The 72,089-nt window shown below is 35.3% G+C and overlaps 1 protein-coding gene and 1 non-coding gene across 2 annotated transcripts; one reads left to right on the top strand and one right to left on the bottom strand.

The window, feature by feature from the left end:
* Positions 1-12,111: 12,111 nt before the first annotated feature.
* On the bottom strand, positions 12,112-41,925 carry LOC139898850 (alpha-isocomene synthase-like). Its single transcript, XM_071881653.1, has 7 exons — positions 41,842-41,925; positions 39,081-39,354; positions 15,523-15,904; positions 14,041-14,259; positions 13,826-13,964; positions 13,168-13,416; positions 12,112-12,477 (listed from the first exon to the last, which is right to left on the bottom strand). Exons 1-7 carry the CDS (start codon positions 41,923-41,925, stop codon positions 12,184-12,186), a joined length of 1,641 nt encoding a protein of 546 aa, XP_071737754.1. The 3' UTR covers positions 12,112-12,183.
* Positions 41,926-66,209: 24,284 nt separating this feature from the next.
* On the top strand, positions 66,210-66,316 carry LOC139903102 (small nucleolar RNA R71). The gene has a single exon (XR_011777946.1). It is a non-coding gene; the product is annotated as a small nucleolar RNA R71 (small nucleolar RNA).
* The last annotated feature ends 5,773 nt before the right edge of the window (positions 66,317-72,089 follow it).

Below are 72,089 nucleotides of genomic sequence, written 5' to 3'. Positions count from 1 at the left end.
CAAAAGATATGGAGTAACTCATAAAACCTCAACCGCTTATCATCCACAAACAAGTGAACAAGTTGAAAATACCAACCGAGCTTTAAAACGTATTCTAGAGAAAATCGTAGGATCAAATACGAAGGAATGGTCCATGAAATTGGAGGATGCACTCTGGGCTTTTAGAACAGCCTACAAAACTCCAATTGGAACCACACCTTTTAAACTTGTTTACGGAAAAGCATGTCACCTTCCAGTAGAAATTGAGCACAAAGCATTTTGGGCTTTGATGACATGTAATCTTGATTTGCATGAAGCCGGACGTCTACGGTTAAGTCAACTAAACGAATTAGAAGAATTAAGACATGAAGCATATGAAAATTCGTTAATCTATAAGGAAAGAACAAAGAAATTGCATGATAAAAGAATCAGAAGTTAAAAAGAATTTAAAGAAAGAGACAGAGTTCTTCTTTTCAATTCACGATTCAAGCTATTTCCTGGAAAATTGAAATCAAGATGGTCTGGACCATTCATAGTCAAAAAAGTTTTCCCATACGGAACAGTAGAGTTAATAAATTCGAATGGGATTGAATTTAAGGTTAATGGTCACAGAGTTAAACATTACATAGATAATCCAATGGAAGTTGAAGATGAAGTTAATCACAATTTCGACACCACAGCTAACTAAGTGTGGGAAGATTTGAATCTTTTAAGGGTAATATGTATTTATGTTAGAGTTAGATATTCTGTTTTCGTGTAGTTCTCGAAAATGGAATCCGAATGGTCTTTCCCTAGCAGGCCCTAAAGAACTAGTCTTCTCCCTTCATTCTGAATTTTTATTTCTTTTAGGTTTTACGAGATGAAGAATTCCTTTGATCTGAACCATGGTCTACTACTACACGCTATGATTACTAAACATAATAATAACATCTTCCCGAGTGAACTGGTATCATTCATAAGAGGCAAAACGGACGAAGTGAGGAAAGAACTCAGAAAAGATCATCATAAGATACATTTTGGTAAAGGAAAATCAAAATCCGCCACAAAAAGAAGAGCACGACACCTTGAAAGATGTCATAAATGCGGAAAATGGTCACACGAAGGTAAATGTTCGAACAATCAAACATATTCAAATACCGAATTTGTTACTCTATGCAGAGAAGGACCGTTTATATGTTTAGAAGAAAAGTTATTGAAAAATTGAGGTTACGCTTATGTAGCTATGGAAAACCAAATCACACGACTCTCCTATGAGTCAACTAAAGCAGGTCTCTGAGAATTCTATCTCACTGGTAAGTATGTACAGTTTTTATTTTATATTTATTGCTTTTAACCTTTTGATAATAAACGCTGAATCATTCACTATAAAGTATTAAATTGATATTCAATAAAATTAGGTATGCGAAACCGAAATTATTGATATCATACAAAAATTTATCACATCACTGCAAAATTTACCGTTTATTCATAAGGTATAAATATCTTTAATCAATCAATCCAAAATATTTCAAAAATTCGTCAGGAGTAAAACTAGGTAATATAGCCGAAATTACTTTACCCAAAAAGAGAGACGTATATTTTTGATAATATTTGATTGATTAAAGTGGGATAAAAGACCAAAAAGATTTTTAATTTTAATTTTACCATATTTTTAAAATTAATTTTTAAAATCAATATATTTAAGTTTGTAAATATTTTAAAAATTAATATTTTCAATATAAGTTTGTAAAATTAATGTATAAAAATATTAATGATATTTATATGAATTTTAAATTTTATGTATTTTCAATTTAAGTTTTGTGTGAATTTAAAAACAAAAATGTACTTTATTTCATTAAGTTAAAAATATGATTTTTAAAATTCGTCGTGAGTTGAAAACTAGGTCGTTGAACCGAAATTGCTTTACCCGAGGGCGGGACGAGAAATTTTATGATCATTATTTTTAATCTTATTGAATTAAAGTATGCCAATAACATTTAAAAAAAAAACTCAAAAAAATCTTTGTTTTTAAAACAACACTTTAAAAGACAAATTTTTAAAATTTTGTCGAGGGACGAACTAGGACAACGTACCGAAACGTCCTCAATATAAAAGGAAACAAAATTTTAAATTTATTTCATTTTTGTTTTTATAAGTAAAAGGTTTTATAAAAAAAAAAATAGACCCCATGTGATCGCATGGCACAAAAAAACTGGTCAGGAACAAAAGGTAGTCGTTGGTCTCTGTCTTTACACAATCACACACACTCAAACACGAATACACACACACACACACACACACACACATAATCACCTAAAATCATCATATTTCAACCAAATTCAACCAAATTTCTTGCTATAATCTGCTCTAATCATGCGGTTGTTCAGAAGTTTTTCAAAGAAGGTAACGATTTCACCCCTAAAACTCTTTAAATTCGAATTTTAGTGTTTTTGAACTAAATTTTACCTAATTTAATTTTGATGATTTCTAGTGTAATTAGAGTTAAATTGTTAGTATATTATGCTTGTATAACCTAGATTGATGCTATTTAACATGATTTGAAGCCTTAAACTTCAAAATTTTTAGAAATTTAGGGTTTGTGTTCTTGAGCAATTTGGGACTTTTTGATATAAACAAGTTATGGCCGATTTTTATTATGGATTATTGCTAAATTAAGTAGTGTAACATGTTTAGGTAGCTAAATGATCAAAACTTTGATCCTAAACATGATTTTTGAGCATCAAAGTGGACTTTTTAAGTCTAAAATTCATGAACTTGATTAAATTGATGTAAATGCCATTTGAAACTTGTTTAACTGCTAGTAATGGTTATTTTAACATGTTATTTGAGTTGAATGCTTATGAACTTTGTATACATTTTCATATGTGCTTATTTAAAAAATTGTAGAATTGATAAAAATATGAAAATGAGTATAAGTTTAATATAGATTAAACATTTTATTGTAATTGTTTTAATTTGTTATTTTGCTAACACTAATGCATATTTGGATGCACAAATTTTGTGTTTAATGTGTTTTGAAGAGAAATAACGGTGCATCATCGTCTAGACATCATGAACAAGAACCTGATCAAGAACCGCAACTGAAATCACAACCTGAACAACAACAACATTATAATCAACACGTGCCATACTATGAGCCGGAGCCACATTATAATCAACACGTTCACCATCTAATAGAACACTCAAGAATTCATGAAGAGGAGTTACACCCCAATCTAAGGTTTGATAGAAGTTGGAGAGATTACCCGACGTACCAAAGTAACAAATTTAAGCTTTGGACCAAAAATGTAGAGGTACCAAGGGTAATAGATTGGGAGCCTTTGGTAAGGGTCCACCTAGCTAACTCAGTTAGGCAGCATCTAATCCAAAGGTATGGCAGCTCTTCTTTTACTGATTGGAAACGTTTATTTACCACTCGTAGGACTGTATATAAGGAGTGGTGTGTTGAGTTACTGAGTACTATAGCCTTAAATAAGGATGTAGATAGGTTAGACTATAAGACTTTTCTTAGATTTTTACTTGGAGGTAGGATGTATAGGATGTCTATGATAGACATGGCTAGAGCTTTACATATTTACACCCCCACTGAATTATTATCACCTAATTGTACAGCTTTAATTTATCAGGTGAAAGGGTGGATAGAAAATTTGACGCTAACGCCGTATGGAGGCGTATGTCAAATTTTAATGTGTTTACATGGGCAGGAAGACACTCCTATTTAGACATTGACAAAGCAGAGCTTCGTATAATACATAGATTTTTAGCTAACTCGATTACACAAAGAGGTAAAAACAAGGAGAAAATGACTCTAAACGATTTATTTTACCTTAAGTGCATTCGATACACTAGAGGCTTTGTTAATATTCCCTACTGTGTTGGGTATTATTTGTCCAAAGTTGTGGAAGGTATACAGGACTGGGGAATCATAGGAGGAGGTATTTTTGTTACTCTCATTGGAGAGTTCTTAGGTGTAGATAGGGAACACGGGGGTCCAATGATGGTGGTTAGGGAACAGGACGAGACTTTAGGTTTGCAAGTCTATCAAGGTGCAAAGGTATTGACTAGGAGACGCAATCAGGCAATACAATATCAAGGCAACCATCCACAGGTGGAAAGGGTTTCGGATGAGGAGATGGAGGAAGTGGATGACATTAGGGATGTCATTAGGGATAGTGCTACTGAAGTTTTCCAGCGTATAGATGAGGTAGAAATGACTAACGAGGCTAGGCATCGTCAGTATGAGCAGTGGCACTCCGAGAATGTGTACGAGCAATCCAGGCAACGCCAGCATGATAGATGGCACTATCATCAGCATCAGATCATGAGCGATCTATCATATCAGGTACCGCATAACTACGTCCTGACTCGACCTGCTTACTATCCGCCACATCAGCCCCATATGCTACCACCCTTTACCTTGTACGACCCTAACCAAGCCTATCAGGACGCCTATCACTAACCATGGAACCCGAGTGATTACATGAACTGGAACCCCTATCCAGATTGATATAGTTCCGTTGGAGATTTTTATCTTTTATTATTTTTATTTACTTATGTTTAAACATTTAACATTATGATACTTTTATGTAATGTTTAATATGTTTATTATTTTGTACTAATATTTCATTTTTATAATTTTAAAGTTGGATATCAAGTCCCATTTCAAAATACCATGCATGTTTATATTTGTATTGCATGTATTTTATCTTATGTACACAACAGGGTAAAACAACGCATTTTCAAAGACTGGCATTAAGTTTAGCAAAAGCTACTAATTTTGACGACAAAACGAAAAAAACAAATGTGATGTAACAACAGACGGAATGAACAAATGAAGTGCACCATTTATCATTCAAAGCATACAACAATATGTTTGGAGACTTTGGTAAAATCTTAAATATCTTTTTACACTAATCACCCTCAATAATTTAAATTGCTAATGATTTATTGTAAATGAGGGCATTGCAAGATCTTAAGTGTGGAAAGGGGTTAAATTCTTTCGGGTTTTAAAATTTTAATTTAAACACTTGGTTACCATTAAAAATACTAGTAACGCAGTAGTTGTATTAGAATCTAGTACTCTCTGATAATAAAGAACCGCCCTAGTCTTATATACTGACTACTCAATTCTAGTAAAATTTTTAAAAATTTTCAAATAAATGAATTCAAAATCATGTTTATACATATTTATGAACGATAATACCAGGTGTTAACACCGAAATTATTGTTACCTCGAAAAGGACATAAATTGAGAAACAACCCAAAATGCTTGAATTCATTTAAAATAGAATAGAGGAGAATAAAAAGGCAAAGAAAGGAAAATAAAAGCCAAGTGTGGGAAAAATTTACCAAGTTATTTAGAATATATATCACATATTTTTGTACAAATAATTGAAGATACTTTTGTTTTGAATGATATTAATTAGTTTTACCTAGTTTATTGTAATATAAATGGAATTTAAAAGGAAGTAAAGTCTTCCGAGAAAAAGACACGCGCTTCTTGATTTAGGTCAGGAAGTTGTCGTCCAGACCAGTTGTAGAGTCTACGAAAAACCTTGAAAACTTTTCTCGAAAATTAGCTAGAAATCCACGGACCTCAGCATCAAACAGGGTCGCCAAGTGGTCAGACTTATCCTAACCATGAGAGGATCTGTCTCGTACAATGGGGGGCACCGTGCAAATTAGCTTATAAGACTAATGAATCAGATCCCCAGAAAGGATAATCTCCTTAAAGATCAAAAATCAGCTTTTAAGCCTGATATTACTCAATCCTTGGGATTGACCTTAAAGATTGAGAATTACAAACTCATGGAATTCAATGATATCTAAACTCGAGCTTGAACGAGAAAATATTTTGATCAAATTACAAACCGATTTGTTTTCTGAAAACCCTATTTTCAATGCGTTCATTACCGTTGAACGTAAAATCCAAATAATTCACCGGAATTTATTAGGTCACCTGAACCAAATCGGGTGTCAACCGTAAGAACGGTGGTTGCATAGCATGGTCGAAGACAGGACCTTGTGCCAGACCGAAAAACTATAGGGTGATCTTTACTATTGCTCCTACAAAGGATAGTAATTGCATCTGATACGATACAGACAATAATTAAAAGCATGTCACGGGACATTTCCTTAACAGTTGCTTGTTCAACGCTTTCCTTTACAACCGGACGGTAGTTTACCGAAAGGTAATATACGGAGCAAGTAAACTGGACGTGTTGCTTTCCTAATACAAGTTTAGCAAGTAGGTGACACAAAACTGCAAGTTTTGAGCTAAAATTTTCAAATCTGAAACCCACCAAACCCACAAAAATATTTTGCAAACACCGGTGAAGAGTTATTCCAGAAAACTTATCTAGGGTAAAAGCTAGATTGAATTTTCAAAAGATCAAAAGTTTTCATAAAGATCCAATTTCCTTAAAGGATCTAAATTTTCATAGTTATGTGGGACTGTAAACCACAACGTTACTATCATTGTTCATACCGCCGTATAGAAATTACTGATGTACAAAGTGTGAAGAATAAAGAAGTGATTCAAGTATGTTTTTATTCAAAGTTCTATATTACTTGAGGACAAGCAACGCTCAAGTGTGGGAATATTTGATAATGCTAAATACGAACACATATTTCATAGCATTATCCTTCAAGAAAAACAAGCTTTTAGTTGCAATTGTTCTATTTACAAGTGATATTCGTTTAAATAATAAAAGGTGAAGACAAAAGACATATTCGACGATTTGAAGACGCAGACGACCAAAACGCTAAAGAGTACAAAGTACAATCCAAGTGGTTCAATTTATTGATGAGAAACGTCTAAAAATTACAAGAGTACAAGCCGCAAAACGCAAAGTACAAGATATTAAATCGTACGCAAGGACGTTCAAAAATCCGAAATAGGGACATGAACCAACTATCAGCGCGCGACGCAACGGAGCTAAAATTACAAGTCTACTATGCACAAGAATATAATATAATATATATATAAAATTATATAAAATTATATATATTATATTATATATTAAAATATAACGTCGACAAGCAAGAAAACAAAATGATGTGAGCTGGATCCCCAAGCCATGCGATCGCATGGCTAGCATGAACAAATTCCATGCGATCACATGGCAGCAAATTATTGGTCAGGTTATATAAATTGGCCATTTGCTCGACGAATTTTACAGACAATATATCTATCTATCATCATACTTTCTCAATATATTTATATTTATATTTATATTTTATAATTATAATTTTAATATTAAGTTAATAATAATAAGGTTATAGTGGCGAATGTTTTAAGTTTGTAAGTCGAAATTCTGTCCGTGTAACGCTACGCAATTAATACTTATTGTAAGTTATGCTCAACCTTTTTAAATTAATGTCTTGTAGCTAAATTATTATTATGCTTATTTAAGCCGAAGTAATCGTGATGTTGGGCTAACTATTAAGATTGGGTAATTGGATTTTGGACCATAATTGGGGTTTGGACAAAAGACCGACACTTGTAGAAATTAGACTATGGGCTATTAATGGGCTTTATATTTGTTTAATTGAATGATAGTTCGTTAATTTAATATAAAGATTTACAATTGGACGTACCTATAAATAACCACATACACTCGATCGGACACGATGGGCGGGATATTTATAAGTACTAATAATCGTTCATTTAACCGGACACGGGAATGGATTAATAGTCAATGGACTCATTAAAACAGAGGTGAATTACATACAAGGAAAATTGGTGTAATTGTTAACAAAGTATTAAAAACCTTGTTACAGTTTAAGTCCCCAATTAGTTGGAATATTTGACTTCGGATATAAGATTAATTTGACGAGGACACTCGCACTTTATATTTATGACCGATGGACTGTTATGGACATATTGAATAATCCAGGACAAAGGACAATTAACCCATGGTAATACACTAAAATCAACACGTCGAACATCATTATTACGGAAGTTTAAATAAGCATAATTCCTTTATTTTATATCTTATCGCATTTTTAATTATCGTACTTTTAATTATCGCAATTTTATTTACCATCATTTTATTTATCGCACTTTAATTTGTCGCATTTTATTTATCGTTATTTACTTTACGCTTTAATTTAAGTTATTTTTATTTTTAATATTTTGCATTAAGTTTTAATTGTGACTAAAGTTTTAAAATCGACAAACCGGTCATTAAACGGTAAACACCCCATTTTATAATAATAAAAATTCTACTTATATATATATATATATATATATATATATATATATATATATATATATATATATATATATATATATATAGTTTAAAATAAATATAGCGTTAAACTTGGCTAGTTCCCTGTGGACGAACCGGACTTACTAAAAACTACACTACTCTACGATTAGGTACACTGCCTATAAGTGTTGTAGCAAGGTTTAGGTATATCCATTCAATAAATAAATAAATAACTTGTACAAAATTGTATCGTATTTAATAGTATTTCGCAATAAAAATATAACTATTTCGTATACACCTCGCATAACATCATAACTGATGATGTACGAGACTTAGAATATGATATAGGATCATGAATTCATGCTCAGATTTTGTTCAGAATCATCAATTGGTGAAGTTGAAATTTTTAGTCAGTAGCTAGTGTCTGTGCAAGATGATACATCTTGTAGAAGATGATGCATCTTTTTTGTAAAACTTAAATTGTAGAACAACGAAAATGTAGAACCCAAATCAAAATGTAGAATAAGTTCGAATTTAATCAAAAATGTTCGACCTTCTATTTTTTTGTTCGAATTATGAAATGTAGAACGAAGAATTGTTCGAACAGGCCCAAAACTGTTCGAATTACCCTTTTTTTGTTTGAATTCGAACAAAAAATGCAGAACAAAAGCCATTTTTGTATCTAAACAAAAATGGTTCGAATATGTTAAAAGTTGTTCGAACTTTGTAAAAATTGTTCGAATTTCTTCAAAGTTGTTCGAATTTCTCCAAATTTGTTCGAATTTCATCATTTTTGTTCGAAATCATATTTTTTTGTTCAGACACACTTCAAATTCTAGAATCAACATGAAGGTGAAAAAATAAGATGCAAGCCTAAAGTGATGCAAGTATAACTTGAACATTATCATCATATTTACCTACTGTATAAATATAAAAAGTGATGCAAGTATAACTTGAACACATGTTGCACTACGTTGGGGGTCTGCAAATGGGTCACAACGTACTTCCCAAAAGTACTAATTAGCACTAAAAGAGAACTTTTCTTTTATTCGATTGGTCCATGACTCCATTCTTGATGAATTGTTTGCTGAGTTGTCCAAAACTGAAAAGGCAAGCTTTCTTTTGGTGCTTTTATACAATGAACCAATACGCACGCCTTTCTTGAAAGTGCAATTGAAAAGTGGGTATGTGGTCTGTCATCAATGGCTAAATTGAAAGTGCAATTGAAAAGCCCCAATTGGAAAAGCTCTAATTTTGACGGTGCTCTTTGAGAAGAAGAGTTAGGAATGAGAACTGCCCTAATTTCTTTAAGTTGCCCAAATTGTTCGACCTTTTTTTTTGTTCGACCTACTCGTTTTTTTGCTTGGCCTTCTGAGTTCTCAGGTTCTTACTCTAAAAAAGTTCTCATTTGATCTATATATATATATATATAGTGGTAGGATCAAGAGGGAAGTAACCATTCGGGGGGAAGCGGGGGAAGCAAAAACTTTTTTTTTCGTTTTTTGAAAAAACTTTGTTCACGAATATTATAGATGAGATGAAAATATGAACATTTCGTAGAGACACTTTGTGATAAATGTTTTTATTTTGGCGGGAAAACGCTCGAAGAAGTAATATATAACAATTATCGTGTTTTTCGAGCGTATTTTGAGGTTTTAGCTATTGGGGTTTAGATATTAGGGTTTAGATATTAGGGTTTATAGGGTTTAGATATTAGGGTTTAGAAATTTAGGGTTTAGGGTTTAGAACTAGGGTTTAGATTTAGGATTTAGATTGAGTTTTTAACACGAACGGTTTAGAGTTTAGGGTTTAGGGTTTAGGGTTTAGGGTTTGGTGTTTTGGGTTTATGGAAAAAACTCAAAACACCAAACCCTAAACCCTAAACCCTAAACTCTAAATCGGGCTAAATTTTACTTCACAAAACATGGGGAAAAAAAACGTTCATATTCTTCACGAACAATATTATCTTGAATGTTATTTTTGTCGATCGTTTTCCCGCCTAAATAATAACATTCATCACGATGTGTCTCTTCTAAATGTTCATATTTTCGTGTGATCTTGATGTCGGAAAATTTTTTTCAAAAAAACGAAAAAAAAAAAATTGCTTCCCCCCGATTGGTTACTTCCCCATTGATCCTGCCCCTATATAGTGGTAGGATCAAGAGGGAAGTAACTATTCGGGGAGAAGCGGGGGGAAGCAAAAACTTTTTTTTTTCGTTTTTTGAAAAAACTTTGTTCACGAACATTATAGATGGGATGAAAATATGAACATTTAATAAAGACACTTTGTGATAAATGTTTTTATTTTGGCTGAAAAACGCTCGAAGAAGTAATATATAACAATTATCGTGTTTTTCGAGCGTATGTTGAGGTTTTAGCTATTAAGCTTTAGATATTAGGGTTTAGATATTAGGGTTTAGAAATTTAGGGTTTAGGGTTTAGATTTAGGATTTAGATTTAGGATTTAGATTGAGTTTTTAACATGAACGGTTTAGAGTTCTATAAACCCAAAACACCAAACTCTAAACCCTAAACCCTAAACTCTAAATCGGACTAAATTTTACTTCACAAAACATGAAGAAAAAAAACGTTCATATTCTTCACGAACAATATTATCTTGAATGTTATTTTTGTCGATCGTTTTCCCGCCTAAATAATACTACATCCGTCTCATTCCAATAGGGCAGTATTCCATTTTGGGTTGTCTCATTCTGATAGTCTACTTCCATAAATAGAAAGAAAAGAAGATATTTCATTGGTGGATCTGAAGAGAGAAGATATTTCATTGGTGGAGAAATGAAGTTAGTGAGATTTCCTAAAACTGCGTGTTTTTTGTCTGTGGACTATTGGAATGAGACGGAGGGAGTAACATTCATCACGAAGTGTCTTTTCTAAATGTTCATATTTTCTTGTGATCTTGATGCCGGAAAAAAAAATTCCAAAAAAAACGAAAAAAAAAATTTGCTTCCCCCCGCTTCCCCCGATTGGTTACTTCCCCATTGATCCTGCCTATATATATATATATATATATATATATATATATATATATATATATATATATATATATATATATATATATATATATATATATATATATATATATTCTCGTAACAATTTCAAACGAGAACCACAAAAACGGCGAGAACTGCAACAACTTTTTTAATTATATGGTTTATATGCATTTATATTGAACAAATCACATACAATTTTTATCTAATGTTTATATTATTGGCAAACAAGTGTTTACAATCACAAATTACATGTTCAATTGTGAATTTTATGAAATGTTTGCATGTTCACAAATTACATACAATTGTTATCTAATGTTCATATCTTAACTAACTTAAACTAATTAATTGAGTCAAATTCGGACACTTTACACGAACATTTTCATGAGTATATATACATAAGTGCACCCTTAGACTTGAACTCACAACCTCTTGGTTGAAGGAGTCAGAATGAGAATCTCTATCTCCATTCAAAGGAAATAATCGAGAAGGAAAAAGGGATAGACGAGATGGGCAAAGAGATGGGCCAGTGACTATTTGGTAACTAACTTATAGTAATTCGAAAAGCTATTCAAATTCTGCTAAACTTACTTTCAAGGGACTATGGGAGGGAAATGTATCCTATTGTACGATGTATATCATATGTACTTAACAAGTTGTAGTCATACTATCAAAGTACAAGGGCTGATGCCTCAATTCAACAATGTTAGAAAAATTGTTGTTGGTGGTTAAATAACAATAATGCAATCACAATGGTAACTAAGGTATATCTTTAACAAAAACATTTGTTGAATCTCGAGTCATTCATTACTACTTAAATGTGGAAGTATATACAGAAATTTTAATACATATCACACACACATAATCTTAAACATAAACTTGAACAAGTAAACAACACACTCGAACCGTCGTCTGCCAAAGAACTCGACTTATTATTCAATTTATTGTTACCATATGCATCTTAAACATAATGTTCCATCTTCTTATATAGGGATGGGATCAACAACAAGTGACTTGATGTGATTTATGAGTTCAGGTCCAACATGGGTGAAATGGTCCTTATTCTTATAGAGGACTTCCATGGAACGTGCAAAGTTTATTACCAGCATAACTATTGGCATTTCGACATCTTTATGCTTCAGGAACCCTTCATTCATCTCTTTCCATCCATCTTCAAGGTTTTCATTGAACAAATCATTGACTTGTTGCTCACTGACGTCATGTTCCTTCATGTAGCATTGAATGCTAGATGCAACATGCATTCTTTGTTGCTCTTCCTGAATACACATATTAATCAGGTTAATCGAATATATGATCCTTTAACAAATCCTAAAATTTAATTTAGGTGTATTTGCAATTGCAAATGATTTACACGCTTAACACAATCATACTAGGACGTGTAACACAAAAGTTCTTTATTATTCCTTTAGTCCTAATTTAATTCTGGAGTAACCACTCAGGCTTGCTTGAGTGGCCACCGAATTGCCCAATGAAGCACATCACCCGGGTTCAATTCCTGGCTCCGCCAAATTGTTCAAAACGGGAGTGCGACTAGAGGGTGCGCATAATGCGCAATTCACCCGGTACCAGGTCTCGCGCTCGGGGGGCTTGACTACCCGAGGTTTTACATTCTAGGGGGAGCCAATGTGTTCGTTCATAGCAGGATTTCCTCGCTTACCCAAAAAAAATTTAATTATGGAGTATTCATTTTTAGGTTGTCTCAAACTATATGTTTATCTATAGATGGATAAGAATAAGGAGGTAAAATCTGTGTATACCTTTAATGTATGTATGTATATGTAAGAAAAAAATATAGCTAAATGTAAGGGTAAGTGTAAACAAAAAACTGAGTGTTTTTATCTGTGTCTACATGCCAATGAGTCCATCCATACCCATCAACTATGGATAGTTGTCGTAGTATACAAAAAGACATTAGTTCTTAAGGCAACTATCGTAGATGGATGTACCTTAGCGGTGACAAGATCATCCATTGTTCTACAAATCACACAACATGATTTAACGAGGGGAGGCATGGAGTGAGCCCATTTGAATGTTTCATCTTTCACTACATCACCCATGGCCGCAAAAGATGATATCAGACCAAACTTGTAGCCGACACTAATTATTGCAATTTCTTTGTGCTCCTCTACTGTTGGCACATACTTATCTTTAGTCCATTTAGCTTCTTTCAAGTAGAATTCAATGTTTTCAATCAACTGTAAATAAAAAATCAGCAAAATTTTTATGCAACCAAATCAACCTCCCTTCAAATTTAACTTAAACTTCTTTTTTGAACGGCGGTTAGAGTCACTGACGGGTCCAAATGTGATGTTGGAAACCCGCCCACCCAATCATTTCTTGGGAAACCTTCACGACAAATCCATATTTTGCATTGCATGGGAGTCGAACCTCTAACCTCTGAGGTCCATGAAATGGGTGGGTAACCTCAAGGGAAATATTTTGCAGTGCATGGGAGTCGAACCCCTAACCTCCCTTATAAAAATTCAGGTCACCAATAATACACCAACACCTTAACTTAAAACTTAAATGGAAGTTTGAAAATAACACCAACAAGATAAATATATACTTAATGTATAGAACATCTAGAGGTGTTGGAAAATTTACTGCTTCTTTGATATAGTTGAGATGATGTGCTTTTCCCATCTTTGACAATATGTTTCCCATATGTTCATACAATTCTACGAGCATTCGATATACAAGCTTCATTTCATCCGGAAGATCGTCCAAACCTTCAACTGACCACCTTTCAAAATATGCAAGTCACGTGATTAATATGATTAAATATTTGGTTCAACTATATGACAAATTAGCATATATACCTTTTAACTGCTTCAGTGAAGATCACAAGTTCTTCATAAGTACCAAAAGCATCATACGTATCATCCAGAATTGTTGCCATTTGAAAAGTTTTAGTCGATAACATTCTAGCTTCAGAATATTGAGGCTCATGGTAAACACCATTAACCCAAAAGTAACATTCCACCAATCTATCTCTAGTGTATGATAAATTTGTTGGGACATCGTAACTTTTCCACCACCTGTATTATATTAATAAATACACGAATTGAAAAGCTTATGAGAGAAGTCTCTTATACATATGCAAGATATCTATAGAGAGAGAAAGAACTTAAAACACATATTTCAAGAATTAATACTGATAAAAATATAAACATTGTGACAACGGAGGTTCACCTGCCATGACCCCAGGCTTCCCGCAAAGCGGGTAATCACCTTGAGATTAGTCAGCTCACAAAGCGGATCAGGCACAGACACACAGGTTAATCAAAAAAGTAAAAAAAGTAAAAGCATACTGATACACAGAAATTCAAACAAAGTAAATAAGGGTTAACAAGGGTTAACATGTACGTAACTGTGAGGAATATTCATCTGAATCCATAAATTAAGTTGAGATTCAAGGGACCAATGAGAGCGCGATATGTGGCGCGAAAATCACATGTGATTGAAAAAAAATTCAAAATTTTTTTTTTCCAAAAAAAATTTTTTTTTTTTAAAAAAAATTTCGAAATTTTTTTTTTTACGAAATTTTTTTTTCCGAATTTTTCTTTACAATCACATGTGATTTACCTGCACAATCACATGTGATTAAATTGTACAATCACATGTGATTGAATTTAATATGCATAATCACATGTGATTGGGTTTACAATCACATGTGATTAAATTGTACAATCACATGTGATTGAATTTAATATGCATAATCACATGTGATTGGGTTTACAATCACATGTGATTGACATACAGAATCACATGTGATTGTAAAAAAAATTCGAAAAATAAAAAATTCGGAAAAAAAAATTCGAAAAAAAAATTCGAAATTTTTTTTTTTTGAAATTTTTTTTTTTTCAATTACATGTGATTTTCGCGCCACATGTCGCGTTCTCGTTGGTCCCTTGAATTTCAAGCAAATTAATGAATGTAAGTGATTACAACTCACGTAACTGTAAAGTTAAACGTTAAGATGTTGGTGTATTGGTAGTGACCTGATTTTCCATAAGGGAAGTCAGGGGTTCGACCCCTATGAGCTGCAAAATATTTCCCTTGAGGTTACTATCCCATTTCATGGGCTTCGGAGGAATTAGACGTCTTGCGTTTGAGCCTCAATCAAGGGGTTTGACCACACGCGATGCCCGATTGGATTCGCCGTGGGGGTTTCCTCCTGATGGGTGCTAGAACTATAATGTTCGTTCCAAGAAATGATCGGGTGAGTGGGTTCCGACGTCGCGTTCGGGTCCCGTTAGTGACTCCTACCGCCGTTCAAGAAAAGAAAAAAATAAACGTACTTGTAAACTTGGTGTAACTCTCTCTTATGAAGTGATTGAAGTAAATTAAAGCCCAACTTAGCAAGCTTAAGTAAAGTATCATTTCGAGAAGCTTGTTGCTGGTAAAGAGAGATGTATCGTTTTGCCTCGAGTCTAGGCAACCTTTTATGCAGGGGTTGCAATAGGGCTTCCTCTATTTGTGTAGAGATGACAGAATTTTTAACAAGAGGATCCTTTGATATGTTATCAAGAAGATTTCTAGTAAAACCAAGAGCATCATCCAAAATGACTTCCCCAGGTACCCTGAGATACGTTGCCTCATACAAATCTAGTAGACCCTCGATATCTGTTTTCAACGACTCCTTGAAAGCTCCATCACTATCCTTGTAGATGTTGAAAATATCTGCATCATTTTGAAATATTATGTCATTAGCATATCCGTTTATCATACGTGCTTAATTATATTAATCTTTAATGTGTAAACGATATGGTTTTTTCTGTTCAGGTTACCTAAGACGGTGATTATTTTTTACTTAGATATACACGGTTGTTAAGTGTCAAATTGTGATGTATGTTGTAGTTAGAATAGATGATAGTGGTGAAGATATGAGGTATAAATACCTTCACCACACTTAGAATGTTAACCCTTTCCACACAACTTAGACACAAAAAGTGTGATTACCTCTCCAATCTCCTTAACACATTGTAACAATATTTCAAATTCGGATCAATCACTGATCTATACATTTAGAAAGCAATTGTCTAGTGTTAGGTTTGAGATTCTAAGAACTTTTGATTCAAAAACCATGGCCCGAAAGTGTCTAGATCTTGAATCTCAATTTTTGAAGTTTTTTTGGCGCGAACACTGTGATTCGACGATTTAGTGAATTTAATCTTGTTAAAGCGATTGAAATCAATTCCTAGTTGTTATATGAAGGTGCAGAAAGGTACTTGAATCATTTTGAAGCTCATAATCAAACAAAAAATTAAATTGCAGGACTGGCGGAGTTTTAACCGGAAACTTGCCAGAGGAGGTCGTTATCACCAGAATATTCAGTTACAACGTTAAATGCGCACCTGAATATATCTTCAATTTGACAAACACACGTCTGAAATCGTTCAATTTTGTTTTACTCTCGCAACCACGTATGTTGTGATATATGCGTATCTTGATTTATACGTATATTTGTACTCAAAAAAGATTGCAGGTTCAGTCCCAGGCTTTAACACTTTTTTTAAGGAGTTAATTCAAAGAAGCAGGCCCAAGGTACTTCAAGCTTATTTGGTACAGGCCTATTGATAAACTGAAACTCCATATTAATTAAACTTAATAAATCAAGGCCCATTTTGTTTCAGTTTATCAAGATACAAAATTAATCAGGTCCATTATAAACTGACCAGGCTCAATTGTCATAGCCCAAGTGGTTTGACGTCTGTTAACAAAACCAGTTAACTTTCTAACAAAAAAGATTAACTTAGCTAAGAAATTTAACAATTCTCGTTAAAATATCTAAAGCGATTTTTAGAAGTTCGCATGTTGGGATTTTAATAATTCTTGAAGAATTTCAAGTTTGGTTTCTCGCTACAAGGATAAAACGAACACATTTTCCAACAACTGCAAATGATGAATATTTAATCCGTTATACCTTCGGTACCAGATTTTGATTATATTAATGTTGATGTTTAAAGACGTTGATGAAAAGGATGTGCCTTTTCTTAAAGACATGTTATTGCTCTCAAAACAACTCACAAAATCTAGTAAATCATTGTTTACCGTACATGAGACGCTTCAAGCATAAAATACGAAGCTAAAACAAAAGAATGATCAGCTCAACTAAGAAAACGTTCTTACATCTTATAAAATTCTGAATCTTCAAGCTGAAAAATGTATTATCAAGTCTGAATGTGAGCTTGTATCTAAGAACATTCTACAACTTCACAGTGTTGTTGATCATGTCCAAACTCTTAACCAAACATTAACTCATGACTTTGAAAAACACATTTCTGATTTGCAACATCAACACCAATTTTAGAACCAACAATGTTGTCGATAGTACAAAAGCCACATATTACGGAATCAATATGTTTTTTCTTACAGTTAAGAATTCCTCAGGTTTCTAAAGCTCACAAATCTATTTTATCCTGGACAACGATATTATTCCAGTTAGCACACCGAAACAAATCAACCATATTTTGAACCTACTTATAGGCAAAATGGGGAAATCACGGAATTTCCGTGATCGATACGGATAATTTGCTCATAAACTAAAGAAATCAAGATTTCAATTAAGTATAAAGAAATCATCAGTCAGCCCAAGAAAAACATCGATTGTTAAAGTTGACCACGTTTCAGAAATATCAAGAAATCCGTGTATCAAACCTCGGTGGAATGGAAGGTCAATCGGTCAAATAGATCGTGCCTACAAATTGTACTCCAAAAGCGACGACAAAGAAAATTGGAATACCTACTACTCAAACTTCCGCTCTAAATCTCTCAAAGTAGTTCACAACAACTCTTCTAACTCCGTGTGTCCGTTTAAGGGGGAGCGAGATCATTCAACGTTCAAGGGGGAGATAAAGAAAATCATCAAACGAGTTCTTCTCTTCACTCTTCTAAATTATAAAAAATGACATACATAAAAAACGCACACAATGGGGGATAAGAGTATTAAGACCAAAAAATGGTGTACATTGTGTAAGATATTTATAACCTCGTGAGATATTATGTTAAACTATAATGCTAAAACTCTAACGGGCCGAGCGCGATTATATAGTTGGACTTAATATATACAATTACAGACGCTCATACGGGAACGTAAATACATAATTACATGTGTTGAGTCCCCAAAATTATTAAGGATTTAATTATGACAATACAGCATTATATACACTAAAATGTTATGTGCGGCCAGCATAGGTTTATTTATGTTTAGACAGCATTTGTTGATGTGTCAAGTGTCTTAGTATGCTGCCTGGTCTATCGGCACAAGATAGACAGTATTCTTCAACCAACACAGGATATGTGCTCAGCCAGTATAGAAGATCAAGTGTACAAGTTGAAGAACCAGCATAGCTGGTAGCAACATACAACGCTTAGAAAATTATGCTCCATTACAAGCATATTAGTTTTCTGTGTGATCTACATCAATTGCACTATTCAACATAATTCGAAGACAAAGTTGAACAGAAAAGCACACGCGTCAGCGGCTGACAACTGACCTTACAAGACCATGTGGGAATGCAGAAGTTTAGCGCATGTGCAGACATGGGTTATTACTTTGTCAACGCTTAGGGAACCCAACATTCTATTTGTTTATTCAAATAGTATTGCCAAACTAATTTGGGATGTTCCTGCAAATAGTCACAAAGAGGAAAGAAAGAGAGCACGCTCTCTGATGATGTTGTAGACACAAGTACAGACATCCTATGTACCCATGGACAATAAATCTATTACATGGTTAATAGGACTTCTATAAATAGATATCTCTGCTATTGTAATATTTAGTGGTGTGGGTTTAATTAAATAGAGTCCAAACTTTGTAAAAGCTTAAGATATCATCTCTAGCTATTTTAGGTGTAATATGTATCAACCAACTATTTATTCTGCCTTTGAATAGTCGTGATTTTGAGATTTATATCAATAAAAGAATAAGTTAAAAATTGCCCATGACTCTATTTAAGTACTTGTTTAAATATACTTAACTGTTACATATCTGATTAAACGAAAAAGAATTGTATTCACCCCCTCTATAATAATCCTGTTGTTATTTCGGGACCAACAACTGGTATCAGAGCTTCAGTCTTGATAATCTCATATCTTGGATCTGAATTCTCTCATGACTACATACAGTAACACAACTTATCTCGAAAATGGTTCTTCTAGTAGACCACCCAAGTTTGATGAAGATGAATATGAGACTTGGATAGATAGGGTTATGTTTCACCTTGAGGCTATTGACCCACTCATGCCTGGCATTGCAAACAATGGCCCATTTATTACTACTGAAACGCTTGATAGTGTACCTGCAACAGCAGATACTCCTGCTATTGAAAGTTGAGAGGTTGTTCTCCCCAATCTAGGTGGGTGGATGAGGACAAACTTCGTGTTGGTCTTGACCCAAAAATCAAGACTATGATAGCTATTACATTATGTAATCACGTGTTCAAATTGATTAAAATGAAACCAACTACTAAAGCTATTTTAGACTATCTTGATGTCACTTATGATGGAAAAGATGAGGTCAGGCAAAACAAGATCATTGTCTATAAAAGAGAATATAAGCTTTTCTTTGCTTATAAGAGTGAAACTTTGAAACAGACCTTCATTAGGTTTAATTCTCTAGTTGCTGACCTGGATAGTTTGAAAGTCAAGTACATTGAATTTGAACAGGTCAACAAATTCATTGACTAATTACCTTCAAAGTGGAAACCACTGACCCCATAAGGAGAACTCAGACTTTAAGAAATTTTGACATGTCATCTCTGTAGGTACACTTTGAACCCATGAGAAGGCAGAAGCAAAACTTGAATTGAATTTGAAAGAAAATTTTAAGTCTACCCCCACCACTTCAAAATCTACTAAGTCAGATGATGTCGCTTTTGTTGTTGCTGCTAAAAGAAGGCACAAAAAGCCTTACTGGTTCAAAAGCTAATGGCAGAAGAAGAGGCAACAAAGAATGAAGAGGTGTAACATCCCGCGTTTTTCCGTTAAATTTATTTTTAACACCGTCTTTTTCTTTTAAATAATACCTTTCGTTATTTAAATTCGTAGTTTCCGTTGACTAACGTTCATAATAATTCCGTCATTTAATTATAACATCTCTTGTTAACTTGCGTTTTAAAAATATTCGATCGGTTAAATCCCGCACCCGCTTTGAAACTCGAGGGACCGGAGTTGCCAAATGGGCAAACTAGTTGACTAGGTCAACTAGTCAACCCATTTCATCCATTTCCATCATCTCCCTCATCCCTTTTCTCTCCATCTCAAGAACACACACACAAACCCATTCCATTCATTCATCATCTAAATTCAATCTTGGAAGCTCACAACAAATCCGATTACATATTTGGAATCCTCTCTTCATCCTCTACAATTTGATACCAACTTCATCTCGTTTGGGTAACATTTCTAAAACTCTAGATTTCTCTAAATTCGTGTTTTTGATTTGAAATGGTGTTAGTTAGTGTCTATGGCTCGAGTCTAACATGAATATATGTTTGGTTTGCTCGATTTGTTGTTTTTGGAGTAACTAGCATGAACTTGAAATGGGTGTGCTTAATCCTTGATTTTGGATGAGTTAATGTTGTTAGATTGTTAAAGTGCATGTTTTAATTGTGTTACTAGTATCACTAGCTTCGTTTTGATGCGTAGGTTGATTAAGAAAACTTCAAAAACATGAATATTGATTTTGTGATGTTTGACTAGGGTTTGATAGTTCTTGACATGAATTTTTGGATGCTTGAATGCCATGGAATGTTAATTATTAGTGTTTAGTTGTAATGTATGTTTCATTACCTTCAAAACGGCATATCATATGTGTGAATTGGTTTCCCGAAACTCAAATTGCATTTGATGAACTTGAAACCTTGAAATGAACGCTTAATGATCACTTGATGAGTTTTCGGCTATTGTAAATGATGTTGTCGTTTGATGATAAGTGCTTAGTTGTGTTCCTTGTCAAAAGAGCTTTCCAACGGTATAAGATACGTCTTCTAGTTGTTTACGGTTTGCGTTTTATGGTTATTTGAAGTTTTGACCAAGACTTGAACCTTGAAACTGACCAGGTGCCAGACCACGTGTTATGTCGCGGCGCGACACATCTGGCCGCGGCGCGGCATATGCCGTGGTCAGATTCTGACCTATTTTGTCAAATTTCGAAAAATGTTTGCTATGCTACGCACCTCCGATTAACATGTAACTTGGCCAACATGCTCATATATGACTTCTAAGCTTAGAAAAATAGTTCGGGACCCGACCCGAACGTGTTGACTTTTCGTTGACTTTGACCAAGTTTGACTTTTTGTCAAACTTAACCAAATACTTATGCAACCTTTCTAACATGATTATTTACTAGTATCTTGCATGAAACTTGACAATTTGATTCACATGCTAATATAATCGAGTCGTAACGAGCCATAGGACTAATTGAACATCTTTGACCGTTTGTGTTTACCGTTATTGATATAACCTATATGTTTAGGTCAAGACTAGCTTTGTCTTTGCACGCGTCTACTTGTTGAAGTACTTTATTAACTCTTGCACTCAAGGTGAGATCATAGTCCCACTTTTACTCTTTTTGAACTTATATTGGGATGAGAAAACATAAACGATTCTTTTGAACTAAGTGAACACAAGAACGGGAAAACAAACATTCTACATACGAGTTTAGAACAAAATCCTCAATTCGATTATCATTAGTTACACTTGCCGGGTGTAAGCGAGAACTTATGTTATATGGCCATATGGGTTGACAACCCTCATCTTTGACGGTTCGCTACCGTCTACGGATGAAATATATTTTCGAGAATCAGTGTTTGTTCTAGCACTAAGTGATGGGGTATACAATGGAAGGAATGTTAAGCTTTGATAATTGGGTGCTCGTGAAACAAACTTTTGGAATGTATTACTATTATTTCATTGATGCAAATCTTGTGGTTCACTTGTACTTACTTACTTAAACCTATGATTTCACCAACGTTTTCGTTGACAGATTTCTATGTTTTTCTCAGGTCTTGCACGATATGTGAAACATGCTTCCGCTTACTATTTGATACTTGCATCCGATGTCGAGTATACATGCATTTCATGGAGCGTCTTTTGACTTTACTTTAGACCGTGTCGCCTAGACTTCAATCGTACTTATAACGTTGTAACTTAACTTTTGGTTGAACAATTCTTGTAAACTTTGAAACAATCTTTATTTTGAAATGAAGGCGACATATTTTGGTCAAACGTTATCTTAAAGACTTATAATCAGGTAATGGGACCCACGTAGCCGACGCCGTCACTTGACGATTTGTCGGGGTCGCTACAGGTGGTATCAGAGCCTTGGTTGTAGGGATTTAGAGTTCATTTGTGTTCACCCCGAGTCATAGGGTACATAGGTGAATCTAGACTACAACCGGCATATAGATTGAAGTAGGAATTACTTGACTATTTGTGCATTTATACTCGAACTCTTCTATCATATCTAACTCGTATTCGATCTTGATCTTACGTTGATAAATTTTGTTGACGCGCCATCTTGACTTTATAAAGTAATGTTAAATGCACATGTAAATCAGGGTAATATAATTTCCGGGATTATATTACGGTGATTCACATGGACGTTCCGACATTATGACATAAAGAATTTAAGGCGAGTCAAGGAAAAATTTCCTCTTTATCTTGATTTCCACATCACGATTAGTATTATTGATAATACTAAACAACGGTATTCTTGTGTCATGAAGGAACAATGGCTCACCAAGGTCAACACAATACCCCTCCCGAAACTCTCGAACAAGCTCTTCAACGAATGATAGCCACCGCTGTGGGAGAGGCAGTGGCCGGTCACTTCTCCAACAACAACAACAATCATGGGGTCGGTAATTCAAACGGGGGGTGCTCCTACAAAAACTTCATGAAGTACAATCCTCCCACTTTCAATGGAACCGAAGGACCGGTTGCTCTCACCCGATGGTTCGAACAAACAGAAGCCGTTTTTAGTATAAGCGGTTGTCGGGACCAAGATAAGGTCAAGTTTTCCACCCTCACTTTCACCGGCATTGCTCTCTCGTGGTGGAACAAGTACGTACAATCAGTGGGTATCGATGAAGCCCTTACACTCTCTTGGGCCGAATTAAGAGAAAGAATGATCACCGAATACTTCCCGCGCGAAGAGACTCGAAGGCTCGAACAGGGGCCAAGAAATTTAAAAATAGCCCGAGATGACCTCGAAGCTTATAATCAACGGTTTGCCGAACTAACCTCCATTTGTCCAAACCTCCGGGCTCCCGGGCCCCAAGGAGTTGAGTTTTACATGGATGGCCTCCCTAAGAGCATTCCACACGGGGTAATGCCATTAAGACCCGCCGACCTACAAGAGGCTGTGATGATAGCCCGCCGATTTATAAAAACGGTGGATGAAATTGAAGCGCTGGCACCAACGGCCGAGGCCCAACCAGTTAACAACAAAAGAAAACAGGAAGCCTCTCCATCAAGCAACCACAACCACAACGACTCCACCAAGAAGCCTTTCACCCCCGGCGGCAGGAAAAATTATGCTGGAACACGACCTTTTTGCAACACGTGCCACAAACATCATTATGGAAAATGTGGCGGACCATTTTGCATCAAGTGTCAAAGAAGTGGCCATGTGGCCCATAGTTGTAAGGGTGCCGCCCCCGTCGCTAAAAAGGTGCCCAGTGCACGCAGAAGGGGTGCTTGTTTTGAATGTGGACAACTGGGTCATTTTAAGAATGCATGTCCCAAGAAGAACGCCCACCCTAATGTACGCGAATGAGCTTTCAACCTTAACACATAGGATTCCCGGAACGACAATTAGTTACGGGTACGTTCCTTCTCAACGACTCTTATGTTTCATGTTTATCCGATTCGGGTATCGATAAATGTTTTGTATCCAAGGCTTTGGAGCCTACTCTTTGCACTCCACCCCTCCCCCTAGATATTACTTACGCCATTCAAGTGACCAACGGGAAACCATTGCGTATCGATAAATTTTATCGGAGGGAGTACGTTAGACTTATTGGGTAGGTAATTTGAACTTTGATTTGACATCTATAGAACTAGGGAGCCCAAAACCTATACGTTAGGAAGAGAATGTTTTCCCCACATATATGTGATTCTAGTGAACTAAATGATTTCCGTTTAAGAACCGATATCCTCTTTCCCGTATCAACAACCTCTTGAACTGTTACACGGATCTCGCGTATATTCTAAAATCGACCTTCATTCTGGTTATCATCAATTGAGGGTTAAGGGAGAAGATGTCTCCTAAACCGCTTTCCGAACTCGCTACGATAGTTATAAATTTCTTTTAGTGCCGTTCAGTTTAACTAAGGCTCCGCCCGTATTCATAGACCTCCGGAACCGCGTATGCAAACTTATCTAGACAAATCCGTTACCGTACTTATAATTGATGTTTTAAGCTATTCAAGCGGAAAGGAAAAACGGACAACGTCTCCGTCTTACGCTCGAACTCTTGAGAAAAGAGCAACTCTATGCCGAATTCTCCAAGTGAGAATTTTGGTTAAACAAAGTCCAAATTCTAAACCATGTTATTAGTGGTCAAGGTAAAAAAAAAAAAAAAAAAAAAAAAAAAAAAAAATTAATTAATTAATTAATTAATTTTGGAGAAACCCTCACGACTCCGACTTGTATTCGTAAAATTTTGGATCTCGCGATTATTACCAAAGATTAATTTCCAATTTTTCCCGTATCGCTCGTCCTTTAACCTCGTTAACGTACTAAGGGAAAGAATTAAACATTTTTCGTGTCCGGACTTTGAACGTGATTTTTTTTTTTTTTTCACACCAACCTTACTAGATAAATTCGTGTGGCACAAAATGGAACTCAAATATAGAAATACTTCTACGTGAACGCCTGAAAGGCAACCCCTCTCGACTCGAAATCAAGGAAGCTGAAATTCGTTATTTTACACGGAGAATTTGAATACTTATTTATGGATCCGATCAATCTTCTCGTTATCGCGTACCACGATACATAGCTCTGCTATTTCACCGTTACCGTCTGATATTACTGGAAATTAAGATAACACACAATCCAACGATACTTCACTCTTCTTTGACTTAACGCCCTTGTGTTTCTGATAATCGGTCAACTATTATTCAACCCCGAACTATACAACTACGTGTACTACCTCGTTTCTCTTTTAGACTTCAACTTTTGACAACTAGAGGCACGTTATAGCAACCTCGAGATGTAAACTCATCCTATTCTAAGTCCTCATTTCACTACTATCTTTACCGTTCGCATTTCCGTTTAAAGAAACTCCTTGTAACATTTCTCCATGGATAGAGAAACTCCTCATATTACATAAGTATTCGCCACGAGGGTGAATAGTCCTAACGAACATTTCTCGAACCCTAACTAACTTGTTCAAACGTATCTTAAGAGATTCTATTCCAACACGGTGTATCTTTGTCAATTATTCTGTATCGAAATACTCGTTTCACTTCTAGTTTTACAAGAAACCTTGGGAACCCGCTTAGACATGAGTACCGCGTACCACCCACAAACTGACGAACCGAGCAAACGAACGATTTACGTCTTGGAAAGACATCTCACAAACTCGTATTGTCACCTTTAGTAGATCACTCTTACAACAGTAGTTACCACTCGTGTGTTCACGCGCACTTTTCGAAACCTTATATGACCGCTAATGTCATACCCCTGTTCATTTAACCAAAGCATCAACCACCGAAATCTGAACTCCATCAAGAAACAACAATTGAGATCGTTCAAGTCCGAGAAGGGCTCGAGACAACCCATTGTTGCCAGAAGAGTTATACCAAACTTAGAGGAGAACCTCACAAATCCCAGTGTGTAACCGCGTAATATTGAGAACCCGCACCTTGGAAGGGTGTAATCCGTTTCGGGAATCAGGGAAAGTTAAACCCGCGACATTGTTAACCCTTTTGAAACCTTGGGGCGTATTGGAACCGCTCCCTACCGTTTAGAACTTCCGACTCAATTAAGTTTCCGTTTACCCTACATTTCGTGCAACAAACTTAGAAACGTGTCCTGCGGAACAGGAACGTGCAATCCTGCTGGATACATCAACTATCGATGACAAACTTCTCTTCATAGGAAAACCAGTTGAAACTGGGGATCGTAAAAACCGAACCTTAATGCAACGTAAAACCCTGACTATCCAAATTCATGAGAACCCTCAAGAACGTACTTTCACTTATTCATAGCATTGACAACGTAAAGTCTCGAGTAAGAGATATCGACTACTACTTCCAACTAAATTTCGGGACGAAATTTCTTTTGAGTTGTGGATAATGTAACATCCCGCGTTTTTCCGTTAAATTTATTTTTAACACCGTCTTTTTCTTTTAAATAATACCTTTCGTTATTTAAATTCGTAGTTTCCGTTGACTAACGTTCATAATAATTCCGTCATTTAATTATAACATCTCTTGTTAACTTGCGTTTTAAAAATATTCGATCGGTTAAATCCCGCACCCGCTTTGAAACTCGAGGGACCGGAGTTGCCAAATGGGCAAACTAGTTGACTAGGTCAACTAGTCAACCCATTTCATCCATTTCCATCATCTCCCTCATCCCTTTTCTCTCCATCTCAAGAACACACACACAAACCCATTCCATTCATTCATCATCTAAATTCAATCTTGGAAGCTCACAACAAATCCGATTACATATTTGGAATCCTCTCTTCATCCTCTACAATTTGATACCAACTTCATCTCGTTTGGGTAACATTTCTAAAACTCTAGATTTCTCTAAATTCGTGTTTTTGATTTGAAATGGTGTTAGTTAGTGTCTATGGCTCGAGTCTAACATGAATATATGTTTGGTTTGCTCGATTTGTTGTTTTTGGAGTAACTAGCATGAACTTGAAATGGGTGTGCTTAATCCTTGATTTTGGATGAGTTAATGTTGTTAGATTGTTAAAGTGCATGTTTTAATTGTGTTACTAGTATCACTAGCTTCGTTTTGATGCGTAGGTTGATTAAGAAAACTTCAAAAACATGAATATTGATTTTGTGATGTTTGACTAGGGTTTGATAGTTCTTGACATGAATTTTTGGATGCTTGAATGCCATGGAATGTTAATTATTAGTGTTTAGTTGTAATGTATGTTTCATTACCTTCAAAACGGCATATCATATGTGTGAATTGGTTTCCCGAAACTCAAATTGCATTTGATGAACTTGAAACCTTGAAATGAACGCTTAATGATCACTTGATGAGTTTTCGGCTATTGTAAATGATGTTGTCGTTTGATGATAAGTGCTTAGTTGTGTTCCTTGTCAAAAGAGCTTTCCAACGGTATAAGATACGTCTTCTAGTTGTTTACGGTTTGCGTTTTATGGTTATTTGAAGTTTTGACCAAGACTTGAACCTTGAAACTGACCAGGTGCCAGACCACGTGTTATGTCGCGGCGCGACACATCTGGCCGCGGCGCGGCATATGCCGTGGTCAGATTCTGACCTATTTTGTCAAATTTCGAAAAATGTTTGCTATGCTACGCACCTCCGATTAACATGTAACTTGGCCAACATGCTCATATATGACTTCTAAGCTTAGAAAAATAGTTCGGGACCCGACCCGAACGTGTTGACTTTTCGTTGACTTTGACCAAGTTTGACTTTTTGTCAAACTTAACCAAATACTTATGCAACCTTTCTAACATGATTATTTACTAGTATCTTGCATGAAACTTGACAATTTGATTCACATGCTAATATAATCGAGTCGTAACGAGCCATAGGACTAATTGAACATCTTTGACCGTTTGTGTTTACCGTTATTGATATAACCTATATGTTTAGGTCAAGACTAGCTTTGTCTTTGCACGCGTCTACTTGTTGAAGTACTTTATTAACTCTTGCACTCAAGGTGAGATCATAGTCCCACTTTTACTCTTTTTGAACTTATATTGGGATGAGAAAACATAAACGATTCTTTTGAACTAAGTGAACACAAGAACGGGAAAACAAACATTCTACATACGAGTTTAGAACAAAATCCTCAATTCGATTATCATTAGTTACACTTGCCGGGTGTAAGCGAGAACTTATGTTATATGGCCATATGGGTTGACAACCCTCATCTTTGACGGTTCGCTACCGTCTACGGATGAAATATATTTTCGAGAATCAGTGTTTGTTCTAGCACTAAGTGATGGGGTATACAATGGAAGGAATGTTAAGCTTTGATAATTGGGTGCTCGTGAAACAAACTTTTGGAATGTATTACTATTATTTCATTGATGCAAATCTTGTGGTTCACTTGTACTTACTTACTTAAACCTATGATTTCACCAACGTTTTCGTTGACAGATTTCTATGTTTTTCTCAGGTCTTGCACGATATGTGAAACATGCTTCCGCTTACTATTTGATACTTGCATCCGATGTCGAGTATACATGCATTTCATGGAGCGTCTTTTGACTTTACTTTAGACCGTGTCGCCTAGACTTCAATCGTACTTATAACGTTGTAACTTAACTTTTGGTTGAACAATTCTTGTAAACTTTGAAACAATCTTTATTTTGAAATGAAGGCGACATATTTTGGTCAAACGTTATCTTAAAGACTTATAATCAGGTAATGGGACCCACGTAGCCGACGCCGTCACTTGACGATTTGTCGGGGTCGCTACAAGAGGGTAGTGTGACTAGGTCTAAGGAAAGCAGTGATGATGATGATATTGAAGGGTTTGCTGAAGGGATGGATTTATTGGCTAGGTAGTTCAAGAAATTCAACCGTGGTAGGACCAGTAAACCATAGAAAGTCAGCAAGAAACCAAGTGCTAGGTATGCAAGCAAGTAAGTAAAGGGACCCAAATCTGAGTGTTATAATTGTGGAAAGGTAGGACACTGCATCTGAGTGCATGTCCAGAAAGCCTTCTACACATGCTAACTCTTTTTAAAAAGCTGAAAAGTACAAGAACAAGTACAAAGCTATGGAGGCCTAGATGAAGGAGAACTCAAAGGTTGAGAAGAAGGAGAAGAAACCAGAGAAAGTGTTAGTTGTTGAGTATCATGATTGGGATGAAAGCAGTTCATCATCTTCATCTTCATATAGTGAAAGTGATGAGAAGTGCACTGGTTATGCATCTGGTAAAAAGCTGTGTAAAATGGTTAGAGAGGTTGAGGAGTTTGATGAGGAAGAAAGTGGTATTACATTTTTAGCTGATATGAGGGAAGCTGATATGAAAAGAGATTCACCTCAATGGAAATCTGAAATGTTGTATAAGGTTGATAATTTTCGAACTTATACTGATGATGAAAAAGTTGAAATGTTTGACTATATGAGAATTGACATGTGCAGAGGCAGCAAACATGAAGAAATTTTCAAAAATGAAATCCAATCTTTAAATGAAAAATTTAGAGAAAAACTGATGAAATTAAAATCCTTACTGGTGAAATTTCCAAACTTTAAAATCAAAACTTTGCTTTAAAATCTCTTTACTCTGAAGCAACAGAGGTCAAGAACCAGTTTAATGAGCTTAAAAAGGTTGTAGCTTCTTGTGTACATCTGCTCAACGCACTTCCAAATGTGTTAATGAGTAGGTGCCTGCCCAAGTAGAAGCATTCTTTGCTGGTGACTATGATGTTGCTGCTCATGCAGAAGTTGAATTCATGGACCCTATTCTTGAAACTGATCCTAAAGCTGTCTTGACAAACACCTTTGCCAAGATAGTTAAGGGTAAAAAGGTCTTAACAAATAAGTTTTTCAGACCTACAGTGAACCCACCACCGTCCATGAAAGACATCTCGGAGGATGAAGTTAAATCTAGGGATGCTAGTACCTCAAATGATGAGATTACTAATCCCTCAAGCATCTACTGAAAATAATCGAAGAATTTCAAAATCATTCAAATCATCATCTTGTCTAAGTTCTAGAAATACTGAGCCAGCTGCTGAGATTCATGCTAATCAACCAGTAGCAGCAGACAAACCAGTAAATCCCAATGCTGGTAAGTCTAAAACATACTGGTCAACCAGTATCAGAAGACAAACCAGTAACTTCTCACACTGGTAAGTCAAAAGACAAAAGTAAAGAAATTTACCACGATTATGGTACTGGTTCCAAACAGAAAGCTGTCCATAAGGGAAAAGCTAAAGTAGACAAGATTGTGGAGTCTTGTGCTGGGTCATCTATCACTGAGATACTGACTGTGAAGCTATACCAGCTGCTACTGGCTGTTACTCAAAGCCAGTAGTAGAATCAGACTCCCAGTACATCTACTGCCAACCAGCTACCAAGACCAAAAGTGAAAAAGTGCTACAAATGTGGCAGTAAAGCTCACCTATCCAACCAGTGTACTCAAACCCTGACCCCCACTGCTACTGCTTCTTCAAGCAAACCAGCAGAAAGGAAGAGAGCATCAAAGATGACTTTTCCAGAACCCATCCTCGGATAGGTTCCCAAAAGAACTAATCTCTAGGTTACTGTGCAGTGTACTCGAAACAAGCAAATCTGGTATCTTGATAGTAGTTGTTCGAGACATATGACCGAATGTAAGTCCCTGCTGATGGACTATCAAGAATAGGATGGTCCATTTATTTCATATGGAGATAATCCATTGGGTTACACAAAGGGTTTTGGTACTTTAACAAATTGGAATGTTATATTCACTAATGTAGCATATGTTGTTGGGCTTAAACATAACTTAATCAGCATAAGCCAACTGACAAACAAAAGAAAGATAGTCCAATTCAGAAGGAAAATTGTGGCACTATTTTTGATAAGACATGGAAGCCACTGCTGACAGCAAAAAAACATGAGAACATGTATCAAATTGACGTGAACACAACAGTCACAACAACTGATACTTGCTTTTATTCAAAGTCAGTAGACAACCTCAAGTGGTTATGGCATAAGAGACTCTCACATCTAAACTTTAAAGATATTCACAAAATCTCAAGCAAAAGTTTAGTGTCTGGGTTACCCACCATGTCTTATGTGAAGGACATATTGTGTCCTGATTTTGAAAATGAAAAGTATCACCATGCTTCATTCAAGTCAAAGCAGATTTCATTTATTGAGAAACCATTTCACTTACTTCATATGGATCTGTTTGGTCCTGTCAATGTTGCCAGCTGTAGTGGAAAGAGGTATACACTGGTTATTGTTGATGAATATTCTAGATACACTTAGGTATTCTTTTTGAAGCAAAAGAGTGAAGCTGCTGATGAAATTATCAATTTTATCAAAAGAATGGAGTTATTGAATGGGTAACTAGTGAAGCAGCTAAAAAGTGAGCATGATACAGAATTCATAAATTCAAGACTTGAAGAATTTTATGTTGACAAAGGTATTTCATAAAACCTTTCGGTTGTGAGAACACCACAACAAAATGGTGTTGCAGAAAGAAGGAATAGAAATCTCATTGAAGCAGCAAGATCTATGCTAGCTGAGTCTTGTCTGAAGAATTCATACTGGACGGAAGCTGTGAACACTGCCTTTTTTATCCAGAATAGATCTTTAATAGTGAAAAGACATCAGAAAACTGCATATGAAGTTCTCAAAGGAAGAAGACCCTCAATTTCATTTCTTCATGTATTTGTCACTCCCAGTTTCATACCGAATAATAGGGACCAGCTTGACAAATTTGATGCTAAGTCTGATGAAGGAATATTTCTTGGATATTCCAATATGTCAAAGGCATACATGGTCCACAACAAAAAAGGGATGCTTTGGAGAATCAATCAATGTTACCATTGTTGAAACTGCCTCTAACTTATCTTCTGGTCAAGAAGATGAGGAGTTACTTTTTGAAGAGCCTACTCAGCAAGCTCTTGATGAAGAAGAAGAACCAGCAGCAGTACCCTGACCAATCCATGCTACTGGGTTCTATAAAGATGAGATGGATTACTCTATTCCATCCGTGTCTAAACCAATTGGATCTACTAGCTCTACTGAAGTTCAACAAATTGAGCAGAGTCCCACTGGTTATGAAGGATCACAGTTTGGTGCTGGTTTAACCAATGAAGTACAACAGTCCCATATTGATGTACATATTATTATGCCAACTGATGATCATGATGTTGTGTGTTCCACAACAAGCTCACATGTTCTTCACTAGATGGACAAAGGAGCATCCAATTGAGCAGATTATTGGAAATCTTGCTAGTGGAGTTAAAACAAGAAGGCATGCAATCAACAACTTCTTTATGTATGTAAATTTTGTATCTACCATTGAACCCACTAATCCTGAAGAAGCATTGAAAGATCTTAGTTGGGTAGGAGCTATGCAAAATGATCTCACTCAGTTTTTTAGGATTAAAGTATGGAAGCTGGTACCTAAACCTGATGATGATGAGAAGAAAATCATTAGTACCAACTGGGTAGAAGCAATCAGAATATTCTTAGCCTTTAGTGCTCATATGAACTTTAAAGTGTTCCAGATGAAAGTCAAATCTGCCTTTCTCAATGGAAAGCTACAAGAAGAAGTCTTTGTCAAGAAGACCCCTGGTTTTGTAAGCAGTAAATATCCGAACCCTGTCTACAAGTTAGACAAAGCTCTTTACGGCCTTAAGCAGGCATCTAGAGCATGGTATGAGAAACTTCATGTGTATCTCACTGGTTTAGACTTTAAAGTTGCAACAATTGATACCACTCTATTCTCAAAGGAGATAGATGGTGATCTCTTGCTGGTACAAATTTATGTGGATGATATTATTTATGGTTCTACAAATGAAAAACATTGTCAAGAATTTTCAAGACTTATTTAAAGACATATGAAACATGTTTACAAAGAGATTTGCAATACTTTCTTGAATTACAAATCAAACAACTTGATGATGACATTTTTATAAGTTAAGCTAAATATATCAATGATATGTTAAATAAATTTGATCTGACATGTTTAATAGACATATGGACTCTAATGGCAGCATCCATTAAAATAGATGTTGATCCCACTGGTGAACAAGTCAATATTACTAAACGTAGAGGTATGATTGGGTCCCTACATTATCTTACAGCCATCAGACCAGATATTATGTTTGCCACATGTCTCTGTGCCAGATATCAAGCTGATCCTAAAGAGTCACACCTGCTTTCAGTGAAAAGGATATTTAGGTATTCAAAGGGTACTCCCAAACGTAGTCTCTGGTATCCCAAAGACCAGGATTTTGAACTAATTGGGTACTCAGATGCAGACTTTGCATGTTGTAAAATAGATAGGAAAAGTACTATTAGTGGTTGCTAGTTACTGGGTGGAAGGCTAGTCAACTGGACCAGCAAAAAGCAAAATACTGTGTCCACATCCACTGTAGAAGCAGAGTATGTCTCTGCTGGTAGCTGTACTACTCAAGTGCTATGGATGCAAAGTCAGCTAAACGACTATGGTGTTAATTTTACAAAGACTCCAATCTACTGTGATAACACCAGTGCCATTGCCATCATGAACAATCCTGTGATGTACTCTAGGACCAAACATATTGACATTCGATACCACTTAATAAGGGGTCATGTTCAAAAAGTAAATGTAGAGCTGCACTTCATATCGACTGATCAACAGCTAGAAGACTTATTCACAAAGTCCTTAGATGAGAAACGCTTTACCTATCTCATCTCTGAGCTGGGTATGCTGGAACTTTAAAATAAAAGACAATTTTGTTGTAGTGCTGGTTCCACAACATACAGGACAAACCAGTATGACATACTTTGCTGTCTACTGCCTGTATGTGTATAGACCACCTAACATGACAAGGTATTTTAATTGGTCACTGTTTGTAAAAAGAAGTAATAAATAGCTCACATAATTAAAAAGATACCCTTTTAATGTAGTTGATGATATGGTCATTGATCCAATCCATGCTGGTGGTAATCTTGATGCTGGTGCAACTATTCCCACGCATTTTATATCTGTGAATGTTGTTGGTGATATTGATGAATTTGACGCTGCACCGGATGCTGGTTCTAAGGGTGACTCTGTGGGTGCTGATGATCAACCTACTTCTGCTGATAATCTTGATTCTTATGATATGGTTTATGATACCATTTCCCCAAATGCAGCTGGTAATATGGTTATCTCTGATATGGCCCGAGATGCTGGTACTCAGGGTGATAGTGTGGATGCTGGTAGCAACAAAGCTGATAATGTTTATATTGATTCTTCTAAGGGTGCTGATACTGATCGCAGGCCCAAAGTTACTGATCCAGATGAGGTTGTTCCCAGATTCGTCTACAAGGGGGTAACCATTACTCCACAAATTGCCATATTGGTTGATCAGCTGACTATTGATCCAGCTAGATGAACCATTGCTTCAACAACTAGATGAACCATCTCAAGATGAGGTGTTTGAGAGGCTAGCCATGCTTGATAATATAAATGAGCAGCCTCTTAAGTTTCAGCTTGATCCTAATACTGGTAAGGTCACTATCCATGATGTTCATGATTCGCCAGTACCTTCCAATTCATCAGCTTCTTCTGCATCATCTTCTGATTGTGATGCTGACTAAGGTACTGGTAAGGACGAGCCAATAGTTTCTGATAATGTTGGTTCTAAGGACAAACCAGTGTATCTTGCTGATGATGCTGATTCACTTGACAAGGATAACAGTGGTTCTAAGCCTTCGAACGAAGGTAAAAATGATGGTGATCATGGTGATGAGCCTGATAATGATAATGACCTTCCACCTCCACCACCCCACAAAGCTATTCTAGTTTAAGTTTCTACTCCTCCACTACTACCCAACAATTTGGATGTGGCAGAAATGCAAGGGGTGTCTAACCTTGCCGTGTATAGTGCAGTTGCCAAAATCACACCATCTGTGCAATAAACCATTGAGGAGACTGTTGTTCACTCTGTGGGAAAATCACTTAAGCTTGCTGATCAAGCCACCAGATCTGTTGTTGAAGGCAAACTGCGTCAGATCACTGCCTTTACTGACCTTGCAGTTGCTGATATCCAACGCCACCATGAGCAACAACATGCCGTCAATCAACACATTATTTCTCATGAAGAATACCTTGCCAATCTCAATAAGTTACAAGAGGAGCTGTATTTGGAAAGGGCAATGGTATACTGTATTAATGAGGAGAACATAGTGTTTGAGGATAGGTTGGAGGATTATCAACGACATATGGCTACAATGGTACATGTGGTAGATTCGTCTACACCAAATGGCTGAACTCCAATCTGATGTTCATGCTAATGTTGAAAGAATTTCCATGGGTGTGTCTCACAATGAGGTTCGTACTGCTAATCTATGCCTCAAGAACTATGGTGCTGATCCAGGAGCTCGCCTCTTTCCAGCTAATACTAATTGGAATAATTTTGCCTGATCACAACCTGATAGTGACAGTGACCGTGAGGTAATTGTTTCCCCAGGCACCATTTCAACCCTTGGTAATGACAAAAAGGGGAGAAGAAAGAAAAAAAAAGAAAAAAAATCGGAGCGGGGGGGGGGGGAGGGGGGGGGGCATGAGCATGAAAAGGCTCCAAAGCAGCAGAAGAGAGATGGTGATGGTGATGATCAATGGAATACTGGCCCTAAGCCCAACAATGCTCATACTGAGGTATGTATAAAGGGTGCTAATACCAGTGATTCTCAAACCAGCAGGCCTAATACATCTGCTGATGATATTGGTTATGGCAGTAAGCCCAATGACACGAGGGTCAAGTACGAGCACCGAGGTTCGACGTTGAGCGTTTCTAAAAATGTGTTTGAGAGTTGGGCTGCAAAACCTATTGGATCACGAGGTCTAGGTCGCGAAACTCGACCCTTAGCATGGAGATGTAACTGCAGAATTTGTTTCTTTATTGTGTTTGTTATATAAATTGAAACACTAGCCTCTTGTAAAACTAACACCTCTGAAATAATAAGAAAACTCTCTCTAGTTGGCCGTTGATTAAACAAATAGCAATATATAATATAACCAAGTTAACTTCTTATGTTCTTTACGTTTATTGATCTTATCCTAATTATTATCTTTGCGTATGGTTGCTATTATTTGTTTATTGTGAGGTGGGTGATAACTTATCAAGGTCTTGTTGGGCTCACTAAATTCCTAAAATGTGGTATCAGAGCTTGTGTTACGAGTGACTTACCTGGATTAAAGACAGATAATTACACGGTTAAGATATATAAGTTTGATAGTTCAGATTTTGGCTTATGAATGTTGCATACCTAAAATGTGTTTTATCAAAATGGTTTATATAAACTTTTAGTTGGTATTAAACTGGATAATATGAAGCAGGAGGAATGAGATTTTTTGGATAGGAAGGCACTTAAGGTACTCTGACTTTCTTTAGCCAAGAATGTCACCTACAACATCATGAGAGAAACCACGACTGAAGGTGTGTTGTCTGATCTGTCTAATATGTACGAGAAAGAATTCTTATTAATCAGACAACTTAATCAGACAACTTAACACAATGATGAAGGAAGGAGCCTCTATAGCGGATCACGTGAATGAGTTTAACCTGATTTTGACTCAGCTAAAATTGGTTGGGGTTAAGTTTGAGGATGAGCTGTAGGAATTGTTTCTTTTGTCTTTATTACCCGAAAATTGGTATGGCTCGGTTAAAACTGTCAGTGGTTCATCTGGAACTACTAAGTTAACTTTAGAAGGGATATGTGATTTAATTCTCAGTGAGGGAATTAGGAGCAAGGATTCGACTAGGACTCCAGGTTTGCTTTTGAGTGCTGCACGTAGAGGTAGGGGTAGAAGTAGAATCATAACAAGATATAAGAGAAAATTATCACATGTTAGAAATGTTGTTTGTTGGAATTGTGAGGAAATAGGTCACCTTAAATCACAGTGTCCGAATACGAAGGTGGGATAGAACACAGTGGCAATGATATATGGTGCTTTGATGTGCCATACATAGTTTCTTGACGATCCCGAGGTTTGGATTCGGGTAACTATTTTCTTTCTTCCCTATACATGAACAAGATGATGAACTTTAGGTGGTATTCCGGTAAGGTTTGAGTTACGGACGACAGATAACTGGGTGTTGTAAGAATTGATGATCTTGTCATAAGACATTAGGGTTAAGTTTGGATCTTGAAAAATGTGAGGTTTGTTCCCAAGTTCACGAGAAGATTGATCTCTGTATTGCAGTTGGATAATGATATGTGCCATGTTTTATTTGAAGATCAATAGTGGAAGCTGTTTAGGGGCAGTCGGATTATTGCTCGCGAATTTAAGACGGGAACCATGTATATGGTTGAGATTCCTATTGAGGAATGGCCTGGTGGGATGAGAAGTGGTAAGTTTCCTAGCGGGATTGAACATTCAAATATTGTTGAGGGATCTTGGTCGAGTGGGATCTCGAGAAGAGACAAAACTAGTGGGTAGTCAGAGTTGAGTGGGAGCTTTGAAGCCACTAAACAGGATTGTCGATTTGGGAGCACTAGAGATTTCGAGACTTCAGTTATATCACCTCCAATAGATACTATGTTGCAACTGACATGAGAATATGAACAAGAAATGCTTGTGGAAGTCAATGGTATTGCGACATTCGAACAGCAGGAGTTGAATCAGGTTGTAGAATTCGGTTCGTATGAATTCGTGCGATTGTATGTGGTCAGTGTTCCAACGGTTAATGCGAAAGTAAAAATGTGGAAGATCAAGGATGTAATGGTACTCTCTCACGGCTTCCTTGATGGTTATATCCACTGGTTTGATCTACTCGACTGTCTATTATTTCTTGAAAAGATAGATCGAGTAGATGGTATTTTGTACGGATGGATCACTTAGGTGATGGGGTTGTTTGAGTCGGGTCGAGCTCCGACCCAGTATCTCACAGTGTAGTGAGGTGGTTGTCGTATCCAGAGGGAGTTTGTTTGTTATCGAGCGAGTAACGAAGATTGGATTATAGCTCAGCAGTTTAGGTACCGAAAGTCTTCCTTCCGGGTGTAGAAGTGCGGCGTGCCCCAAGTAGTTTATCTAGCGTTCTTTCAAAAGGAGTTATAGTCAGGTATTCGATTGTTGTTGTGGGACGGATTGAAGTAAAGCTTATAACCGAGATTGGTTGATTACGTTTTGGAGGATAAAGTGAAGCAATCTTTATCGGAAGCTGCCAGATCGACGTGGTTGAAGTGTGTGTGTCCCAAAGTTTGCTAGATAGGTAGGTTCAATGAAGTCGAAATGGTGATCGGGTTTCGTTTTGTCAAAAAATCTACATAGAGAGATTGTTGAGTGAAGATAGTTGAACAAAAAAAGAAAGAAACAAGCAATAACGTCAGGCCTTGCAGATCGTGAGGGGGCTGTCATGGAACATGAGGGTCAAGAATGAGCAACAATGTTCGATGTTGTAACGCGAAAAAGGTGCTCGAGAGTTGGGGTGCAAAACCTCGTAGATCGCGAGGCCTAGGTCGCGAAACGCGACCGTGGCATGGACAACAAGCTGCAGAATTTGTTAACTTATTGTGTTTATTCTCTAATTTCGAACCCTAGCCTCTTGTAAACCTAAGAGTCCAGGGGCGGATTTGAGGGCGTGCAACACGTGCGCTTGCACAGGGCCCATAATCTCAAGGGGCCCATAATCAAAAAATATGCAGTACTAATGAAAAACTTAACATAATTTTTGTATATATAAAAGGCCCATTTTTTGTTGATTGCACAGGGCCCATATGAAAAATTGAAATCGACGGAACGCCCCTCCCTAAGACCTCCAAAAATTAATAGGAAAACTCTCTCTCTAATTGGCAATTGGTTAACCAATAACAATATTAGATATAAGCACTTTAAATTTTCGTTTTCTTTACGTTTCTTACACTTATTTTTATTATTATTTTTAAGTATTGTTGCTATTATTTGTTTGTTGTGCGTTGAGTGATAAATTTAGGTTATCTAGAACTTAATAGGGCTCACTAAATTCTTAACATATGCACTAACCACATGAAACAAAAATGCCATGCTGTCTCATTAGACGAAACCATACAGCAATAGCACCACCACTCCAGTTGTCACCATATGAATCATAGAAGTATCGCAAGACTTGATTAATTTCGTTCTCAAAGTAATAAGCAATTCCTAGGCGTTGGATTGTATCAACCAGTCTTAACAAATTTGTATGATGCACATGATCTTTCAAAGATCCTAATATTTCCTTCCTTACTTCTTCTCGCAACTCTTCGACCACTTTTTCAATCACAACTTCATCTTCTTGCTACATTATTAACAAACAAGGCATATATATATATATATATATATATATATATATATATATATATATATATATAAGAATCAAGAGAGAACTAAGGGTGCGAGAGAACTCATAGAACCCACAAATTGAGCTCACAATCTGCACACAGATTGGCTCAATCTGTACACCGTTTGTGAGTTCTCTCGTATCCTTAGTTTTCTCTAGATTCTCACCCTATATATATATATATATATATATATATATATATGTATGTATGTATGTATGTATGTATGTATGTATGTGTGTGTGTGTGAGAGAGAGATTAATAAACACTTTTTGGGGATAGGGAGATAAGTAATTTGTTATTTTTTATAACATTAAAATTAGAGTTAATAATTTAGAATTTAGAATTTTTTGGGTTAGTATTCATTGTGTAGATTTAGAACAAAATTAGAAATTTTTTTATTTTAATTTTTTTTTTTTTTTACAACACGTTAACATACATAAGATGTATAGTAACAAATTATCATATATCTGATTTGATGTATGATAACCACTTATCATACATCTGATGTATGTTAACGTACTGTAAATAAATATTATTTATTTATTTTTCTGAATATACAAAATAAATACTAATCCCAGATTTTGAAAAAAAAATCTAAACTCTAATTTTAATGTTATAAAAATAACAATTTGATTTATCCCCTTATCCCCAAAAGGGGTGTTTAGCTCTAGATCCTCTCCACACAAACATGCATGCATGCATGCATACATACATACATACATACATACATACATACATACATACATACATACATACATACATTGGTAGGATAAAAGGGAAGAACATGTTGGGGAAAGCATTAGCCACAAATTTAGTGAGGTGGATATATATATATATATATATATATATATATATATATATATATATATATATATATATATCCACCTCACTAAATTTGTGGCTAGGGGCGTTAACGAACAGAGTAGTTCATGAACTATTCGATTTCGAGCTCGTTTAAGACGAGTTCGAGCATGATCAATTTCGAACTCGAGTCAAGCTCGGACAGAAAGTTGGTGCTCGATTAATTAATCGAGTCGAGCTTTAAAAACTAGTATTCGACTAGACTCGTTCGAATACTCGATTTATTATTCGAGCCGAACAAGCTTATGGAGTCGAACGAGCTATATAACTAGTTATTATTATTATATATTCTATTTTTGAATTTTTAACTTATGTTTTTTTATAACATGAATATATAACTATGAATCAAACATTATGTAGCAAATGTTTCAACGGTAATGTTGATTGCCCAATGTACATTTATGAATCTTAGTATTTATAATCACATTCTTACATGCTTTCTCATTTCCTTATTCAATATGGGATGACTTCCTGAGTTCCTGTACCTAAATAATTTTTTTCAATCACACCATCACACCATATACATATAAGCAGCTCCTGCATAGAGTGCTGTCGGTACGGCGCCAAGGGCGGAACTACATGTAGACTAAAGAGGGCCATGGCCACTATAAACTTTTGGACAAGTACTAGTATTTTTGTGGTTATGGTGTATAAAAGGAAATAATTTACAGGAGCCAAAAAATACAGCAGCTTTATTGAAGAATTCAACTCTTGTTCTTTCTCCTTATCTAAATTAATGTATTGTCAACAACCACTTTCTTCTCACTTTCTTCTCATATTCTAAAATCATCACTTTTATTTTTCACTTTTTGCGTATGTTTGTATGTTAGTGTCTTATTATGTACTATATTTGTCTTCTACAAATTTGTTGTGTCTTTTTTATTCTTTATTTGTCTTCTCACTAACTTGACTTACGATTCAGTTGATATGTTTTAAGATTGATTTGTTGTTTTGTTTATTACAATAATTGTAGTTTATAATATATAATATACATATATATTAAATGCAACCAAAACTTTAGTCATTTTGGTTGCTTTTAGATGTGGGTGGGATATGTCGTTTTGGCTAGGGAAATAATGAATGTTCGGTGTTTTTGGCCCTCCCAATTACAAACTTCAAGTTCCGCCACGGGTACGCCGTACGCAGACACTGACATCCTTACGTTTTAACGTATGTCTATTATGACGTAGGTGACTGAAGGAGAAAATAAGATATTTTTAACGTAAGATCAAAATAAAATTATTATAAATTCTAATTCTAGTGTTAATACGAACGATTAATATTTAACATGGTTGAGAGTAAAAGCTTATGTATTAAAAAAAGAATACACACAGAGTAAAAAAGTAATCTATCCCACATAGAAAGCATGCAGAAGTTTTCTCAAACATAATGGGCTATAAAAATTACTGAAATACTAAGTAATTAGATACTTATTACATATGAATTTCAGATGAAATAACAAGTGTCAATATTGCTAATTTTAAAATTATTATAAAAAATTGGCATATTTGAGTTTGATGTCACTCGAGCTCGAGCAGACTTAAAATTATTTAATTGAATTCGAATCGATGGAAGTTATTTACCTGGTGATAGGAAAGAAACATGTCTCCCCAAACGCTAGGAGGAAAGTTAGCATTGGGACGAATAACTTCCATTGCTTGTTTCATTGAAATGTTTTCTTTTTAAAGTTGATAAGTAATGCTTGAGTGTTAAGTTGAATTAAATTGTATTTATAGCGGTGGTGACAAAGTAAGAGCACTATGAGTTGTGACACTGGACTCGGTGTTAAATTTCAGTGTTAAGCTTAACACTGAAATTTAACACTGAGGCCAAAACAGGGAAAATCGTTTAGTGTTAAATCAATTATAATTTTATTTTTTATTGATTATTTAGTTTAATTATATATTATAAAATATAAAAACAACCAAAATCACAACATTACACAGGCAACGGTGGGAGGCGACACCGGCATTTAACGCCGGTTTAATGCCAGCGCGGAGTCAGGATGTCTATTGTCCCGGCATTAAATTGTCGAAACGGTGAAAAATTTGAACGACTCCCAATACTTTAACTAAGAAGAACAAATTAAAGCAAATAAATTTAGACATGTTTCTCCTAAAAGTTGGTCAAATTTGTGATATTATATTATATTATATTATATTATATTATATTATATTATATTATATTATATTATATTATATTATATATCTAATTTACGTATATATACTAATTAACATTTGATTGATCCTGGTCTTGATCATTGTTGAAACAACCTTCATCGACTCCACCGAGGTGTTTTTATTTTTAACTTAGAACAACAAAAATTGCATGGAGAGAAAATTTAAATAAGAGTAAAAATATGAGTGAAACTCTTACACATAATTATTACTACTCTGTATTATTTTAACAACGAGATTGGAGTTACAGGGGACCACCAAAGGAGATCCCACCACTCGATCATACTAGTTACACGTGTTAAAGATGTTTCACCGGGCAACTGCCATATAACAGGCTCGTGTAGTCTCCCTTGGAAATCACCCTTGAACAACTGTTATAGTACAGGTTCAGACAACGATGACTTCAGAAAACTCCATAAACAGCTATAAAGAAAATTGCATTATGAAATTTCAGTTGAGACTCGAGCTTGAGACCTCATAGACAACTAACTATTACTATTACTATCACTATTACTATCACTATCACTATCACTATCACTATCACTATCACTATTTTGCTAACGACGACCATATAATGACTATGCAATCAATATGCAATTTCAAGTAATGAGTTTACGAAATTTCAAATAATGGTTACACAATTTTGAATAATGGCTATGCAATTTTGAGTAATGTTAATGGAGTTTTAGATTTAATAATCACTTAAAAAAAAATTGCATAACCATTATGCCAACAATTGAAATTGCATAGCCATAATTCAAATTTGGATAGTCATAATTTGAAATTTCATATTGATATCGTATCGTCATAATTCAAAATTGTATTATCATTAGTTGAAATTTAATAGCAATTGTTCGAAACTCAGCTAACTCTTGAGAACCTCTGTTCACGCTCACGATGTTACTAGCACGGCTCAGCTTCTTTCCATGCTAAGTGAACTAAGCACAGGATAAGCCTTAGAAATGTACGAAAGGAGATCTCGCTCTTTCCTTTTACCGGTCAGGATGTGCATCCTATCCTATAATAAGCAACTGGATGTTTCCAGCTTGGGACTTAGAGTAAGCAGGAAGCGTACTTGTTAAGAGTAGGGCGCGAAACGGTCCAACAATAAGGTTGGAGGGAGTGAGACTTCCTATGTTAGCAATAACCGCTGCAAGAGTGAGCGCTGCTATTTCATCCGGTCTGAAACTGCATTATCATTATTTAAAATTGCAGAGTTATTATTTAAAATTACGTATTAAAATTGCATTGTAATTATTCGAAATTTCATATACTATTTTAAATTGCATAAACAATTTAAAAGTGCAAACAACATTCTTTTATGCTCTATAGCGAATAAGTGCAACATTTGGTTTATATAACATGTTGAGTTTTCCAACCGTAACCCTAAAACATATCGATAATAAAAAATTTAATCACGTGGATTTGAGCTCCGCGATGAAGCGCGGACCCCAATACTAGTTTATATAAATCCTAGTAACCTTCAATTGTTTGTGATTTTTTTCGAACAACAGTTTGGAATCACACGGGGGCTTTAAAGCACCTACGCGATCATCTCCCGTAGTCAGGGGCGATCTTAAGTGGGGATAGGGGGCGCCCGCCCCTAGTCGATTTTAAAATTTAGTGAAAATTTTTGGATTCTTCGACTTTGCCCCGGGTGAATTTTTTATTTCTTTTCCCCCAAAACCTATATATTTTGGCCAAAAACTTTCAAATTTTGTTAAAAAATCTACAAATTTTGCCCACAAAAATTCAAATTTTGCTTAAAAACCTTCATTTTTTGCCCAAAAACCTCCATATTTTGCCCAAAAAAGTTTCTACGGTTTTAAAAAAAAATTCGCCCCTAGTGAAAAAAATCCTGGTTCCGTCACTGCCTACAGTTGCAAAACCGTCCTCCAACTGCTTCACTGGAGGAAACCTGGAAAAATTCTTTTGTGCCCTTATTTTATACATGTAAGACAAAAAGATATGGAAAAACTAAGGGGTAAAGCTGAAAAGTAAACAAAAAAGTACATGTGTCAGTCACTTTTTATTAAACTGTGTATTTTTTGTTTGAGAACAATACATATGAGATAGAGGGAGTATTATACATACTATATGTAAACATAAAATGATGAATAGTAACATGATTTGACATGTTATTATTATTAGAGCACTGGGAGTCGTATACATTTTCAGCGTTAAGGAGATTTAACACCGGGGACACCGGTGCGAACGACTCCCCTCTAGTGTTAAATCAGTGTTAAATACGGTGTTAAATTTCAACGTTGGATGGGTAACGTTGCGGTTTAATTTTCTTTCCTTCTTCTCTTTCTTAAAATAATATTAATAAAGTATTAAAAAAATAATTAAATAAAAATTTGGACACTGAAATTTAACACTGAACGATTTCTCTTGTTTTGGCCTCAGTGTTAAATAGCTTAACGCTCAGATTTAACACCGAACCCAGTGTCACGACTTCTGGTGCTGTTATTATTATTATTATTAATTATTATTATTATTATTATTATTATTATTATTATTATTATTATTATTATTATTATATATTTTTTTTGAATGATTTGTACGAATCGTCGATGTACGTTTTGTAATATAGAGCGAAACTATTTTTCGCAACAACGGGTAGACTTCTCTTAGTTACCATCTTTACTAAAGAACAAACATAAGTGAACAATACCTCATAGCTGACGTCATGCTGACAACAGTACTTTCCTCTTTATTTTATATTAGAGAAACCTTGAGTCTGTTTTATTCTTTTTAATTTATTTTGTTTGTTTCTATTTTTTCTCATTTTTTTCTATTTAATTTATATTTATACATACTACTAAAACATAAAATGATGAATATTAACATATTTTGACATCATCATCATCATCATCATCATCATCATCATCATCATCATCATCATCATGTTGTTGTTGTTGTTGTTGTTGTTGTTGTAAATGATTTTTGAATATTTTTATCAATCGTCGATATACGTTTTGTAATATAGAACGAAACTATTTTTCGCACCAACTCATGAGCATCTTTTAGTTATCATCTTTACTAAAGAACAAACATAAGTAAGCAAATACATCATAACTGGCATCATGCTGACAAACTTTCGTCGTTTTCTATTTTCTATTAGAGAAACCTTGTTTTTTTTTTTTTTTTTACCATTTTCATTTATTTTCTTTGCTTCTATTTCTTCTTCGTTTTGTCTATTCAATTTAGCAAATATTCTCCCGGCGCAACGCGAGGGTACCTACCTCCTTAACAACAATCCAACAACTACAATCTCAAACGCAAAATTATAACCCGTTCAAACGTACGAAGTTCAATTTACTAATAGTAACCTTTTTGCGGTATCGGTTAAGCCCATAAAGATAACAGTTCCACTGTTATGCTCGAGGGGAATTGATCCACCCCACCAAGAGCTTCAAATTGACATACGAAATACATGGTTACGTGCAAAGTCGACTATAGAGAATCAGGCATTGGCGTGCTCGTACCAAGCATTGGCGTGACTTAGATGACTCTTGATGCAGCAAGCATTGGCAAGCTACTGCAAACGTGCGTGAACGTGCGTGCACACATACGTTTATGTAGATCTTGAGTATAAACAAATGGAAATTGGTTTTCCCACATGATGCTCGGGCATTGGCGTGCTCGTCCTAAGCATTGATGTGACTTAGATGACTACTCTTGATGCAATAAGTATTGGCTTCCTATTCTAAATATGCTATAAGAAGTGGATTGTTTGGTCATTTCATCAAGGAGAAAACGGGAACACAAAACACATTTACAAAACACCCCCTGAACATTATTAATCATGCAGAATTTGCAGGGGCCAAAACTGTAGAACTAATATTCTTTTTAAAAAACTCCACCCACACTTTTAACGGGCCGTATCTTTCCGCACACCGCGAGTTAAATTCTTCCGACAACACCGTTTAACTCGAAAAAAATTACGAACACAACGAAACTATGTACGAGCAATACGGATGTTTCATAGAAAATGCTAAATATTTAGGGCTATTTTCCATACATATACACATACGCACGATAAACGAGGCAAACTAACTACATCACACCCATGGTTTCGTCTTCCTTTTTTACGCGATTTCCTGGTTCTAAAAATGTGTAGGCCATTAGGTACACTAGGTACTAACCACGTGGATCCAACCACACCCTCATCACTGCATTTTTGGTTCTGTATATATATAACATTATGTTAAATGTGAATACACAACCGAAAAGGCCCCGCCGCATCGCGCGGCCGATCCGAATCTAGTTGCAAACTTGCCACAACAACACAATGCATGGAATGAAAGTACGTGTATACGTTACGCTGATCTTGTAACAGATAGAAACCCGTAATAGATGTAATATGATGGTTTTGCCCTTAGGCACTTATTATGTGTCTTTCACTTATTATGTGTCTTTATGTGATTTTATTTTAAAAAAGTGTTTAATGTTATATGATTATTTGGTTAAGACCAGTTTATGACAAGCGTCACAGACTATGTTTGTTTATTTAATTTGAACTTCATTAGGGCCGTCTAACTAAGTACGAAAGACATCAGATATTTGGTAAATACGCGTGTGAAATGGGGTATGGGTTTTAACCTTCTTAAGTGTAAAATATATGTTCTTTCCTCATTCACTTTCCAGAAACTTCACAAACACCTCGTACCAAACTCTTCACCCTTTTGAAACCCTAATCATCAAATCTCATTTTTAGACTTTGATTGTGTAAGAAACTAGCTTCTAGCGGTTTTTAAGATTCAAACAAGGTAAGAATCGTGTCTTTTCATGTCCAAATCAGTGTAAAATTGAGTGTTTATGTTAGGTTTCGTCAAAAAGTAATTTTAGTGTTAAATTGCTTGATTTTTTTGTTGTTTTTATATAATACTTGTGGGTTTATGTCCCAAAAGGTTTTATAAATGAGTTGTGTTCAGTTTAAAGGTCAAAATCGAGTCAAGGATCGAGATTTGATAAATTTGGCTCGAAACCCGTAAGTTTACTGCTGCTGCAGTTGAAGCAAACAGTCGACAATCAGAGTGTGTCAGTCGACCCTCGGACTATGACAGTCGACCGTTTGTGTTTGTAAAGACACATGACTGTCGAACTAGAGACTGTTGAACGATTGTCTAGGACAGACTACCGACAATGTGATTTTGGGGAAATTTATGCTAAGTGTCAGTTTTTAGCCGTTATGCTGACCGTGTGTCTAATTTTTAATTATAGCACTAACTAACTTGGCTTATATTGTTCTCGGGCGATAAGAACAAGGAAGAACCTTAGAAGTTAGATAACTGAGTCGTTGCTGGTAATCGGTGAGTATGTTTATCTCCTGATAGAGTTTAAGTAGCATATCATGCTACTGTGATTTATTGTATTACCATGCTTTAGTGTGTTGTTATTACCATGTTTAGATAATGGTTGCCATGCTAGTTAGATATTGCATGCTTGTAGTTGTTGTTGCTATGTGATCTTATGTGTGCACTGTGTTAGACGCCAGTCGGGCCTGTGGAGGCTGGGTACTCCTAACCGGGCATGTGGAGGTTAGAGTTCGTAATAGGTCAACCGCGTATGTGGAGGTTGAATTCATGTCCTGTTGTGTGTGTACAGATTCGTTAGGAAGAACTATCGGTAGACACTGGCCTGATTAGCTAGGGTCGTGTGCCCGTACAAGCTGTCAATCCTCGTATTATCTTTACTTGTATGCTAGTGGGTTGTTAGCATGATTGTATTGTTCACTACATGTATGCTATTTAAGCTTGTTCTGCTAGATAGATTCCATTCACTTAGTGTTATGCTAATCCCCCACATTTCCACCCTTGCAGGTTTAGGCACTGCTATTTAGGATGAGTGCAGGTGCTGATGACATGTTTGACGTACGAAATCTGATATGGACTTTTGTAACCTATATTTTGTAATAAGTAACATCGTTGTGTAAACCTAAACTTAATTACATGGATTTATGTAATAATGTAATCAATGTTGTGTTTTATATATTAAAGTCTTCCGCCGTGATATATAAAAAAATGGTCGGTGTTACAGATCTTGAGTATAATCGAATAGGCATTAGCTTGCCTGTGTGATGCACCATGCATACATTTTATGAAGGAGTGTACACGTTTACGATTACTGTTTCTGCATTAGGCATCGGTTTTCACATGGAGAAATGGTCATTACATGGTTGCAAGTATTGGTTTATGATCAAATTAACTTGCACCCATTATGCGCACTTAAGTCACAATCTTAACCCTCACCTTATGACATCGATACCTCAACGTGACTGAGTTCGGAGCTCGACAGTCACAGATGCCTTAAACGTAACAATGATCTTCGATTTACCCTGGTTGCTTCAAGATTACCCCCACTTTGTGGTGGTGATACCTCAACATGATCCCAGGTTCGGAACCCGACAGTCATCTTGAGATGCCTTGAAAAGCTATGACTCCTGATCGATAGTCGTTTCAAGAAGCCTTCCATCGCACATAGCGGGAGATGCCTCAATGTGACCTTGAGATCTGGAACACGGAGTCACTAAGAGACGTCTTGAATGCGACTAAGAATTCCAAACACTAGTTGCTTCAAGAAGCCTCACTTTACGAGAATACGATTTATGGGTAGACCATGACTGTGTGCCATGACCCATTCTTAATAAGTCCATGGTCGCGCACAACCTATGGCAAACTCTTTATAAGTCCATGGTCTCGCACAACCAATGGAAAAATCCTCATAAGTCCATGCTTGTGCACAACCCATGGCAAACTATTCATAATTTATGTCGCGCATAACCCATGGCCACTCTTTTCAAGTCCATGGTCGCGCTCAACCAATGGTCATTCTTCTTAAGTCCATGACCATGCTTAGCCCATGGCCGTTCTTCTTAAGTCCATGGTCGCTCATAACCCATTGAAAAAATCTTTGTAAAACCCTGGTCGCGCACAGCCAAATACCACTTTTCTCAAGTCCATGGTCGTGCTTAGCACATGGCTACTCTTCTCATGTCCATGGTCGCATTCAGCCCATGGCCATTCTGTAACACCGTACTTTTTTTTAGAACGCAACAGAAACATATTATATTAATATTTACAAACCATACATCAGTAATTAACTAAACTATAGTTATTACAATCATCCAGGTGTTATGTTAACCAAAAGACTTTACATATATATAGATATCAAAATACAGACATCAGAGTTATGTGTATCAAACATATCATACAGACTAACTTCTCCCAGTAACCGGCATAAATATCTTATCCTGCAAGGGAGAAAATATGGGGAATTAGCACAAGGCTAAGTGAATGGAAACATACTAACAATTATAGGTATCTAGCATCAAGATAAGTACAATTGCGTGACACATCAATTAAATAACCAACACAGTAACAAAAGGACCGGCGGCTTGGGGGCCATCAACTACTAGCTGATCGGGCTAGTGTTTACTGATAGTTCATGTTACTGGTTCCTTCATATAGTAATTCGGACGCAGGGGATGCGTCATTCAAACTATACTACACGAATAGTAACACATTGAACCCAACCTCACTATTTAAGGTTGACCTTTTGCCTAGCTTCACTATTCGAAGCCCGTTGTCAAACTTCGCTATTCAAAGCCGATAATACCAAAGTGCACATAATCATCGCAAACAACATAGTACATCATATACTCTCAATATCAGGCTGAACATGACTGGAGAACAGTAGCATAATCCACTACTACATACATATAACAGTTAAGATAGTCCCACTCACCCGATAAACAACAAGAACTCAGAAATCTAAAGTGAGTATTCTCCGTTCCTTTATTACCTGAGAATATTAAATCTCAAGTTAGCACATATCAAATCAATAATAACATAAATTCATACTCTAAACAACATCATATATCTCTATATATCCATATATGACATGTTTACATTGTTTCCCAATCAATCGTAACTATCACACGCGTGTAAAACGAGGCATACACGCTATCATAGCATTTTGACCCAAATTAAGGTTTGATTTAGTGTTTTACAACCTTACCATTGGAAAGTAGACCTTATATATTTCCAACGGTAGTTTATTCATAAAAAACAGAGTTATCGTTTAAAAGTTACGACCAAAACAAGTTTCACAAAATTGTGTCAACCTACAACCGCACGAATGCATCTGCAACTGTACGGATGCATCTATATCTGTACGGATGCATCTATATTCATACGGATGTAGCTAAAATCTTCCAAAAATAACCTGTATTCGTACGGATGCACCCTATATCCGTTCGGATGCTGTTCATCAGTACTAGGTCACTGTTTTCATGGTTTTAAGCCCCAAATCTCGATATTGCACGGTTTGACACTAAAATCACTTGAGAAACATGCATAACTCATATACAAATGTTCACTAACATCAATTGATGTTTATAACACCTCTAAATGCTAGTTTTGATTTAAAACCAACTTTAACACAAAAACTAGCAAAAATCACTGATTTAACCCAAATTTGAACATGAAATCACTTGTTAAATACCTTATGGAGTTATTGAGATCACAAGACATGAAAATTAGCTTTCAAACGAGATCAAACTTCAAGATTTGGGATTAGGGTTTATGTATGTGTGTGTATGTAAGCATGTGTGTGTTTGCCAAAAAAGGAAAGAAGTCACAATACAGAGTATAAATCTATTTTGAGGTTTTTTCAAAGGGAGGAAACTTCCTCCGTACCTCACACGGGTATTTACCAGTTTTCAGATGCGCCACGCACCCCGTTGAGTGGTCTAACGAAGTCCATATTAACTAAATAAATAACCTATGTGACCCTTGTCACAAAGCGAATTCAACTATATAATTAAATAATTATAAACACACAATTATAAAATCACTAATATTAATAAATTATTTTTAACTAGGGTAAAATGGTCAATTACCACTAGGCCTAAATCGAGGTTGTTACAAATCTAACCCCTTAAAGGAGGGTAACGAGTTCTCATCAATTCTTGAGTCTCATATGTCATATTTGAACCTAAACTGTGCTTCCACTCAACTAACACCATCGGTATTTGCTTCTTCCGCAACTTAGTTACCTTCCTGTCTACAATTCTTACAGGCTCTCCCGCTAACTTTTTACTCATATCGACTTTCAAATCTTGCAGTGGTAGAATCTGACTTTCATCGTCTATTTTGCACTTACGAAGGTAACATACACTGAATGTATTATGAATACCAGCTAATTCTGCAGGAAGATCTAACACGACCGTCTGATCATTCAACACTTTCTGAATATTGAAAGGCCCAAAGTATCTTGGAGCTAATTTTCCTCTTTTACTAAAATGAATAACACCTTTCCAAGGCGACACTTTCAAATACACCTATTCCCCTACCGCAAAGGTAACTGGTCATTTGCGTGGATCTGCGTATATCTTTTATCGATCCCTCGCAGCTTTTAGTTTCTCACGTGCAATAGCCACTTTCTCAGCAGTCAATTGTACTATTTCCGGAGCTGCAAAGTGTTTCTCTCCGGCCTCTAACCAACAAGTCAGAGTTCTAAATCGATGACCATACAACATTTCATATGGTGGCATGCCTATACTAGAATGATACGAGTTATTATAGGCGAATTCAATCAAAGGCGGATGAGAATCCCACGATCTACCATATTCTAACACGCAAGCTCTTAACATATCCTCTAAAGTTTGAGTAGTATGCTCACTTTGACCGTCGGTCTGAGGATGATACGTTGTACTGAGATTAATACGAGTACCCAATTTCTGTTGTAGACTTTTCCAAAAGTTAGATACGAACCTTGAGTCTCTGTCTGATACTATTAATAATGGTATCCCATGTCGAACTATAATCTCGTTCACATACAACTGAGTTAATTTACTCAACGATGACGTCCACTAAAGTTTGAATAGTATGCTCACTTTGACCGTTGGTCTGAGGCTGATACGTTGTACTAAGATTAATACGAGTACCCAAGTTCTATTGTAGACTTTGCCAAAATTTAGATACGAACCTTGAGTCACTGTCTGATACTATTAATAATGGTATCCCATGTCGAACTATAATCTCGTTGCAGCTAGAAAATACACACTCTTAGTCAAATGGTCAACTATCACCCAGATCATGTTATAACCCTTCTGGGTTCGGGGTAACTTTGTTACAAAATCCATCATTATATGCTCCCACTTCAATTCAGGAATCTCAAGTTAACATAACGATCCATAGGGTTCCGGTGTTCTGCTTTTACTTGAGCACATATATGACACTTTTCCACGAATTGGTCGATGTATTTCTTAATAGTTGGCCACCAATACAGAGGTTTCAAGTCATGGTACATTTTTTTTGCTTCCGGGATGAATAGATAATTTCGATTAATGAGCTTCAGTCAAGATTAACTCCCTCAATACTCCAAGCAAAGGAAGCCGTACTCTGTTATTAAAGATCTTTAATCTATGAGAATCGTTAATTAAATCATCTTTTCGTTTAATTAGTGGTTCAGCTTTAAGATGTTCATCCCTTAAAGCTTCCATTTGAATAACTTTTAAGTGATCGATCAGATATGATACAATCTTAATTCGCATGAATTTCACATTGCCAATGGATCCTTTTTGGCTTTAAGCATCAGCAACCACATTTTCTTTACCAGAATGATAGCGAATCTTGCAGTCATAATCCTTGATTAACTCTTGCCATCGTCTTTGACGCATACTCAACTCTTTCTGAGAGAAGATATATTGTGGACTCTTATGATCAGTGCAAATAACGCAGTGTGTACTATATAAAAAATGTCTCCACAGTTGATAGTGCTCCAAATGAACATATATTTAGGCGCAATATCCTTCCAATATGTAAAGCTTTTAGTTGCAATTGTTCTATTTTTATGTAATAATCGTTTAAATAAATAAGTGCGAAGACAAAAGACAGAATCGACGATTTGAAGACGCAAATGACCAAAAAGCTGAAATGTACAAGATACAATCCAAGTGGTTCAATTTATTGATGAATAACGTCTAAAAATGAAAAAAGTACAAATTGCGAAATGCAAAGTACAAGATATCTAAGCATACGAAAAGGCGTTCGAAAATCCAGAACCTAGACATGAACCAAACATCAACGCGCGAGTCAACGGAGCTAAAATTACAAGTCAACTATGCACAAGAATATAATATAATATATATATAATTATATAAATTATATATATATATATATATTTTATATATTTATTAATTATGTCGACGAGCAAATGGCTAAAAATTGATGAGCTGGAATCAGGACCTCCGCGATCGCGGAGCTGCAAAGGGTAAAACCTCCACGATCGAGGAGCTGCAAAAATCAGATTTGGCCTATAAAAGGCACGAGCATTTTTCCAAGTTAGATACCTCTGATCTATCTATCTCTCTCAATTTATATATATATTTATATTATAATAATTTTAATTTAAGATTAATAATAAATTATGGTTTAGTTGGGTTATTGTAAGAAATGTTTTACGGGTTTTAAGTCGGAACTCTGTCCGTGTAACGCTACGCGATAAATAATCACTGTAAGCTATGTTCTTCCCTTTTAAATTAATGTATCGTAACTAAGTTATTATTATGCTTATTTGAGCTGAAGTAATCATGATGTTAGACTAAATATTAAGATGGGGTTATTGGATTTTGTACCATAATTAAGGTTTGGACAAAAGACCGACACTTGTGAACATTGGACTATTGACTATTAATAGGTAAGGGGTATTGTCTAATTGAATGACAACTCATTGGAATCTGTCGAACCTATCTTCAAATTAGTTAATCTAATAATTATTAAAATGATTATGTATGTCATATTTAGTGACGTTTATACGACATCTTTTACGATCATTTAATTAATTATTCGGGTTGGGTAATTGATTATTCATTCTGATCAAATGGGTAAACTAATATTCATATCTCATTAAAACAGGGGTGGATTACATACAAGGATAATTGGTGTAATTGTTAACAAAGTATTAAAACCTTGGATTACACACAATCGATAACCTGGTGTAATTATTAACAAAGTATTAAAACCTTGTTACAGTTTGAATCCCTAATTAGTTGGAATATTTGACTTCGGAAATAAGGTTAATTTGACGAGCATTTTATAATTATGACCGATGGACTATTATGGACAAAAACCAAATAGGTATCAAATAATCCAGGACAAAGGACAATTAACCCAGGATAATAAATTAAAATCAAAACGTCAAACATCATGATTACGGAAGTTTAAATAAGCATAATTCTTTTATTGTATTTCTCATCGTACTTTTATTTCTTGTCATTTTATTATTCGTAATTTTATATATCATCATTTAAATATTGTTATTTATTCTACGCATTTTAATTATCATCATTTATCTTTATGCTTAATATTTAAAATCGACAAACCGATCATTAAACGGTAAAATCCCCTTTTATAATATTACTACTTATATATAATTATATATATTTGTATAAATATAGTTGTTAAAAATATAGTACGTAATCACTAGCTCCCTGTGGAACGAACCGGACTTACTAAAAACTACACTACTCTACGATTAGGTACACTGCCTATAGTGTTGTAGCAAGGTTTAGGCATATCCCATAAAAAAAAACCTGTGTAATTTCGTCGTATTTCGTAATAAAACAATAATAGTATTTCGTATATACCGCTGCACACATCAACAGTTATAAAGCGAACACCACTGCAGCCAATTCTAAATCATGTGTTGGGTAGTTTTTTTTATGTGTTTTCAATTGTCGTGAAGCGTAAGCAATTACCATGTCTCTCTCCATTAAAACACAACCTAAACCAACTAAAGATGCATCAAAATATACAGTAAAATCATCTGACCCTTTAGGTAACGCTAAAACTGGAGCTTGGCACAATAACTGTTTCAATGTTTGAAAAGCTTTTTCTTGTTCATCATTCCAAAGGAAGGTTACATCTTTTTAAGTCAACTTGGTCAACAGACTCGCCATCTTTGAAAAGTATTTAATAAACCTTCGATAATAACCGGCTAAACCCAAAAAACTTTTAATCTCAGTCGAAGTCTTTGGCAAATTCCAATTCACTACCGCTTCTATTTTGGATGGATCCACTTTTATACCTTCTTCACAAATAACGTGACCCAAAAAATGAACTTCTCGCAACCAGAACTCACACTTGGAGAACTTGGCATATAATTTCTCATGTTACAACAACTCTAAAACCTGTCTTAACTGTGTAGCATGCTCAGATTCTGATTTTGAATATATCAAAATGTCGTCAATAAACACTATCACGAATTTATCAAGAAATTGTCGACACACCCGATTCATTAAATCCATGAAAATAACAGGCACATTTCTTAACCCAAACGGCATAATCAAAAATTCATAGTAACCATATCTCGTATGAAAAGCGGTCTTAGGGATATCTGATTTGGCCACACGAACTTGATGATAGCCTGAGCGTAGGTCAATCTTTGAAAAGAATGAAGCTCCTTGCAGCTGATCAAACAAATCATCAATTCATGGTAACGAATATTTGTTCGTCAGTGTTTTCTTATACTATTCACGATAATCAATAGACATGCGAAGCGTTCTAACTTTATTTTTCACAAATAACATTGGAGCACCCTATAGTGAAGAACTCGATTGGATGAATCCACGATCTAAAAGTTCCTAAATTTGTGACATCATATCACGAATCTCATACGGAGCTAATTGGTACGGAGCTTTAGCAACTGGTGTGGATCCTGGTAACAATTTGATTTTATATTCTACTTTCCTAACTGGCGGCAAACCCAAAAATTCATAGAAGAATACTTCTGGGAAGTCGGACACTACTGAGATGTCAAATATTGACTTCTTTTCTTTCTTAGCGTTAATCACGTAAGCGAGAAATGGATCACACCCCTTAGCTAACGATTTCTTAGCTTTCATCATTGAAATTAACAGACAACTAAATACGCCCCATTAACCTCGGGCCACAGCACGTGTCCCATCAGTCAAAGGAAAAGAAATTATTTTCTTATGACATTTTATAATTGCTTTATGGCGACTTAACCAATCCATACTTAATACGACATCAAATCTAGGTATGGTCATAATAAGACAAGTCACAGGGAATTCATTCCCATCTATTTAGATGGTTACTCCAGACACAGAGGTTGTGACTGGAACCATTCTACCATCACCTACTTCTATTCTTAAAGGTTCAAATAATACATTGATAGGCAATTTCAACTTATCACATAATGTAACAGACATAAAAGAGCGATTTTCTTTACAATAAAATAATACACGAGTCGGTGAAGAATTTATCAGAAACATACTGGTAATTGCATCGTCAATTTCAGTAGCTGCGTCGACTAACATTTGAAAGTCTCTTACTTCAGGGGGTGGAGGTATTGGTCCCTTAGATAACAACAGGAGTATTGTAGGGGGGATGAATACAATTCTTTTCATTTAAACAAATAATCAAACAGTTAAGTGTATTTAAACAGATAATTAAATAAGAGACTTGGTTATTTTTCAACGTTATTCTTTTATTGATATGAATCTCAAATAATCACAACTACTCAATGGCAGAATAAATAGTTGGTTGATACAGATTACACCTAAGTTTAGTCCAAGAGGATATCTTAAGCTTTTACAAGTTTGGAGTCTATTTAATAAACCAACACCACTAAATATTATAATAGTGAAATCAACTATTTATAGAAGTCCTATTGACCAGGTAATATATCTATTGTCCATTGGTACATAGGATGTATGTACTTATGTAGACAACATCATCAGAGAGTGTGCTCTCTTTCTTTCCTCTTTGGTATCTATTTGCAAGAACACCCCAATTCGTTTTGGTCATACTATTTGAACAAACAAATAGAATGTTGGGTTCCCTAGGCGTTGAAAAAGTAATAACTCATGTCTGCACATGCTTTAAACTTCTGCATTCCCACGTGGTCTTGTAAGGTCACTTGTCAGCCGTCGACGCGTGTCCTTTTCTCTTCGACTTTATCTTCGATTTCTGTTGAATAGTACAATTGATATAGACCATATAGAAAATTATTATGCTTGTAATAGAGCATAATTGTTTAAGTGTTGTATGCTGCTACTAGCTATGCTGGTTCTTCTACTGGTTCACTTGATCTTCTTAATTTACTGGGCACACATCCTGTGCTGATTGAAGAATACTGTCAACCTTGTGCTGGTTGACCACGTAGTATATTGGGACACTTAACACAATAATAAATGATTTTTAAACATAAATAAACCTATGCTGCCCGCACATAACATTTTAGTGTATATAATGCAATTTTGTCATAATTAAATCCTTGATCATTTTGGGGACTCAACAATCTCCCCCTATTTGATGATGACAAAACCTATGACTTGAAAAGAAAACACTATGGCCCAGCACTAAAGGACTTAATAAAAATAAGCAGTAATTTTATCCCTTTTAGGTCTATTTTTGGGATCTTTTGCTGAGTTATCTATATCTTATAAATTGATATGATTTTGAAGATTAACTCATTTCACATTCATAGATAAAGCTTTCTCCCCATCAGTGTGGAATCTCTGTCCACTGGCTTTTAAATAGTGAACAACATCAATGTTTAAGTCAAGAGAATCAATGTAGAATTGCTGATGAAGAGGATGATACAACATTCTGATTTGTCGTTGCGCTCAGCTTTTCTGGCTTTTTCTCCGCTTAGCCATTCATTGATAGTAAATTGTAGCCTGTGAGCTTTCCTTTCATCTGGATTCATTTTTTGAGGATCAGGAATTCTTTGTACAAGTGGTTTATTTTCCCAAGTAGTGTATTTGTCATTTTTCTTTGGGGAAGATGGAGGATATGAGTAAGGTAACTCTGATGTGCTAGAAGGACCCACTGGTTCATAAGGATGAAGATCACCGAGTGTCATATCAAAGGCAGCATGATAGACTGACGGCAGAGGTGATAGAGTAAAAGTAGAGTCACCATCAATCCAGACAATAGATTCAGCAACAGTAGTCACCTCTTCAGTATTAGCACCCAGCTCATCCTCCTTTGCTGGGTCTTCAGTTCTTCTTCACCCAGCAGCACACTTCTGGATGTATCATCAATCACAACACTCCTTGTTGTGTCTTCAACACCAGCTGACTAAATGATGTCAGTTGGTTGTACACTTGGCATAGTACTTTCATCACCTGCCTCAAATAAGGGCTCTTTTCTTAGGGGCTGATTATCCCTGGGAGCAGATTATACCTTTTATTTATCAATAGGCATGGGTTCAGGGGATGGTTCTTGCGGTAGCACTAGTTCTTGTGTAGCCAAGAGGGGAGTTGAAGTATGCTGCTCCCCCTCACTAGCAGACTGATTTGTCTCTACTGGCTTCTCTACATGATCAGCAGAAGGTCAAACAACTTCTTCTGGTTCTGCTGTAGCTGCTGGTTTTTTAGGAATTGCTGGTTGAGCTGATTTGCTGGTTTTCATCCTAGCAGCCATCCACTGCATGAATATAGCTGATTTTCCCTTTCTCGATCTATCAGACTGCAAATACCCTTGAAGTTCTTCAACAGTGATGTTCCTTATTCTATCATCTCTTTCAGCATACAATTTAGCCTTCTTTTTGTCATATGTAACCATGAACTTAGTTTGCCTTTTGCCTTGATCTCTTCTGTGCTGTCTGCGGCTAAGAATCTGGATGTGAATATCTAGTGCTTCATGAGTGAGACTTATGCGATAGTCAATCTTCTTCTTCTTCTTTTTGTTAGCATAAGCCTCGAATCTAAAATTGAAGGCATTATTGAGTTCCTGCTGTCTCTTCTGATGTCTCTCTAATTTTTTTCAACTTTCTTTCAATAGATTGAGAAACAATAAAAGATCTAGCCAGCTCAGTAGCTATAACAACATTACCGGGCTTAGTACCAAAACCAATATCATCAGCAGATGTGTAAGGCATGCTAGGTTGAGATTCACCAGCACCCCTTACACCTGCCTCAGTATGAGCGTTGCTGGGCTTAGGGCCAGTATTTCCATGACCATTACCATCACCATCACCATCTCTCTTCTGCTGCTTTGGAGATTTTTCATGCTCATACTCCTCCCATATTGTTTTCTTTTCTTATCCTTCTTAGTTTTCTTCTCCAATTTTTTGTCATCTGCAGGGGTTGAAGTAGAGCCAGGGGAACAATTGCGTCACAGTCACTATCAGTATCAGCTTGTGATCAGGCAAAGTTATTCCAATCAGCATCAGCTACAGAGAGGTGAGCTCCTATATCAACGCCATGGTTCTTGAGAAAGAGATTAGCAGTACGAACCTCATTGCAAGCTACACCTATGGCAATTCTGTCAACATTATCACGAACATCTGATTGTAGTTCAGCCATTCTGTGTAGAGACTCATCAATACGAAGATACTCTACCACATGTACCATATTAGCCATCTGCAGTTGATAATTCTCAATTCTGTCCTCAAGCACCCTGTTCTTCTCATTAAGAACATAAACCCTTGACCTCTTTAGATCCAGCTCCTCTTGCAATTTATTGAGAGTAGCAAGGTATTCTTCATGAGAGAGGATGCGTTGATGGAGTGCATCTTGTTGTTCATAATGTTTTTGGATATGAGCAACTGCAATGTCAGTGAAAATAGTGATCTGACGCAGTCTGGGATCAATGGCAGTGGTGGTAGTTTGATCAGCAAGCCTGGAAAGCTCAAGTGCTTTGCCCACATAGTGGAAAATAGTCTCATGTATGGTTTCTTGCAATGATGGTGTGATTTTGGCAACAGTGATGTAGACATCTGCTGTGTTCTAGAGGGTGTGTATGAAACGACTATCAGTTTTATATTTATTTACTACAGAAAATTACCTAAATTAAACTAAAACACAAAAGGCAAGTATACCTATCGTGTAATAATATAGCTAAGGTAAAGTCCGGGAGGTCGATCCGTGGACACTATTATTGGGTGTCTTACTAGGTCAAATTAGTTAATTAAGTAGTTAAACTAGATTTAGTAATATATAGTAATTATAGGTAACTTTGGGGGGATTTACCGTTTAATGACCGGTTTGTCGATTTTGAGACTTATATCACAGTTAAAACCTAATGCAAAATATTAAATATAAATATAACTTATTTTAACGAGTAAAGTAAATGACAACAAATAAAAGTGCAATAATTAAAAATATAAGTAAAGCGTAAAAATAAAAGTGCGATAATTTAAAGTACGATAAATAAAGTGACGATAAATGAAAGTTCGATGAGATATAAAATAAAGGAATTATGCTTATTTAAACTTCCGTAATCATGATGTTTGACGTTTTGATTTTAATTTATTACCATGGGTTAATTGTCCTTTGTCCTGGATTATTCGATATGTCTATCTGGTTTTTGTCCATAACAGTCCATCGGCCATAATTATAAAGTGCGAGTATCCTCATTAAATTACCCTTATACCCGAAGTCAAATATTCCAACTAATTGAGGACTTAAACTGTAACAAGGTTTTAATACTTTGTTAACAATTACACCAATTTTCCTTGTATGTAATCCACCCCTATTTTAATGAGTCCGTTGACTATTAATCCATCCCCGTGTCCGGTCAAATGAACAATTATTAGTACTTATAAATATCCCGCCCATCGTATCCGATCGAGTGTATGTGGTTATTTATAGATACTTCAAATTGTAAATCTTTATATTAAATTAACGAACTATCATTCAGTTAAACAAATATAAAGCCCATTAATAGCCCATAGTCTAATTTCCATAAGTGTCGGTCTTTTGTTCAAACCCCAATTATGGTTCAAAGCCCAATTACTCAATCTTAACATTTAGCCCAACAACACGATTACTTCGGCTTAAATAAGCATAATAATAACTTAGTTACGAGACATTAATTTAAAAAGGAAGAACATAACTTACAATGATTATTTATAGCGTAGAGTTACACGGACAGAGTTTCAATTTAAAGCCCGTAAAACATTCTTACAATAACCCAATTATTATTAAACTTAAATTAAAATTATAATTGTAAAATATAAATATATATATATCGTATATGATATGAGAAAGGAAAAGAAAAAGGTGTAGTTTCTTCATTACTTCGTGCCTTGCTTTTATAGGCAAATGATTGATACTGTTATAGGTAGAATGTTAGTTGACTACCATTCAAAATTGAATCAATAATATCTTGTTGCGAATTATTGATTTGAAATTTTCACTTATGACCCTTTAACTATGCTCAATTAACAACTTTTTATTATTTATTATTATTCTTATTATGAATTATTTAAATATTATATTATATTCTTGTGCATAGTTGACTTGTACTTTCAGCTCCGTTGCGTCGAGCGTTGAAAGTTGGTTCATGTCTCGGTTCCGGATTTTCGAACGCCTTTTCTTATAATTTAATATCTTGTACTTTGCGTTTTGCGGCTTGTACTTTTGTAATTTTGAGACGTTTCTCATCAATAAATTGAACCACTTGAATTGTACTTTGTACTTTTTAGCTTTTTGGTCATTTGCGTCTTTAAATTGTCAAATCCGTCTTTTGTCTTCACCTTTTATTATTTAAACGATAATTACTTGAAATTAGAACAATTGCAACTAAAAGCTTGTCTTTCTTGAAGGATAATGCTATGAAATATATGTTCGTTTTTAGCATTATCAAATATTCCCACACTTGAGCGTTGCTTGTCCTCAAGCAATATAGAACTTGAATATAACTTTACCAGAATCACTTCTTTATTCTTCACACTTTATACATCATTGATTTCAATACGGCGGTATGAACAATGATAGTAACGATGTGGTTTACAGTCCCACATGACTATGAAAATTTAGATCCTTTAAGGAAATCGGATCTTTATGAAAACATTTGATCTTTTGAAAATTCAATCTAGCTTTTACCCTAGATAAGTTTTCTGATTTGATCCACCATCGGTGTTGCAAAATATATTTGTGGATCAATATTTTGGCTAAAACTTTTAGGTTCATGTAATCCACTGCTATCCCTGTATCGGAAAGCACACATCCAGTTTACTTGTTCCGTATATTACCTTTCGGCAAACTACCTTTCGGTTGTAAAGGAAAGCGATGAACAAGAAACTGTTAAGGCAATGTCTAATGACATGCAGTTAATCATAGTCTAAAACTTGTCGGATGCAAATACTATCCTTTGTAGGAGAAATAGTAAAGATCACCCTATGATTTTTTGATCTGGCACAAGGTCCTGTCTCCGACCATACTATGCAACCACCGTTCTTACAGTTGACACCCGATTTGGTTCAGGTGACCTAATAAATTCTAGGTGAATTCCTAGGATTTTACATTCAATGGTAATGAACGTATTGAAAATAGGTTTTCAGAAAACAAATCGGTTTGTAATTTGATCAAAATATTTTCTCGTTCAAGTTCGAGTTTAAATATCATCGAATTCCATGAGTTTGTAATTCTCAATCTTTAAGGTCAATCTCAAGGATTGAGTGATATCAGGCTTAAAAGCTGATTTTTAATCTTTAAGGAGATTATCCTTACTGGGGGTCTGATTCATTAGTCTTATCAAGCTAATTTGCACGGCGCCCTCCCCATTTTACGAGACAGATCCTCTCATGGTTAGGATAAGTCTGACCACATGGCGACCCTGTTTGATGCTGAGGTCCGTGGATTTCCTGCTGATTTTAGAGATGACTTTTCTTGATTTTTCGTCAATGTACAGCTGGTCTGGACGACAACTTCTTGACCTAAATCAAGAAGCGCGTGTCTTTTTTAGAAGACTTTACTTCCTTTTAATGATGGAATTGATTTATCGTGTAGATCCATCTTTTCTTTTATCTTTATTATAATATTATGGGTAAAACAGTTAATTTAATCCAAAACAAAAGCACCTGCAATAAACTTTACAGAAACATGTGATAGATAGTTTTATTGAATAACTTGGTACATTCTCCCCACACTTAGTTTTTTTCTTTGCCTTTTTATTCTCCTTTATTCCATTTTAAATGAATTCAAGCGTTTTAGGGTGTTTCTCAATTTATGTCCTTTCCGAGGTAACGATAATTTCGGGATTAACACCTAGTTTTCATCGTTCATAAATATGTATAAACATGATTTTGAATTCATTTAGTTGAAAATTTTTCAAATTTTCACAAAATTTGGCAATTAAACCAAGTGTAAACCCGAGAGAATTTATAACCCTTCCCCACACTTGAGATCTTGCAATGCCCTCATTTGCAAGAAATCAGTAAAAATTTAAATTCATGAGGGTGATTAGTGTAGAAAAATGATTAAAATTACCGAGTTTGCAAACATATTATTGTTATTTCACATTTGATATTTTGCGTCTTGTCGTCAAAATTAGTATCTTTTGCTGAACTTAATGACAGTCTTTGAAAGTGCGTTGTTTTACCCTGTTTTGTACATAAGATAAACTGCAAACATATATACATATTTTTGAAGTTTGGTATATTACCCCACTTTAAAAAATTTATAAAATCTAATATTTTTTTGGCATACTTTAAATCAATAAAATTAAAAATAATGATAACAAAATTTGTCATCCCGCCCTCGGGTAAAGCAATTTCGGTTCAATGATCTAGTGTTTAACTCACGACGAATTTTAGAAATCATTTTTTTAAACTTAATTAAATAAAGTAAATTTTTGTTTTTAAAATCACTCAAAACTTAAATTTAAAAAGAATATTAATTTCATATAAAACCTACAAAATAAAAAAAAATTCAGAATGAGGGGAGAAAACTAGTTCTTTAGTGTCTGCTAGTGGAAAAGACCAATCGGATTCCATTCTCGGAACTACACGAGAACAGAACAACTAACTCTAGACAGCATTTTCTTTTTAGAACATTTGAGTCTCCCCACACTTAGGTAGCTGTGGTGTTGAAATTGTGATTAACTTCATTGTCAATTTCTCTTGGACCATAATCAACTTGCATATCTGTGACTTTTGCTTTAAGCCAGTGGCCGGCTTCTTCTGTATTATCCACAAATTCAACTAGTTTCGCCTTTTCTTTAGGCGACAGATTGGATACTAACCGGTTACATAACTTAAAGTTCTCCTTAATTCTAGCATTGTAAACCCGTTTATAAAGTTTCTTCATTGAACTGTTAATAACGGGGTCATTTAATTTCGTATCAACAGCGGGGTTCTTTGTTATCAGGTCATCATTAGGTGTTGTTTCATTTTCCCAACACTTAGGCATTTTATTATTGTTAAGCACTACCGTTGGAGTTGGTAAAACAACATGGTTCTTACCAATCGTTTTTGCTGGTTCAACGGTTTTGGTTGGTGGAGATTTAGACTTTCGAATCATAAAGGTGATCGATTTCTCATCATTACTAAGTGTCATTCTACCCTTTCTTACATCAAAAAACGCCCCGGTGGACGCTAAGAATGGTTGACCTAAAATTAGAGGAATGTTTGAGTCCTCTTCTATGTCAATGACAATGAATTCGACTAGAAAGGTTAAATTACCTACTTGAACGGGTAGGTTGTCAGCAATTCCAATTGGGTACTTAATGGTTTGATCAAGGAGTCGAACACTCATATCCGTTGGACTTAACTCACCTACTCCTAATCTCTTATATAATGAAAGAGGCATAACACTCACACTTGCACCTAAATCTGTTAGTGCATCATACATGACACAATTACTAAGTAGACAAGGAACAATAAATTCACCCGGATCACCTAACCTGGGTGGAGGTTTTGGTAGAACTGTCTTCACCGGGTTTATCTTTACGGTTTTAGTTTCTTGTACTTTCTTATTATTCTTCTTCTTTCCAAAGGTATCACAAACTTTATTACTTATTACTTTCTCATACTCAACTCCTTTTCTTGGAAACGGGATGGGTGATCTGTATGGTGCCACTACTGGCTTTACATACTCGGGTGGTGGTGGTGGTGTAACTTCTTCATTGTTACTCACATCTAAAACCTTCCCATCTTCTGGTGTTGATTTTTCAGAATTTGTTGATACCATGTTAACATTTTCATTCCGAGGATTTACTTCATTATTACTCGGTAGCTTTCCTTGTTCCCTCTCACTCATCATGCTAGCAAGATTACCTACGTGTTTTTCTAGATTCAAAATGGAAGCTTGTTGAGTTCTAAATGACTGATCAAACCTCTCATTCGTTTGGGTTTGAGTTGCAATAAATTGTGTTTGAGATTCAACTAGCTTTTGTACCATTTCTTCCAGATTTGACTTTTTCTCTTCAGTTTGTTGTGGTGGTTTATATAAGCTAGGTCTTTATTGATTGAAAGTGTTGTTTTAAGTTGGTTGGTTATTCGGACCTTGTTGGTTGTACGAGTTATTGTTGGGTCCATTTGGATTGTAAAGAATGTTTTGATTTCGATTGAAGTTTAGCCTTGGCGGTTGATAATTATTCTGATAATTATTTCCCGGCCTTTGGTTCATGTAGGAAACATTCTCACGTTGTTCCATAGATTGCTCAATGTGACAATCTTTCGTTAAGTGTGGTCCACTACATTGCTCACAACTGATTCGTATTGCGTGAATATCTTTAGTCATCTTTTCCATTAGTCTCTCGAAAGCATCTATCTTTGCGGAAACGGAATCAAAGTCATGGCTAGAATCGGCTCTTGCCACTTTAGATGAACGAAAAATATCTTTTTCCTGGTGCCACTCATGTGAGTGGGAGGCTGTGTTATCAATGATTTTGTAAGCTTCAGTTGCGGTTTTCTTCATAATGGAACCACCAGCTGCTATGTCGATGTCTTTTCGTGTAGCAATGTCGAGACCTTGGTAGAATATTTATACTATTTGATAAGTGTCTAAACCATGTTGAGGACATCATCTCAACAACTTTTCGAATCTTGTCCACGCCTCATATAATATTTCATTTGGCTTTTGCGCGAACGTAACAATTTCTCCTTGAAGTCTCACGACTTTAGATGCCGGAAAGAATTGTTTAAGAAATTTTTCAACTAAGACATCCCATGTGTCAATCGCCCCTTCAGGTAACGATTCTAACCAATCTTTGGCTTCTCCCTTTAAAGTCCAAGGAAATAACATGAGATAGATCTATTCATCCTCAACTTCTCTGATTTTGAATAGAGTACAGATCCTATTAAAGGTTCGAAGATGTTCGTTTGAATCTTCTTTTGGCATACCACTAAATTGTCATTGATTAGTTACCATGTGTAGGATTTGTCCTTTGATTTCATAATCTGGCGCATTAACATCTGGCTTAATAATGGCGTGACTTTGGCCCGTACGTGTGGCTCTCATTCGGTCTTCCATACTTTGAGGTTCCGTTACTTCCATTTTTGAATTTGTTGAATCCGAATCACTAGAAGATTGTGATTTAATGGTTTGTGGTTCAGGAGGAATTATTAGCGGTTCTGGATCTTGGAATTATCCCTGAATATCCTCCGGGTTCTCAATTGTGAAGTCGGGTTAAAAAAATGGATTATCGGAAATTTGAGTTGGATAACTTGTTCGACTAGATGATGATTCTAAAGAAAAATCAACGGCAACAATATTGGCTAGATGTCTTGATCTGGTTACAGGAGGTGAACGTATGAAAGGTGGTGAACGTTTTGCTCGGTGGATTCACTGAATATTCTGTTAGTTATAAATATAAAAATTATATAAGTTATCAAATTAATAGACTTTTCTGATTTTGCCCACGTTTCAAATAGCCAAAAGATGCAGCAGGTAGCCAGGACCCTTTAAATCGGAAGCCCACAACTCGCCACTAACAAATCCAACTATTACTACGAACCAAAAAATTTTGGATGTCTATTAATTTAACCACTTAAAATAATTTTTCATCGAAATTTTGAAATAAAAATCTATGTCCTAAAAACTAGAGCGTAGAAATGAAAAAGAAAAAGCGCGTCGAAAAATAAGAGGTCGAAAAATAATAAGAAAGTAGCGCGTCGAAAATTAAAAAGGGATTCTAAATGAAAAACGGGAATTACTTAAAAGGATACTAAAATTTTAACACGGCGTCGCAAACTTTTAAGGCACCTAAATCTTAGTCTAAAGAAAAAGCACTTAAGGGATTTTACGGCTAAGCCTAAAAATCTAAAAGTATAAAAATAACTATGGCAAAACTAAACTTAATACTAAAAGTTGTGACTAGAGTCTAAAAATCTAAAGGTAATAAAACTTAGATTTTTTTTTTAAATTATTATTTTTTTTACGTTTTAATTTTTTTTAAAAATATTTTTTTAAATATTTTTTTAAAATTTTTTATTTTATTTTTATTTTTAAAAAAAACGAGATTTTTTTTATTATTATTTTTTATTAAATTTTTTTTTTTATTTTTCGATTTTTTTTTTTATTTTTTATTTTTTAACTTAAAAAAAAGTAGAAAAGCAAAAACTGTTTAATTATTTTTTTAATTCATTTACTATTCATTGAATAGTAAATGAAACGAAATTAATTAATTTATTATTCACATGAAAGTGACATGATAGAAATTATTAATTATAAGTTACATAATATACCCCTGAAGTATTTAATAAATACGACTTTTTAAAACTTTACGATTCAAATTTGATTCAAAATTATTATATTTATATTATTATATTTTATTTGAATATTATTATATTATTATATTTATTAAATTATTATATTTAAATTAATATATCTTTAATCAGTCAAAAAACTAAAAAAAACTTAAATACCCCGTGAAGACACAAAAAGTGTGCCCAGTAGCGGCGCCAAAAACTTGATGTGTTCTAGAGGGTGTGTATGAAACGGCTATCAGTTTTATATTTATTTATTACAGGAAATCACCTAAATTAAACTAAAATACAAAAGGCAAGTATACCTATCGTGTAATAATATAGCTAAGGTAAAGTCCGGGAGGTCGATCCGTGGACACTATTATTGGGTGTCTTACTAGGTCAAATTAGTTAATTAAGTAGTTAAACTAGATTTAGTAATATATAGTAATTAGAGGTAACTTTGGGGGGATTTATCGTTTAATGACCGATTTATCGATTTTGAGACTTATATCACAGTTAAAACCTAATGCAAAATATTAAATATAAATATAACTTATTTTAAAGAGTAAAGTAAATGACAACAAATAAAAGTGCAATAATTAAAAATATAAATAAAACGTAAAAATAAAAGTGAGATAATTTAAAGTACGATAAATAAAATGACGATAAATGAAAGTACGATGAGATATAAAATAAAGGAATTATGCTTATTTAAACTTCCGTAATCATGATATTTGACGTTTTGATTTTAATTTATTACCATGGGTTAATTGTCCTTTATCCTGGATTATTCGATACGTCTATCTGGTTTTTATCCATAACAGTCCATCGGCCATAATTATAAAGTTCGAGTATCCTCGTCAAATTACCCTTATACCCGAAGTCAAATATTTCAACTAATTGAGGACTTAAACTTTAACAAGGTTTTAATACTTTGTTAACAATTACACCAATTTTTCTTGTATGTAATCCACCCCTGTTTTAATGAGTCCGTTGACTATTAATCCATCCTCGTGTCCGGTCAAATGAACAATTATTAGTACTTATAAATATCTCGCCCATCGTATCCGATCGAGTGTATGTGGTTATTTATAGATACGTCAAATTGTAAATCTTTATATTAAATTAACGAACTATCATTCAGTTAAACAATTATAAAGCCCATTAATAGCCCATAGTCTAATTTCCACAAGTGTCGGTCTTTTGTTCAAACCCCAATTATGGTCCAAAGCCCAATTACCCAATCTTAATATTTAGCCCAACATCACGATTACTTCGGCTTAAATAAGCATAATAATAACTTAGTTACTAGATATTAATTTAAAAAGGAAGAACATAACTTACAATGATTATTTATAGCGTAGCGTTACACGGACAGAGTTTCGATTTAAAACCCGTAAAACATTCTTACAATAGCCCAATTATTATTAAACTTAAATTAAAATTATAATTATAAAATATATATATATATATATATATATATATATATATATATATATATATATATATATATATATATATATATATATATATATATATATATCGTATATGATATGAGAAAGGAAAAGAAAAAGGCGTAGTTTCTTCATTACTCCGTGCCTTGCTTTTATAGGCAAATGATTGATACTGTTGTAGGTGGAATGTTAGCTGGCTACCATTCAAAGTTGAATCAATAATATCTCGTTGCGAATTATTGATTTGAAATTTTCACTTATGACCCTTTAACTATGCTCAATTAACAACTTTTTATTATTTATTATTATTCTTATTATGAATTATTTAAATATTATATTATATTCTTGTGCATAGTTGACTTGTACTTTTAGCTCCGTTGCGTCGAGCGTTGAAAGTTGGTTCATGTCTCGGTTCCGGATTTTTGAACGCCTTTTCTTATAATTTAATATCTTGTACTTTACATTTTGCGGCTTGTACTTTTGTAATTTTGAGACGTTTCTCATCAATAAATTGAACCACTTGAATTGTACTTTGTACTTTTTAGCTTTTTGGTCATTTGCGTCTTTAAATCGTCGAATCTGTCTTTTGTCTTCACCTTTTATTATTTAAACGATAATTACTTGAAATTAGAATAATTGCAACTAAAAGATTGTCTTTCTTGAAGGATAATGCTATGAAATATATGTTCGTTTTTAGCATTATCAACATCAAGGGTAGATAACCCTTCCATCTTAGCAACATCTAATCTACTGGTTGGCGGTGGTGGAGTAATAGCTTGAACAGGAATAACGTTGTGGGGTGGTGGAGGTGGAAGGTCATTATCATTAGACTCATCACCATGATCACCATCATTGTTATCTTCACCCGAAGGATTAGAACCACTATTATCCTTATCAAGAGAGTCATCATCATCATCAAGATCCACTGGTTTGTCTTTGGAACCAGTAGCATTATCAGGAAATACTAGCTCGTCCTTACCAGTACCTTGGTTAGCATCACCGATGAGGAAGAAGGTGATGAATCAGAAGGTACTGGCGAATTAGGAACATCATGAATAGTGACCTTACCGGTATTTGGATCTAGCTGAAACTTGAGAGGCTTCCAATGACCAGGCCATGGAGAGTCAGTAGGACGCATACCAAAATATTGATAGTATGGCTGCTCATTTATATTTTCAAGTGTGGCTAGTCTCTCATACACTTTATCACGAGCTAGTTCATCTAGCTGTTGCAACAATTCAAGCAACTCTTCATTAGGTAGTTTGTTGGCTGCAACTAGAACACTCTAGGGATCAATAGTTAACTGATCAACCAATATGTCATATTTGGGAGTAATGGTTACCCCCTGTAGACAAACTTGGGAACAACCTCATCTTGATCAAAAATAATGGGCCTGTTATCAGTATCAGTACCAGTACCCTTGGAAGATTCAACTTTATCAGCAGTGTTGCTACCAGCATCCACACTTTCACCCTGAGAACCAGCATCTGGGGCAAGATAAGATATAACCATATTACCAGCTGCATTTGAAGGGATGGTTTCAAACACCATATCAATAGAATCAAGAACATCAGCAGTGGTAGGTTGATCATCAGCACCCATAGAGTCACCCTTGGAGCCAGTATCTAGTGCCACATCAGAAACAAGGATATCACCAGCAACATTCACATAAATAAAATGCCTAGGAATAGCAGTATCCAGTGTTGTAAAAAAACCGATTACTCACTGATTAATCCTCGATTAAACATTTTCAGGAGAAATCCGTTACGATTTCTAAAAATCTATTTAATTAAACAGTCAACGTCAATTGATGGATAAAAATCGAATTTGGTAATCAAAATCAGTCAGAGTAAAAAATGGTTAATATTTTTACATGAATTTAAACTAGAATTTTATAGTTTTGAAGCAAAATGAACAATTTTAGACAATTATATTAAAAATTATCTTTATATTTAATGGTTTTTTCTATAGTTACACATAATTTTTAAAAACTAATATTTAAATGAATACATTACAATCCGATTAATCTCCAATTAATCCCCGAATTTCTGATTAATCCTTCCAAAGTCCCGACCGATTAATCCCCGAATAGCGAATTTTGCAACCTTGGCAGTATCAACATCTAAATTACCACAAGCAACAATTGGATCAATGACCATGTCAGTAACTACATCACCAGCACTAGTTTGGGCATCGGTACTGGGAATAATAGCAGGAATGACTGATAATTCCAAAATTATACAGTATTTTCATAATATTTTGAGGAGTTATCTTGTTATTTTAAAGTCATTTTTATGCCAAAACACACTAAAATGGGTAAAAAGGGAAAATAGGTATTTCTCATATTTTGTTTAAGTTATGTGAAAAACAGGAACAAAAATAGTGAAAAAAGAAGAATGAGAGATGAAGCCGTCGGCCTGATGGCTATATAGCTGCCGGCTTCCTCATGGATTTCCAGAATGTTCCATTTTCGTTCGTGAAATATGTTAAACTTAGAGCCAAAGAAAAAGTGAAGTAAAGCCGTCGGCTTCACACTGAAGCCGCCGACCTCGTAGACACGGTTTCTCGACTTACTGATCAAGTACAAATAAATAAGGAAACCAAATCAAAAAGATTTGCCGGATCAATAAAGCAGCCGGCTTGGCACCAAGCCACCGGCTTAAGTTAGACGGTTATGTGTTTATGGCTTAAGGTTCACGTTTTACTTGGAGAGAAATTCACCGCCTCAGGGAAGCCGCCGTC

Source organism: Rutidosis leptorrhynchoides, chromosome 3, assembly GCF_046630445.1.
Source record: "Rutidosis leptorrhynchoides isolate AG116_Rl617_1_P2 chromosome 3, CSIRO_AGI_Rlap_v1, whole genome shotgun sequence".
NCBI classification, from domain to species: domain Eukaryota; kingdom Viridiplantae; phylum Streptophyta; class Magnoliopsida; order Asterales; family Asteraceae; genus Rutidosis; species Rutidosis leptorrhynchoides.
Note: the sequence above shows the minus strand (reverse complement) of the source record. Positions and strands in the feature narration are given on the sequence as shown.

Bases quoted from the DNA above. Each gene is read 5' to 3' on its own strand.
- LOC139898850 (XM_071881653.1), bottom strand. From the start codon at position 41,925: ATGAAACAAGCAATGGAAGTTATTCGTCCCAATGCTAACTTTCCTCCT. The intron at 39,355-41,841 runs GTAAATAACTTC...TTAATAATGTAG, and splicing joins TGTTTCTTTCCTATCACCAG to CAAGAAGATGAAGTTGTGAT. The intron at 13,417-13,825 runs GTAAATTTTCCA...TTTTATTTACAG, and splicing joins TCAACTATATCAAAGAAGCA to TTGATTGAAAACATTGAATT.